Raw genomic sequence first — 72,089 nt, 5'->3', positions numbered from 1 at the left:
CAAATACTCATATTTACTTACATGCATTACATTAGAACGCCTAGATATTTATATTTAATAGTGTCACATGAAAATATATTGATGTAATTGGTGTAATCCTAGTAGGGGTGAATTGAAAATTTAAAACTTTCTAGATCAAATAAAGATCATATTCAGTATTACGCAACCTAAGGTATTTCTAAACAGATTCCAATTCCAACATATAAACAAGTGTTCAAATATTTAAAACAGATATACCATTCACAACAAATTAAATATAAACAAACAAGTACGGAAAGTAAAGAGCGTAGGGATGGAGAATGACACAGAATATGTTATTGAGGTTCAGCAATCGTACCTACGTCCCCACCTCTAGCAAATTAGCCGGAGGATTCCACTAATGCTCACTTACGAGTAGAGTGACGCCGATTATAACCTCCTTTCCTTACTGAGCAAGAAATATCCCAACTCACATTATAGGGCTAAGCCCAACCTACAACTACACCTTACAAGACGGTGCTCTTAGTTCTCTTAATTGGGTCTGAACCAATTCGGTGCTCTCCTAACTAGGTATGAGCTAATCCGGTACTCTCCTAACCGGGTCTGAGCTAATCCGGTGCTCTCCTAACTGAGTCTAAGTCAATATGGTGCTCTCCTAACTGGGTCGGAGTCAATCTGGTGCTCTCTTAACTGGGCTGAGCCAATCCGGTGCACGTTATAAGCCAATACAATCCTCTTCCGACAATCACATGTCGGGAATACAACAATAATAAATTTTTTTGTGTACAACTAGAATGCTTCTACACTAAGCAGATGATGTACAACAATAAGCACAAATGCGCTCTTGTATGATGTGAGTTAAAGTTCAGTAGAGTTTGTGTATTTTTCAAACTAAATTTGCATTCTTTGAGAATGATGTATATGATAAAATACCTCAAGGATTAAACCCTAGAAAAAATATTTCTCTAAATATATTTCTCAATAAAAATCAGGAGAACGTAGGGTTTTGCTTATAAAACAATTTTTGCCTAAAATAAAGAATAAGAGACATTTTTCAAGCAAAGATATACGAATGAAAATATACTCAAAGTACTTTTAATCTACCCAAGGATTTTCTCAAGAAAAATATACTTCAAAATAAATATACGAGAAACCTAGGGTAATTTGCTCAAATTAAATTTTCAATAAAGATAAATGAGCTTTTGAAATTTTGCAATAGATGTGCAAGATTCTCAGGCTATATAAAGTTTACTCCCAAAGATATTTATTAGATAAAATATGTGGGAGAAACTATAATCTTACTCTCAAGAATAATTTTGAAAAGAAAGGATTGAATGAGAGTGAATGATATTTGTTGTGAAAAATAAATGTCCAAATAAATGCTCTCCAAAAGAAAATTTTTAAATAATGAGTGTAGGAGAGTATAAAATGAATAAATCTTAAGAAATATTTTCAAAGGATTTTCTCTCTAATCTCTAGTTATGAACTTTGTTATGAGTGGGTATACATAGAGTCTGGGAAAAAATGACCGTTTGGGAACACGCTTGGTATTTTTCAAATTATTTAATTAAAACTTAAATGTGATTAGTGCTGGAAAATAACCAAAACCCGACAGGTTCGGTCGACTGACCTCTCACAATAAATTTGAATTTCAAACAGGGTTTGGTTGGCTATGGAAGGTGTCGGTCGGCTGAGCCAAGGGTGATTCTAAACCTTCGTAGGGTCGGTCGGCTAGCCTTAAGGTTGGTTGTCAATTCTTAAGGATCGGTCGGCCAAGGCGTTTTTGAGCTAAAATGGTCGGTCAGACGAAGCTTCCTAAAAAGACAAAAGTGGAGGGTCGGTGGGCTGGTCATTTTAGTTCATTTTGGGGACAGTCGCCCGAGCTTGACCAAAACTACAATCTTGCCCCTAGGGCATGGTCAGTCGGCTGAGGTGTTTAAAACATGATGAGGTTGGCTGATTGAGGTCTTTGTAAAACCCAAGTTTGACCTTATTTTTGTCCCTAAGTTCATTTTAAAACCCTGTATGATTTTGGTATTTTTAGAAAAGGTTTTTCATGAACGGGTTGGGTGCCTAAGGTCAGTTTACAGTCATTACTGAGCTTACATCCACATCATGCATGACCTACATTATTACAGACTAAATAAAGAAACTAAGTGCAATTACAATTTAATTACATTTGTCTTCTTCTTCTTTCTGCTCTTTACTTCATCATGGAATACGCTAGATAAAGTGAGCTTTAAGTTTCGTTCTGGCTTCCATTTCCCTTATGTATATGTTGAATTAAAATTTGTTCACAAACTGAATACATATATAAGTAACTTGTGATTTGTCAACATAAAAAAAGTGATCAGACTCAAAAAGTCAATATATATTGTCCATCCCATATGCATACATTGTTTTCACACACACACACACACATAAGCATTTACATACATGTATATACATATTTAAATATACTTCATTTTATAAGTATATACTTATATATACATACATATATATAAATAGTTATGCATATATATACCCTTTACATATTTACATATATACTCGAAAATACATACATTTTATATAGATATACACCTATATTATTAATATCAGTATTTGTAAACATGTTTACACACATGTATATTTAAATATATTTGCATACATATATAAATACATATATACATACTTACATATTTAAACAAATACATGTTTATAGAGATATATATATATATATATATATTTACATACACAAAGGCATGCATATATATTATTAGCTACAAATATACATGTACAAAATATTTAAATGCACACATTTATGGACTCATGTATATGTGTACACATGCTTACACATATGCCATCACACACTAACACATAAAGATATGCATGCCACACATTCATATGCCTATGCATTCATATGCTTACCTTATTCAATCATGCATGCACACATGCACATGCATCCACATACACACACATGTAGGGAATTAACACGAAATTCCCAAATCTTGTGAGAAAACAAAATAGAGAAAACACAACCATGTCAAAGAAAAACAATCACGCGCACAAGACAGTATTTACGTAGTTCGACAATTTTGCCTACGTTCACAGAGTTGCAGGGATTTCACTATAATCAAGAAGAAAATACAGAGAGTGCGGCAGTACAATATTTTTCTCTCTCGCTCTCTCAAGAAGTGCGACGACCAATTAACCCTAATTACCATAACAACGATTTTATATTCTGCACACAGAAATGGGCTAAAAAGCGGATCCAAAAGACCTAAGCCACAACACTCAAGGACTAAGCCTTATGATATAAATCTCTCATTAAAAAATGTCAAGTTATCATCAGGATCAATAGCAACTAGGCTCCACAAAACCCAACAACACACTCCCACATACATGACTATACACATGCACATACTTTACATGCATGCACTACCATACCCTAAACGTACACACATTTACACCATTCTTCATGCACCTGCGAACTCATGCATGCATGAATTAACACCCTCCCTCACTGCCATCCATGCACACTCACCTCACTATGAATACACACACATACATGATACACTAACCATGCATTAAACAAAATATGCACATGTATGCATGATCCATTTTGCATATAACCAAGCATGCGCACACTACATTATGCTTCCCTACAACTTTCACCAACTAACATGTACTTATAAGCTTCTACATATGCATGCATTAATATGCACTTATAACACATATTCTAAATACTAGGCTTACATAACACAATACCACATGCATATACATCCATGGGATAGCTAGGAAGAAATTACACATATATAGGACATGCATCTATGTATGAATATGTTTACCTAATCCTCATCAAGTATGCATGCACCTATTATCCTGAACATAACTCTCCATAGTCATTTGGGTGATCATTTTGAGCCAATAAAATGGTGAGTGAGAAAGATAATTTAGAGGGGAAGGTTAGTGAGACAGATGAAGTGCAAGAAGTCTAAAGTCCACCCTTTGTATTGTCTTCAAGTTGGTATCTTAAAAAAATCAAATTAATATAAAAAATTAAAAAAAGAAGGATGTCATGGCCAACCAGAGCAAGTTGGAGTTGGCATGGCAGAATATTTGCCGGAGTGGCTAACGAAATGGGCCATACAGTCACATGTTGAGCAGAAGACAAACAAGGGGGCAAACAACAACGTTTTGACCCCTCCTTCCCCTTTTATATATCTTAAAAGTACTTAACAAGAAAAACATCATGTTTTACTGCATGCCTAAAAATTTTGATTCTAACCGCAAACTAAACGACGTTGTTTCAACGTTGCTCATGCCAACATGCATGCAATTAAGTGTGGTTAAGTTGCCCTTGTTTAGGCACACATAGTAATGCACCTGATTATTATTATTTTTTTGAAAAATTTTTAATTCAAAAAATAAATAAAGTACAAATGGAAACCCAAAAAGTATAACAAAAATTAGAAAAATCTAGAAATACAAGAAAATAGGAAGAAACCTAAAAGGTAAGGGTTTTTTTTTTATATTCATGCACAAAGTTCAAAACTTTGTTGGACTCTTATTGGCCATTTTGAATCATTTTGAATCACCTGAAATGGTAAAAAAATGTCTAAAGTAAGGCAAAAATGCATCAAATTAACAAAAAAGGCGCAATGATAAGAGATCTCCTTGATTTTCATGCATGCAAATTGAAACTTTACCAAATTCCTTTTTACCATTTTGGACTACTCTGGTTCACCTAGGATGGTCAACTAGCAAAAAAAAAAAGAGGTGAAATTCCTTGAATTGGAAAATGAGAGAAACTAGGGTTTTAAAAGTCGTCGACTTCTCAGGTTAGGGATATAATCATTTGAACAAAATGACCATCGACATTTTTCCCTCTTCGACCAATGTCTTTAAATAAAGACATTAGCCAAACACAAAGGTGTCTATTTTGATCTAATGTAGAAAATAGATGGTAAGATTAGGAAAAGATTAAGAAAGGGAATTATTTGGGCACATGAAAGGACATATTTGAGAGGACAAGAGAAGAAATTGTCCTCTAGAGTTGACTATCCTACATTGACAAATTTCAGGAGTATTGCTTTTGGGAGCTAGCGCCCTATCATGAGGGGTAGGAAACTATCCATGGGACTCCAACATATCTTGGATAATTTTTGAAAAAAGAAAGGCTATCCATGGGATTCTAACCCATTTCATACTGCTTTAGAAATGGATAGATTGTCTATGCATGGGGCTTTAAACCATTTTCTGGACACACTCGATAGAAGGAAAATTGACCATGGGGGTTCAGCCAATCTCAAACCAATTTGGAAGATGATAAAATTGCCTATAGGGCTACATCGTCATCTTAGACATGCTAGAATAAAAGGGAAACATAAGGATCTAAACTATAGTGGTTGATTACATAGAAGAAGATGAAGAAGTTGAGCCTACCATGCACTGCACCAACAAAAATTATGAGGACCCCTTAATGGCTGACTATACTAAGGAGGAGGATTCTAACATGATAGAATCGAAGGTTTGAAGCCTATCAAGGAGGAAAGTTTCTATGTTTTTGAGTGGGAATATTCAACAACGAAAATATTGAGTCAGACAAGAATCATCCTTTGGCCTTGCCTAAATTTGGTATCGAGTCATGATCTTCTTGTATTCTTCACTCTTAGTCAGTCAAAACATGTTGTGAGTCCAATATACTTGTGAATCGAGCATCATTTACAACTAATTTGACCGAAAATCTTTATTGACATATTTAAAATATGGCAATCATAATTGTCTGATCAAGACAATCACTCAAGAAATTAAAGTTGCCTAAGCGATGTGAACCACTTATTGCCCAACCATATGAAAAATTATAAAGCAAGACGTCTAAGTAAACACATGAAAAACATCATCTGGGCATAAGGCAGCCGCCTAGATGAGTTAAACCACTTATCGGCCAACTGTTCAAGGAGCTACAAGTGCACATGCGAGACAAAATAGGAAGAAATCAAGTATAATAATTAAGCTATTTGATATTTAGTAACTCCCCAAATTTATGATTAGGATTAATGACTTAAATTTATGTTTTGCAAATTATAGAATTCATATAGATTTGAATTGAAAACGGTATAAATATGTGTTTGATTTCTGTTGTTAAGGATCTTCAACCAAAATTACACATAATACAACTAGTTAGTGTTAACTATCCATTGTTACTTTATCTCTCTTTCTCTCTCTCTCTCTCTCTCTCTCTCTCTCACACACACACACACACATGTACACTCTTTTATTTTCCTCTTAATTTATTTTCTTTTTTTCCCTCCTCTTTTAGTTTGTGTTGGTTACCTCCCTCATTCTCTTCCTCCCTTTTATGAGTTTCTATAATTTCTATTATCCCTTTCCCACATTTCCCGTTCCATGAGGTATCCATGTAAAATAGACCACTATCCTGAAACCTCAAACAAAGCTTAATATAATAATCTCATTACATTTTCACACTCAAAAAATTCACAATTCCCACTTAGAGAATTATTTATTTGAAACTGGAGGAGTGAAAAGTGGTAAAGGATAGGAGATTAGTTATCAATTCCTATGGTAAGTCTCTAAAGGAGTATAAACAAATAAATAAAAATGGAATCACAACCAAGTTTTATATTTTTCGAAGCCTAATTAAATCGTCAAAATAATCCTCAATTATTTTTATAATTAAATCGTCAAAATAATCCTCAATTATTTTTATAAAGACCATTAGTCCAATGTAAGTCCACAAAATGGAAAGGTATATCCATAATTAGATTGAGAATTGGATAATACAACGCTAAGAGAAAATGTGTCAGGAGGGGATCGAGACAATAGTACCCATGACCATCACTCCACAATGCAAGGTACCAAATTTAACTTGTTAGGTCTAACTCGGGCTTGTATGAATAGTCATAATTTTCCTATGGTAAAAAAAATCCTATTGACATTTTATTTTTTCTTCATAATACGAAATTTCGAATTTATTTTTTTTTTCACCAAAAAAGTAAAAATAAAGGGGCAAAAGTGTCATTTTAAATATGTTAAAAATGATTATTGAGTGTCATTGTTATTTTTTAGGGTTCCAACAACATCCTCCAACTTCTTTTTCGGTCAATTGAAAGTTCAAGCATGAGCTACACAACAGAAGTAGTAGATCATCCGTCCCATATTGCAGCCCGAATACAAACCCAAAACCTCCAAATTAAAATATCAAACTTTAAGATGTCCCTTAAAGAACGTGCCTCTCTATTTTTAATTGTTAAATATTTTGATCTTGATTTAAATACACAATGATTTTATCATTCACGAGTCTTTTGAGGGTCATCACTACGTTGACAGATTCCATCATCGAATTAATTCAATTTTTACTAAACAATAGAGAGGAAATAACTCTAAATATAATAAAATATTAAATTTTAATCCCCACATCCTTCAAATGTTAATTAAATTTATATTCATTTCCCAACACTCCCAATTCCAAGGTCAACCTCATGTTAGAAGTATTCTCAATATTTCCATTGCAGCATAATATGAAGATTTCATCATCAAATTATTTTAATTTTATTAAATAAAAATAGTTATTAAAATAAATATGTATCAACAATCAAAAGTAATTTTATTTCAATCACGTGTAATTTGAAAACATTAAATGGCAAAAAATTTAATTTATTGTGATCATTAACCTGCGAAATCGCCATCTCACTAATTTTAAGAAAGATGAGAAAAAAAAAAATGTAATTGTGACTCTTAAAAATGCCTAAATTGAATTTGGAAGTATAAATTTTTAGGAATCATATTTGGATTTATATGCATGTGGATTTGTACTGATTTTATCAAATCCACACAAATCCATAGTCCTAACTTCAAACTCTCAGACATGAGATTAAAGAAATTCTATTCTTCCATTTGGAGCATCAATTTCGAGATTTGGATTTAGATTTGAATAGATTTAGATAAGATATAATATAAAATTATATTAATTTCTTTTAAATCGACACAAATCCAATCCATACACTCAAAAAGAATCTTACCCTATGTTTGGAAAGACATTGGATTTGAATTCGAATTTGAATTAAATTTGAATAAGATGTATATAAAATTATACTAAAATTTGTTTAAATCCACCCAGATCAAAATTAAGTTCGAAATTCATGCTTGCAAACGCTAGAAATAAGAAAATTAAATTATAAATTAAAATGGTCATAAATATTGGAAAATGTTCGTTAAGCATCTCAATTTGCCCCTTCAATTTTTTTATCTTGGAAATTTGGTATTTTTTAGTGCTTTGGTAATAAATAAACTAAAAATACATCAAGTAGAACTAATCAAAACAAAGAGATACCCAAAAGATAGATCACATAATCGCACACACCAAGTGCATGTGACCAAAACATCAACTATCAAATTAAGCCAAGCATAATCAAAACAAGAATACTAAAAAAAATATCAAACTACAAACATGTGTCAATAATCTTGTTAAATTAAGCACGTGACGCATAATAATCAAAATAGAGATTTCACATGATAACTAGACCCTAACTGACACCTAGTCTACATCAATTGAGGAGTTAAGTTGAGCAAGCCACATGATAACAAGTTATGCAAAAATGTAAATATTGACCTGAAAACATAAAAACATTTTGATCATTGGATTGTATTCAGAATGATAGTTGTTTATTTATTCCCATTTAGATTGGTGTTAGCATTGACAGAGTTTTCATAGGGGCTTGATACACACGGGTGAGTATCAACTTGATTCAAAAGTTTAAGAATATTAGGTCTTGGGTCCAACATGTGTATAAGAATCCATTATCTAACTTTGTTTTCTAATTTGTGACAAAATTATAAGTGGAATTCTCAATAATTAGGAATCAAATCCATAGAAATTCAAAATCTCCAAGAGGAGGACCAAAACACTAATTATGCATCTATAATAATAATAATAATGCACCCCAAGGGTGGCTCAAGTGATAAACTCAAGACTCTCCTAGTTAAATGATCAGAATTTGAGTCTTTGGGGTTATGACTTTCCATTTAAAATAATATTTTGGTATTTAAGTGGAGAAGGGTAGAGGTGTGGACTCTATCCCAGTGGATTAGTTGAGTGTCCAAAGGGTTTCGGACACCATCATTTCAAATAATAATAATAATAATAATAATACATGCATCATGCACTCAAATCATCAATCTTATCATAATAAAAGACGACATACTATGATTGGATCAACAAAAAATTTAATCTTAATCATGCTTTTTACTATTAACTTAATAAAAAAATCCAAACAACCTTTCCAATACAGCCCAGCTGTGTTGGCTCAAGTGGTAAAGGCAACTTGTAACTTTGATGACTCTAAGGTCACGGACTCGATTCCCCCTTGAGAGTTTACCTTGGTGAATTACTAAGGGTGCGTCAATGGGTGGACGACTTTTACCCCTCAGGTTTGGTGCCACACCATAATGTCCAAGGTGACGCAATAGTGGCTGGAGTCCCCAGGTTATCAAAAAACAACCTTTCTAATACAAAGAAAACAACTTTGTAGGAGAAAAAAATTCAAACTATTTAATAGCAAAGCCCTACAACCCTCACAAATTTCAACTGAATTTAGTTATTTATCTAAGCATGCCTTGTGCTCTAACAATAATAGTATTTCCCCCCATTTGTTTTTTAGTACCTAACGGGTTGAACTATGCAAAAGGGGTAGATAGCCCATCCCATACTCATTTTCAAAATTAGAACCATAAATGTTCAATATGAAAATAATGAATTAGATGGTACTCTTGAAAAGTTTTCTATTTATGCATGTGTAAAAAAATTCACAGATGGGGAAAAAAAACTAAGGGTGGAATTTCTAGCTAGTTTGATTCAATTTATGGGGAAAATTAGTGTAATTTGCAATTAATTTCTAGCTAATTTTTGAAAATGTTAGACATGTAAGCCTAATGTGTGTCTTGACTTGAATAGTTTTCTCCCAAAATTTTGGGCACACTTTGAAATCTTAAGGTTGTGTGTTAGCCTAACTAGTTGGAAAATCATGCTAGCTCAATGTTAAATTTCAAATACATATGAAGTTTGTTTATAATATATGAGCATATTTTGATAGATACAATGGCCATTTGATATTACTAATCAAAATACTTTGTCAAGAAATTCAAAATTGCGACAGATCAAAAGTAAATACAACAAGAAAAAGTTCCACACATGTACCATTTTTATTTATTTATTTATCTTTTTTTTTTTGCAAATACAAGCACCCTCTTTTTCAAGAGTAATTAACTATGCATTATTTTTCTAGAATTTTAAGTTAATTTTATATTATCTACTCTCAAAATCGTTTTTGTTAACAAATGTTTATTAGTAGCTCTCTATCCCTTACCCTTCTCTTGTTTTTTTTTGGGTCTATTCGAGCCAGATCTACAATAGGTGTAGGCTACACAGGGGAAGTTGTTCATCTAAATTAAATGTATTAATTTTTTTTTGCTTTCAAGTTAATTAAGTTTTGAACTTAAAAGAGGTTGAAGGATTCTCCAATTAGCAAGAGCTAAGAGGTAAGGAATGGTCATGAGAGCCATACAACTAATATTTAAAAAGGCAAAAAGGGTTTTTGACATTAAAAAAAAAAAAAAAAAGTAAATTAATTACAAAAGATGAGACCCTTTCCTCAGTTCAACATATAAACAAAATTAAAATTTCTTCCTCCTCGTCCCCATCCCACAAAGAATCAGATACCATTTAATTTCCACCAGCCAAAAAGAAAAAAAAAAAAGAAAAGAAGAAGAAGAAGATCAAATACCATAATAAAAATAATTAAATGCAAGCCATTAACTAGTTTCCATCTTCTTGGTCAATGGAAGCCGGAGCAGCAGCATTCTTGCCTTTCTTCAACCGTCTCCCTCTCTTCTTCAACCCATGTCCGCCATTGATGAAAAACTCAGGAGCAGGCTCAGTAACAGAAACCCTAACTCCTCCATTTTCTTCCTTTTTACTTTCTAGGTGATCATGATCCACATCAACAACAACTGCATCATCATCGTCGTCGGTGACCTCTCGCGACCTCTCCTCCTTTGCTTCCTGTTCATCTTCTTCCGCCACCACCACCACTTCTTCTACTCCACCTCCTTCCTCGTCGCTGCTGCTGTCAAGAACAACCACAACCCTATCGTCGTCTCTCTTCCCTCCAGACTGCAGCTGGCGGTCATGTCGTCTTCTTCCTTCGCCGGCGAATTTGAGGCAAAACTGCCCGTCTCTCCGGTGAGACCTGGTTCTTCTCGCCACGCAGGAGATCTTTGCAGAATCCATTGACGACCTAAAACCCTATAAAAGCGCTGTAAACAACAAGAACATTGATTTATGCCTCATTGTACTCCGAGACACCTTCTCTTTAAGTTGGATTTTTTAATATATATAGGGCCGTGGGCCGGATGGGTTCCGGCCCAATCTAATTTAGTGTGGGTGGTGGGCTTAAGTTTTTATCCTCATAGCAGGTTATTGGAAGCTATACATGGTGGGAAGATATTGGGAAAGAAATTTATTAAGAAATTATTAAATATATCTGGTGTATAGATTAGATCTAATTTGTTCTTGTTATGTGTATGCATTTAACTAATTTATTTATTTTTAAATGATAAAATCATGTTAGATTTGGTATATATAACCAACTTACCTAATATTTTAAAAAAAAATTATTAGAGAGAAATTATTAGAGAAAGAAATAGTTTGCAAAAGTTTGTAAATTTTGGAAAGATTACTTCTATCTTTGCATTGGGTCCTTTTTGTAGATACCCCAATTTGTTTGACCATTATGTAGCCAAACTTGGGGAATTTTTGTTCTTTAATTTAGTCTTTTTAGCCATTATTTTTAAGTGTCACCTAAGGTCTTCACCTAAAGCGGATCTCTCATTTTGATTCTCTCAATCTCACCAAGCATTATTAGGTTTTCATTAATTGGGTGTTCTCAACAAATTTTTTACATTCATTCATCTATGAGCAGTACAAATATATCATTTAAAAAAAAAACAAAATAAGTCTTCAGTCTTGGGCAGCTGTGTTGGGTTTTCCTCCACCTACACACACAAGAGAATTTCAATATTAGCTCAATCAAAACAAAATAGGCCCATTTTGGGCCAATTTTGCAATTAAAATTTAGTATGGACCCACCTTAGGCCTATTTTTGAAATCGGCAGCCTTGAGCTTATTTATAACAAATTTAAAAGGCTAACTATGTGCTTGGTTTTTTGAAAAATCAGGCCAACTTGGGGAGACACCAAGTGATCGAGCTTAGGCTGGAAACCTCTCTCATGTTTGTTTCCCAACCAAACAAGGCATGCAAGCCTCTTCCTTTCCTATGAAGCATTTTTCAATGTGGTTAGTTCCCATGGTAACGACCCAAAAATTATACAATTTTTTTTCCTTACCTATTTACTCTGATACCCCTGAATTATTTACTATAACCTTCCAGACTCTAAGTGAGCACTAAGGAAACCCTACTCATATTACATACTTAAGCAGTGGAAAACATAAAAACATATATCCATATTTACAATACCAGAATTCAGTTTTTAACCCAAAACAAAATAACATAGTTACACATCATCCCAATATCATATATCTCAAAACCCTTGGTTACTACCCAAAAATACAACCATCTATTAAAACTTACACTACTACTAGGGTAATGTACTCGCTCTCTTTATCTGCGAGTCTGATCCGCTCACCTAACTGGATCACCTAAAAAATATTAAATCACTGGGATGAGACAACGTTCAGTAAGAGGAAATATGCAATTATTAGTGTGTGACAACTGAACTTACAAACATATTATACAAACAAATAACTTGAACTAAATTTAGCTAGCAAAACGTCTCATATAGTTTAAAATACCACTAACATCTCTGTTTACTATTTATTCATGATTCTAATACTATAGAATATCTGCTACTGTTTTTGTAAATCTATATACATAGAAATAACTATGATAATATCCTGAAAAACTGTACATCCTAATTTAACCTCTACTACTCCTCAGCTCGGCCCTAACAAAAACTCTGTGGCACGGTAGCTGGTAAACTGCACTCCACCAATTCTCAGCCTAGCCTTGACACAAACTCTGTGGCACGGTAGCTAGCAAACTGATCTGAAATAGCGGTATCGTGCTCTGCTAATAACTGATCTAATTCATGAAGGTCTAATACTATATATACTATATGTATTATCTTGTTGTTTCATCATGATTTCAAAATAACCATAACACTATAAATCTGATCTGAAATACTGAAATATCTGACTGAAATAACTATAATATCCAACTATATAATCTGTAATATCTAACTGAATAATCTTTAATGTCTGAGTGTTATGGTTTTGGAAATCATGGAATTCTGTAATGCTGCAAAATATCTGTTTATAAAATATTTGTAAAATATTTGTCTATAAATTATCTGTCCATGTATACATACACTGTAATTTATAAATTTTGTAAAAGCTGATAATACAAATTTCTGTGCACAAATTATGATAAGTTATGGTACTCTGAAAAACTGTATAAACTTTATACTGAATAAATATCTACTCAGGTCACACAACTAATAAAACCCATGCTCTGAAATCCATAAAACCATATAATCAATATTCCACACCTTATTAAGCAAAAACCATATTTTACTGATAAAATTCCTGAATTTCCTTACATAGCATATTTCCCTTACTTATTTGGCTTGGAGGCTCGCCCCCAACTCTATCCTCACGCCCTCGGCGTACCAATCTCAAAATCTTGTAATAATTTATACAAATTCCTTGATAAATCACTGAATTTTCCCAAAAAATTATCCATTCATATTTCTTGAACCTGTCTATTTAGAATTTCTTAAATTTTAATATACGTGGGTTCTTGGAAAAATACCTGCTAAGATCCTCAACCCAGAGTTTTTTACCAAAATATTTATTAAAAAAAATAAAAAAACACAAAAATAGATGAAATGGGATATATTTACGAAAATATACCCAAACCGACTTTCCAAAAGTCAGTTTGGGTTTTAAACTCAAAAAGCAGTCGCAACTTTTAGTTGGAAAAAAAAATAAAATAAAGGGGGCTGGGGGAAAGGCGTCAGGGAGAGAGGGTAAGAGGGGGGGGGGGGCTTGGGGGAAGGGAGAGAGAGGGGAGGTGGGGTTTAATTTAGATTGTCAGATAGAATATAAAAAAAAAAAAAAAGGTAAGGGGACTTACATGCATGCGTGGGAGGGGCAGGGAGAGAAAGGGGGCAGCTGAATTTTTTTTTTTTTTTTAGAAGGGACCAAACCGACTTTTGGAAAGTCGGTTTAGTGTTGAAATTTAACAAACCAATAGGGGGTCATTTGGGTTGTCAGGAAAAAAAAAGGGGGGGGGGGGTGAGAGGACTTTTGCATGCATGCGCGGCAGGTGTAGGGAGAGAAGGGGGCGGGCCAAATTTTTTTTTTTTTTTTTTAAAAAGGACCAAACTGACTTTCCAAAAGTCGATTTGGTGTTCAAATTTAACACACGTACCAATTTAATTTCAATTTTTTTAAAGTGACCAAACCAACTTTTCAAAAGTCGGTTTGATGAATTTTTTCTCTATATATATTCATATCAACTTCCTACTGCTCTCATCTATTATCACTTCCACAGTTGCATTATTTGCATTAGTTTCTTTGTCAAAAATATTTATTTTTTTTGCACACTCCCCACTATATTTAACACTTAGAGATGGAGCTTGGTCCACTTGATTCATCTATATTGACATTGGGGATTGTACATCCTTCCTATAGGGCATGGGAGGAGGATCATTTTGATGCCTTTAAAGGGCGTTAGTGTGTGCACACATTAGAAACCATGTGGCATGCCCATCCCAGAAGTATTCTGTGGATTCAATGAGCATGGTTCTATCCATGGTACCAGATTCTATATATTTGCTTAGACCATCATTTAATTAGTGCATTGTTGGAGCGTTGGAGGCCTGAGACACACACATTTCATTTTCCTTGCGGCGAGGCGATGATAACGTTGCAGGATGTTGCAATCATCACAAGATTACGTATTGATGGCGACGCTGTTATGGGTACAATGCAGCAAGACTGGGACATGTTGTGTCAAAGCCTACTCAGATGCAACCCCCCCACTGGCCGAAGCAGACGAAACGGCGCGTCCTTGTCTATGACATAGATGGACGAGAACTTACCTGATCTTCCTGATGAAGCATCTGAGGAGGTCGTATTGCAATACGCTCGAGGGTACATACTATGTCTAATGTGCGGCTTGTTATTCGTGAACAAGTCGCAACACTATGCGTCGCTGATGTTCCTCCCTCTATTGAATGACTTAGAGAGGGCGTCGATGTATAGATGGGGTAGCACTAGACTTGCATGGCTATACAGAGAGATGTGCCAAGTTGATCGTGTGTAGAGTCTGTAGACGCAATCAATTGGAGGTGCGCTATTCCTCTTGCAGGTTTGGGCATGAGAGCGCATGCCCTTTCTTGCTCCAATTAGAGTTGGCATGCCACATCTGCTTGCTGATATCGACGATGGCCCGTTCCCACTTGTGGTCATATGGTGAGCTTCATTTCATGCCGCACACGTCCCTCAACATACTCTGCGGTCCTATCAATATGGCCTTGATATGATGCGTGAGGACCAAGTAATATTGTATTTATTTTATTTGAATCGTTCAATATGGGTTCAGAACGTTTACTATTCATAGTAATTTTCTGAAATAAATTCATTGTTAGCAGTTTATATGGATGTCATACACTGCAGATGTCTACGCAAATCTACCCCTTATATGCCTCGTAGGTGTACAAGTTTGGCTTGTTCGCACCCTTATGATTTGCTTTCAGATCATGGAGTGGCACTTGTCGGATCGTGTAGTGCGGTAGTTCGGGCTGAGGCAGTAGATCCCTCATCCAACTCAGACAGGCTATGACCTCGACAACCATTATTCGTATCTACACGACTGTGACTGGCGCGACAATCATCAAATCAACTTTCGCACTAAGTACGAGCGTACCCTCCAAATGCAGCAACACAAACTGGACAATGCCATCTACATACTTAGGGAGCTTCCACTCCCTAGGCATACGCCTCCATTGGCGGAAGATGGATATAATGACTGGTACCAATCCATCACGATTCCCTGCGTGAGTAGAACCGCAAATTTACACATGATAGTGGTGAGTGAAAAAATAACTGAACGCATGTAAAAAATAGACTGGTTTTATATCATTAACTTATTCATACTGTGTCCAACAAATTTTGTTGTAGTAGCATATGATGGGGACCATTCACTTATCTAACTGTGTCCCGACTTGTCCCGCTAGACCAATTGTAGGGGCGTGTATGCAATTTGTGGCTGAGGAAGCTCGTTGATCAATTCATAGGTCTTGCCATGCCAACGCAGAGGGTCTCGAATCATATGATGATGTTACAACTACTGAGCAGGCGTCGCATAGAAGAGGTCGTGGTGGACCTTGTCAGAGCCGTGGGGGGCGTGTTCGAGTTGGGGGGGGGGGCTCCCACCCAACTATCCCAGTGGATAGAAGGTGATTGGGGAGCAACAACACTGTAGTTCACATCGGCAAAGACCTTCATCTAGCATGCAGAGGCTTCTTCTTCCCATATGTCATATGGGGGCTATCAGCATCAGTAAGGGCATCCACCAGTACACCATACCTGCCAGAGGCTCTGCAGTCTACACAAAGTGACCCACCTCCAATGTATCGGGAACAACAGCAATACCACCAATTTCTGAGCTCATCGTCGATCCCATTTGATCTTTCGTTGATGGGGTCGGTTGATGCTAGACTGGAGGAACATATCCCTCCAACAATTGAAGGTAACAATGGTTTGGAAGGGGCAACTGGACATCGCAGAAGGTAATGTCAACCTCCACAAGAACGACGCCAACAACCACTGAGACAAAGGAGACCGCAACCATGTGGGACTTAGTGACGCAAGAGTAGATTATTATGCATGTATACTTTAATGTTTTTTTTTTTTCGAGCAATGAATAATAATAACCATATTTAATAAAAAAAACTGCATATATTTTTTTTGTACGAAATTTTTTGAAATTTATAATTATAAATTGACCATGAAATAAATTAATAACGAAATAGAACAACGCAAATAGAACTTGAGTACAACTCACTAATTTCAAAAGCTATAAAGCTTAATGGCAACTCGCAAATTTCAAGTACAATACACATTAAGTACATATTTTGAATGTATTATGATGGTCCAGCATTGTCATGACCTCTAGTCCTCCTTGGACATCGATTGCGGTTGTGACCTTATTTGTGGCTAAACCTGCACCGCATCCTCCGACTGCCCTCTCGTACATCCATTTCGTTATGCAATCTTGAACTTTTAGGGCGTCCTTTCTACCTAAGCGAATGTCGATTACCATATAATATTGGCGCTACTGGATCCGTCCAATATTGTTCATGGAGGATGGGAATGAAGTCCATCGCATATGTCGCATAATGCTCCTGGACAGTGAAACAAGGGTCAATATAGCGACTATACCCCAATCTCCTTGCACCACAGATAGCTAACAAGTGAGAACAAGGGTAGTGTAGATTCTGCCACTTCCCACATGTACACTGACGTCCCTTTATGTCAACTGTTTGAATATTTCGACCCTTATTTGGTGGCTCCGGCACAGTTTGAATGCTGAACAACCCCCTTTCAATGTTGAAGTTGATAACCTCATGTCCAGCATACGCCATTTCCCTCCTCTACATTTGCAACAACATATATGGCGTGTAACCATTCCCCGACTCCATTGCTTGGCGAGATGCCTCTCGCTGGGCACTAAAGTACTGCGCAACGCGATAAAATGTCATCTGGACAATGCAGTTATTGGTAGACTACAAGTTCCTTTCAAGACGACATTAAAACATTCAACAAGATTCGTGGTCATGTTTTCGTACCTTCGACCACCATCGTGACATTGCGTCCACATGTGAGGAGGTATCTCTTCAAAAAAAGACTTTGCAATTGGCCCACCCTCTGTTAGGATTCCTTCCATCATACTATTGAATTTACTAACTTGGTGCTCCCTACCAGCTATTTCAACCATCCCCTTGAGCATTATATTGTGCACCCTCTGGTTGAAGTTGCTAACAAAGTGACGCAAGCAAAACTGATGGTGCGCACATGGCGGTTGCCAATCATCGTTCTAACGAACGACGGCAAGAATACCTGCATGTTTATTTGATATAAGACACAAATTATCGCGATCAATCACTTCATCCCAAATGCACTTAAGGAACCAGGACCATGTGCATAGACTCTCCTCCTCAACGATGGCAAACGCTATAGGAAATATTTGTTGATTTGCATCAAGGGCCGTTGCAATTAATAATTTACTTTTATATTTGTAGTACAAGTGTGTTCCATCCACACAGAGAATTGGAGGACAATGACGAAATCCCTCTATTGATGCTGCAAATGACTAGAACACACATGTCAAAATAGTAGCGTTGTTAGCATCAGAGATTTCTCTCCACGCCCACTTCACCTTTGGACGAGAATTTATTTCACACATAGCGTGCATCCACTTTGGAAGTAGTTGATATGAAATATCCCAATCTCCAAACACCCTTGCAACTGCCATTTGCTTCCTGAGCCATACCTTTCTATACAATACATGATACTAGTACTTTGACCTCAAGTGTGCTTGCAAAGCTGCAATAGAAGCACCGACATCACTCTTGATAATTTCTACGATTTCATTTGCAACTAAGCTAGACTTCAGTTGTGGGTGGTCCTGCGAGAGAGTCTCGTTTATTCATGTATGTGGCCCTCTGTATTGTGTAATTTCAAATAGCCCATGCTTTTTACGTTGAGTTGCACGCAACTGCCAAACACAACTCTCGTCTGCATTGCACCTAACCATCTACGTTGTTGGGGTGGATTGCACCACCTTAAAGTTGTGGCGTGTTTGCTCATGGTGGACGCACACGGAGTGAATGAGGTCATTATTCGTGTTGAAAATCATACCTTTCCCAAATTTTGAGACACCATCCCATCGGGTGCCCTCGAGTGAACTTTCAACTTCAGTTCTTATATGACCGGATTCAACATCAACCATGTATGCTAACGGCTGCATGTCGCGTACCCTCCTGTGACCGACATGTGTGTTTTGAGGAGGCATCACAAATTCTTCATGGTGAACCCCATAATCATTTTGTCCACTAGCTTCATCTACCCCTGCGTCTGCCTCTTCAAAATCCTCTTCTATATCCTCTTCTTCCTCAAATTCACAATCGCAGTCCATATTAGGTTGCATTGGCCGGATTGTGTATGCCCCCCTCTCATTCATGACAATAGATGGAACTATTTGGAAGTCTGGTATGGACACAACTCTAGTTGAACTTCGGTTATGACTATACTCTGTTGATTGTTCTGCTTCGTGATAATAATTGCTTCCCACATTGAATCGCTGCAAGGTAGACTCCTTATGTCAACGCTCTGTTGTAAAGAACTCTAGCTGAAATGATGTACTAGGGACATCATTCAAATCTAATGCCACAGTCACCTATGAAAGGTGATCAAATAGTTTGCTCGTCTCACCGGTACCATATTCGGTATATGGTTTACAATGGATGAGTGCTTCCCCCTGCAAAGTTGGGGCTCCGCCCATACTACTACTTCAAGGATTGCAATTAACAAAAATCTCAACTACATATACGTCCAGACAAGAACTCTACGGGTCTAACGCAATTAAGACGTCTGCATCATTTTTTATTGGGATGTCAATGTAGAACAAATTTCCACCACCCCCTCGTTGCAAATATCTTGATGTCAGTTCTAACATGTACTCCTTTGGATCAATATCTAATCCTTCATATATTTTGCATTTCAAAATTTCTAACTTCATCCTCCTTCGAACTCGAATGACTTTCGTTGGCCCAACACTATACTTAATACCGGTTGATCCATGAATAATCTCACCGTCAATGTATAACAAAACTGTAACTTTGTTAGCTGACGAATTTGACGTCATTATGACTTAACAAAAGTAGAGTTTATCTGCAAGGAGGTAAGAAGGTTGGAGATCAACAAATAAATGAAACAAGAGAAAGCTTGAGTGATGGCTGAGGGATGATGAACAAATATATAGGGGATTAGCATAACAAAACCGACTTTTGGAAAGTCAATTTTGATTTTTTTTTATGTACACCCACACACATGCATGCATGACGGACTTACTTTTTTTTTAATACCAAACCAACTTTTCAAAAGTCGGTTTGGACACTATTAATTTTTTAATTCCAAACTAACTTTCCAAAAGTAGGTTTGGACACTATTCATGCATGCAGGCAGGATGAAATTAATTTTTTAATACTAAACCGACTTTCCAAAAGTCAGTTTGGACACTATCACGAAATAATTTTTAATACCAAACCGACTTTCCAAAAGTCGATTTGGACACTATTCACGTACTTACGCATGCAACTGTTAGGGGAGCCCCCCCTCTTCTCTCTCTCCCCCTTCTCCTCTCTCCCCCTCCCAACACCTATCCCTTACCTTTTTCTTTTTTTCTTTTTTTTTATTATGCTTCCCATTTTTTCAAAAAAAAAAAATTCGCCCTGGCCCCACCTCTCTCCATGCCCCTCCCGTGCATGCATGTAGAAGTCCCCTTATAGCTTTATAATCACAAGACTCATTTTTTAAAAATAAATTACTAACAACTGGAACAAGGCAAGAAATAGGAATGATAAGAAAAGAATGTTAAAGTTGAATATAGAATCGATATACCTAATTGCTAAAATTACCAAAATAAAACAAAATTTACTTAACAACAACTTGTTAATTTCAAATTTGTAATTATTACATATCTTGTGACTATTACAAAGAATAAGTAAATTTGCATGCATCATTCTTATTTTAATCTTCCTCTCCCCCTATGTTTCACATAGTAATGTGCAGCCACTACTACAATTGAGATTTCTTCCGGTCCAAATTAAAACACTAATGTGAACGCTGACGATTTTGCCCCGGATTGCCCTCAACTTTTTACCTAAATAAACTATCCCAATCACTTAGGTCTTACTTAATATAATTTTATATTATATTTTCGTGAGTTTTTTTTTAAACAATAATATAAATTATATTATATTTTATCTAAATTTGTGCTTAAATTCATATAAGGTTTTAAATTTATACTCCCAAATACAGAGTTACTGTTCAAGCAAATTGAAGTTGAAATCTTAAATTTAAATTTGTGTATTTTGAAATATAAACTTATATTAATCGACATACCAATATCTACATATATAAGTTTAAGACTTCACATTTATTTTTCAAAAAAAAATTGAAATTAAATTGGTATGCATGGGATTAATCATCAAACCGACTTTCCAAAAGTCGGTTTGGTCCCTTTTTAAAAAAAAAAAAAAAAATTCGGCCACCCCCCTTGTCTCCTTGCCCCTCCCACGCATGCATGTAAGTCCCTTCACCTTTTTTTTTTTTTTTTTTCTTTCTGACAATCTAAATTAAACCCCCCCTCCCCTCTCTCTCCCTTCCCTCAGGCCCCCCTCTCTGACCCTCTCTCCCTGACGCCTTTCCCCTAGCCCCCTTTATTTGTTATTTTTTCAACTGAAAGTTGCAGCTGTTTTTTGGTTTTAAAACCCAAACCAACTTTTGGAAAGTTGGTTGGGTATATTTTCGTAAATATTTCCCATTTCATTTATTTTTTTATTTTTTATTTTTTTAATAAATATTTCAATAAAAACCTCACTCAACCCATGCCTGCAGGGTCCCAAAAATACCCTAATCCTAAAAATATAACACCCTAATTTTATTCCACAAAACACCAGTATATACTCTCATAACACAAAATCTGAGCTAAAATAAAATTGGTAATACCGGAAATACTCAAAAATCCACTTACCCTCATTTTTGGGCTAGTTCCCAAACTTCCCAAATCGAATTTCTGCTTCGTCTAGGTTGTAGAGAATCTCCTTAGGATCACCATGGTGGCTTCTGATCATCGAACCGTGGAGAGACAGAGCTGGATTTGTAGAGAGAAGTGAGAGAAAATGAGTTAGGGAGAGAGAAAATTGATTAAAATGAAAATTTTCCCCTGAAAATCTATTTTGGGGCTATATATAGAGTGCTGTCCACGTGGCCTTATCGACCGTCAGCGAGCCACGACACCTTGTCGATAAGTCCAAGAAGGGAGTTTGTTAACGAACACCTAACCTTCGTCGATAGTTTCAGGCCCTGAAAACAACCCCTCGGTAAACTCTTGTCGACGAGCCCAATAAGACTGTTCGTTGACGAACATAAAGCGTTCGTCGATGAGGCCCTGCTGCGTCCCCTTTAAATTTTCCTTATTTCTCTTATTTCTTTATTATTTAATTCCCATAATTATCTAGGTTACTACATTCTCCCCTCCTTATAAAATTTTGTCCTCGAAATTCACTATCTGTATTGAACACCATCCATTTGAGGAAAACAGACTACTTATTTTATTAATTACCCTCACTTATGGTGGAGGAATACCGTGATTACATAAGCAATTCTAGGAGATTACAATTATACTTATAAAAGAAAATTCTCCCAAAACCAAAACACTACCTATCATATAATCTAAAATACAATTATACATTCTTTACTCTGCACTGAATAAAATAAAATTGTCGTTATCTGAACAGCACTGACTCCTACTGTATCCCACTAAATAAGTGTGGGTATTTCTGTTTGATTTCTTCCTCAAGCTCCCACGAAGCTTCCTCTATGGCATGATTCCTCCACAGGACTTTTATTAACTGAATTTTCTTGGTGCACAAATCCTGTTCCTTCTTGTCTAAGATTTGCACTAGTGTTTTCGCGTATGCTAGTGAATCTCTAAGTTCTATCTCTGCATAATTGTTCATGTGGGATGGGTCTAGGACGTATTTCCTCAGCATGAAAACATGAAACACGCCGTGTATTCTGGATAAAGTTGGTGGTAAAGCTAACCTATAGGCAACTGACCCCACTCTCTTAAGTATCTCGAATAGGCCAATGTACATAGGGCTCAGCTTACCCTTCTTCCCAAACGTCATAACTCCTCTTAGTGGAGCTACCTTAAAAAATACCTGATCCCCCACATCAAACTCTAACTCCCAACGGCGAGTATCTGTGTAGCTTTTCTACCAACTCTGAGCTACACTAATTCTGTCTTTAATAAGCCGGACTTTATCGTACGCCTACTACACCAACTCTAGTCCCAATACTCACCTTTCTCCCACTTCATCCCAATAAAATGGAGAATGACACCTCCTACCATATAAAGCCTCGTATGGTGCCATCCCAATGTAGGCCTGATAGCTATTATTATTTGCAAACTCAACCAGTGGCAGATACTGGGTCTAGCTACCCCTAAAATCCAACACAAAGGTTTGCAGCATATCCTCAAGTATTTGTATTGTCCTCTCTGTTTGCCCATCTGTCTGAGGATGAAAAGCTGTGCTGAAAACTAACTGCGCCCATAGCCTCTTGAAAACTCAAAAATCATAAAATAAATTGGGGGTCTCGTGTAACGACCTGAATAAAATGGTAGTTAAATAATAAAAGAAAAGGGATATGGAAACCGTAAATAGAAGGAGGCCGTCGACGACATTGAACTTTGGAAGGACTAAAGAAAAGGGGGTCAGCAGGGCTTTGTTGACAAATACAAGGGATTCTTCAACGAAGGCTTTAAAGATTTCATCGACGAACACAGGGCTTTGTCGATGAGAAAATACCGAGAGGGGTTTTTGGAGCCAACTGAATTTCGTCGATGAGGAGTGGATTTAGTCGATGAAATGTGTGAAGGACTCGTTGATGAAGGACAGGCTCGTCGATGAAATCCCCTGCTTATAAATATGAAAATCCAAATTTTTTATCTTATTAAGGAAGCCATCTCTTTTCTCTCTCTCTCCCCTTTGGTTTTCTTTTTTCTTTCATCGATTTTGGGCTAGATCTTTGCCGGATCGACAATCCGAAGTCACCACGACGCTCTTGGTGGAGTTCTCTTCAAATTTGCTATAACGGATCGTGGAAGAAAGCTAGTTGGAAATCATCCCAGAGTTGAGGTAAGGCTTTTTAGGCCATATTTGGTCTTGCGCTAGTTATAAGAAATATTGTGCGCATGAAAATATTGAACTTCAATATTGGAAATTTCTATTTTTAGGGTGTTGAGTTGGGAACCCTGCGGGTGCGGGGAAAATTTTTCTTAGGGGCATTTCAGGAATCAGGTAAGGGATAAACTAAGCTAGTTTTGCTTTGAGAAAATGCATGTAATTATATATATAACATCTGTTTTAGGAAAGATAAATATATTTATACATATGATTTATATTTGGAAAATACTGTTTAAATGATGATATGTTGAATACGTGGAAAATTTGTTTAGTGTGGCATGAGTACAAAACTGTTGTGAAATATTGTTTTCTAGGAATGTGAATGATATGGATTTTTATGATGGAAAACCGGCGTACGGGGTGAGATATTTTTATATATATATGATTTTCCGGCGTACAGGCCATGCTATGTGGATATGTTTGTCGGCGTACGGGACGTGCTATGTGGATGAGATTTGCCAGCGTACGGGCTGTGCTATGTGATTTGCCGGCGTACGGGCCAAGCTATGATAAAATGTGTAATACCGGTGTACGGGCCGATGATTTTCATAATATATGTATATGTGCAAAATGATATGATTAATGTGAAAATTAATGATATGAGATAACCATGTATCACGATTTTAGTATATGTATATGATATCAGAACCAAGTTGGCTTGGTTTAGGCTAGCACTTGCACGGTACCATTGCTATGTGTCTATGGTCTTCGTGATCATGTTATCTGTGTTAACGCCGCTGTATGGAATGGTGTGAGATTGGATGGTCGATGTGATTATTTTCAAGAAGTGTGCTGTTATCGCCCCTAGTGTACGGACCAGTCTGCGTAGACCCATTGGACCTACAGACTACTGTTTGACTTGACAGTAGTCGGCCAACTATTGTCAGGTCTTGCCTTTGGGCGACACAACCCAGTCATGTGGGGGTAATACATGACAACAGTCAGCTAACCTACCAGGATTGTTTTATATTATTATTATTATGATATGAGATGGGATATGTTATGAAAATGCATTATGTTCTGCCATGTTTGAATTATATATATGTTTTCCCATATTCGATAAAACAGTACTGAATATGCTATGTATGATATATGTAGAACACAGAATACTCATGTTGCCACACACTGGTATTAGTTTATTTCCCTTACTGAGAGGTGTCTTACCCCTAAAACTTATTAATTTTTCAGGAGCCCCGGATAGGAGAGTGGGAAAGGCCTCGCAGAATTAGTGTTGTTTATCTGCCCTCTGTGAAGGGTAAGTTTTGTAGAGACTGTTAGATTTTGGGGAAAATGTCTCTAGATATGATTTTTGGGATGTATATTATGAGATACAGTGATTGTAGCAACTCTGGTATTTTGTAATATATATTATATTGAGATGTACATTATTGTATGTTTTCTGCTGTTAGGGCTTCTGCTGTATGTTCTGATATATCCCTGGTACCCATGAGTTCATGTGGATTGCGACTTGCTGAGCTGGAATGTATGACATTGATATGATTATAAAAAAAAAATGTGTGGAAAATATGTAGGTCGTGCCATCTCAGTTTGAGACTATAGATAATGGCACACCATGTGAGCGCACTATCTCTTGAATATATAATTCTGCTAGTTTGTCCATAGAGTAGTTGACTGTGATAGGGATAAAGTGAGTTGTCTTTGTCAGTCGATCTACGACCACCCATATAACGTTTTGTCCCTATCGTGTTGGCGGTAACCCTGTTACAAAATCCATAAAGACATGATCTTATTTCCACTTAAGTATATAGAGTGGCTGCAACTGCCCCACAGGTCTCTAGTGCTCAGCCTTTATCTGCTGGCACTTCAAGCACTGTTTTACGAATTTAGCAATCTCCGTCTTCATACCGCTCCACCAGAAGGATTCTCATAGATCTCGATATATTTTAGTACTACCTAGATGTACGGTGTATAGAGATCTGTGAGCCTCCTCCAAGATAACTCTACTGATTTGAGTATCCGCAGAAACACATAATCTAGTACAAAACCACAAGACTCCGTCATCTGATATACTGAACTCTTTCTCTTGCCTGTATTGCACTTTCTCTATCAATTCTACTAGTTATCGGTCAATTCTCTGGTAGCTTTAATCCTTTTTTGCAAAGTAGGCTGTAACACCAGGTTGGCAATGAATTTCTGGTGATCACCTTGTACTATATTTACTCCAAGTCTCTCTAGATCCATCTAAATAGGGTGCTGAATCTCCCCTACTGACACCATTGCTCCTGTTTTTTTCCTACTCAATACATCAACCACCACATTTGCTTTCTCTAGGTGATAGCTGATAGTACAATAATAATCCTTGATAAGCTCCAACTATCTTCTTTGTTGTATATTCAAATCTTTCTAGGTGAAGAAATACTTTAAGCTTTTATGATTGGTGAAAATCACACATTTCCCATGTTTATCTTATTGATCACGCCCGATTTTGATTATGACAAATACTCGTTGTATCTAATGAGTATTTGAGACTTTGTGCAGGAACCTTAAAATTACCAAGATCGAGATAAGCATAAAGAGGAATTGAAGCTGAAGACCCAAGTTACAATTGTATTGTATTTCAATTATATACAAAGGGTCTGTAATAGTAAATAGGGATTGGTTTGTAATAAGCTCACACACATCACATGCATGATTTATTACGTAAGCTCAAACCAACTGTAAACTAAAAATGACCTTAGGATTTACCCTTCGGTCGACCAAAGGTCGACGGACATCGAATTTTTTCAGTGTCTTCAAAAGACCCAAAATTGACCCTAGGACACATACCATTGCACCTATGAATGTTAGGCACTTGAATAGGGTTTGTGTGATTCAAAACAGGACCGAAATGCACACATTATGCACTTTTGGTCGATCGGCCAAGGCATTTCATTCTGCCTTAATCGATCGAAACTGGCTTGGGTCAACAGTTGACCAAGGTCCCGGTCGACCAAACCAGTGTAGTTCAAAATCCCCGGTCGACCGAAACCTCCTAAGGTTAACAAATTGACCATTTGGTCGACTGAGCTAAATTTGTATTGAACCTACCTAGTCGACCGAGGGTCCTCAGGAGAAATCCTAACGGTTTAGTCGACCGAACCATTCAGTTCAAAATGGACTGGTTGACCGAACCTCGGTAAAATGGAAAATCGCCCTCTGGACAGACACTTTTGGTTAACCGACCATACAGTTCATTTCTTGCCCGGTCGACCGAACCATATGAACTTCGATCGACCGGAATGGTTCTAGTCGACCGGACCTCTCGGGTTGTCCTGATTTTTTTATCGTGGTTAATTTTTTAAACAGGGTTAAAATATTTAAAATGTCATTAAACTTTCCTAATAATTCCCAATAGGTCCCCGACGGTCATAATTTCTGGGGTGTCTATATATACCCCTTCATTTGGGAAAATTAGGAACTTGATTAGCAAACAAAAATCCAAAATTTTTTCTTAAGCAAAATATATTCTACTACTCATACTCTTTCTCAAAATCACTCAAACTTACCTTCTCTATCTCCTAAATCCTCTGTAAGTGTCTTGAGTGTTTTTGTAATTAGGTTTGCTCTCTCATTACTTGTGATTGAATTGATTTTTCATTGAGAGCTAAACGTAAGTGTTCTTAGGGGGCTTTGCTCATAAGCCTATCCTAAGAAGACTTACCTAAGCTTCTGAGTGTTGCATTCGTATTGCAATATATTAGGAAGCTTGTTTTTGTTTTTGGCTTGCAAAAATATTTTCAAACTTACTCAAATATCTTGTGGAATCTATATTGATATATTTGTGAAAAGATATTTGTGTTTGTTATATTAATCTTTGTGGCAATATTTATTCAAGTATATATCATTTTCTGAATACAAAGATTGCATAGCTTTTGCAAACCAAGCATATTTACTATATTCGTGATTGAGACATCCGACTGATTGACATACTTGAAACTCACTTGATATTCTGTGTGAACACATTTGATTGAATATTTTGAGATACACAGATTGTAGTTGACACTCTCGCGTACTCACTACACTAATAGAAAATACATTTGAGAGTTGAACTATTGGACCACACTGAGCTTATATATTAAATCATTTGTGGTGTATATGATTGAACGCGTTTGGGTACAAATTTGCTTTATGTGAAAGCACTTTTATATTGTACCATTTGATTGTAAATCTTAGTGATTCCAGGCGTGGCCTAAGGAGGCGATAATCTAGCCCGGTAAGGATTGTTGGAAAGGTTGAGGTCAGCTCTGTGCTAATTGACCTGGTTTGTATAGGTGCCGCTCCACCCGGTTAAGTGAGTTAGTGATAGTGGTAATTCTTGTGCTTGTTAGCCAAGGCGGGGACGTAGGCAATTGGCCAAATCTCGATAACATTTCCGTGTGTCACTCTTACTTTATTTTTTTTTCTGGTGTATGTGTTGTTAATTAAATTGTGTCATTTAAATTTTTGATATATTTATATTACTCGCACTAGATTGACCATAGGGTTGTGAACATACTGCTATTAGGAGGAATACCTAGGGGTTAAATTTTAAAAATACCAATTCACCCACCTCTTGGGATCACGGTAAAGCTAACATCCCATCATAAAGATAGTGCCCCCAGATCTTCAGAACATACACTACTACAGCTAATTCCAAATCATGCACAGGATAGTTTTTCTCATATTCTTTTAGCTGCCTAGAAGTGTATGCAATAACTTTGCCATGCTGTATCAAAACGCACCCAAGTCCCTTCTAGGACACATCACTATAAATAAAGAACCCATCCTCTTTTGATGGAATAGCTAACACTAGGGCAGTAACCAGCTGCTGTTTCAACTCCTGAAATCTCTGCTTATGATCATCGGTCTAATCAAACCTCACATATTCCTTGTGAGTCATGTTATTGGACTCGATTGTCGTGACGTCGTGGACCCTGCCAAAGAACCACTCTTTGGCAAAAATGGGTGTGGCTGGCCTAATTCCAGAGCCTTCTTCTAGTGTTTTCGCGGCGACTCGATCCTTCACACACCTTCTCAGATTCAAAATCTCGGCCTTCATAAGAGTTTCATAGCCGGTAGCTTCGGGGAGGCTGTTGATTCTAATCCAAAGGTGTATTACCGATGGCGCCGATGAGTCCTTTCCTTAGTTTCTTCGGCGTAAGAGACTTGTGGGTCTTTCAAACACTTTTGTCACTGGCTGCGGAAAAGGTAGAAGACGGTGGTTATGGTGGAGGTGCTGGCCGACGAGGGAGAGATGATGGGATCTCCTCAGTCCTAGATAAGTTTCCACTTTTTTAAAAAAAAAAATTGTTTGTTTGTTTGTTTTTTATTACTGGTGATGTGTGCAGATTGTGATTTCTGAGTTTTGGTTGGGCAAGGTTGTGTGTGAGTGAAGGTGCATGACAATGGTGTGATTGTGAGTGCATGAAGCCATTAAGGTTCCTATGAACTAGTAAGGGCTAGGGTTTGGGTTTGTTTTTAGGTTGGGGATGAGGCGACTCATCTCTAATCGTGTGGACAAGGCTCGGATAGACTCGTGCGAGTCATATACTTGCAAACACGTGCGGGGAAGTGAGTCATGTATGGGTTCTGGTTTGATGGTTGAGCTCTGACTGGCTCTAGTAAACGAACTGGGCTAGATGGGGCTTTTGGTCTGGTTTGGCCTGGTTGGTGCCTTTCAAACGGGCCTAGTCTAAGTTGGGGGAGTGGGCTTGCTCAGTTGTGCTTTGAAAACTGGGTCCGAATTATTTTGAAAATGGGTCAGCCTAGTTATATATATTTTTTTGTTTTCTTTTAAAAAAAAAAAAAAATGGGACTGGGGGATTTTAAAATATTAAGCAAGACCTGGGGTGTTCTTCTGTTGCTAAAAATGAGCTGGGCTTCGAGTTACTTTTGGGACGTGGGCTTTAGTGATTTGAAAATAGGCTTGTGGTCTAGTGCTACCAACATGGGCTGCGGTTTTATCTCTAAAATGGGCTTTAGGCTCAGATTTCAAAATGGGGTTGTGGGTTTGGATGTGCAGTGAAATGGGTTAAGGTCTCGAACCCGCACTCAGATTCGGGTATGGGGGTGATTCAAATATGGGGGTTCAATTTGGGTTAGATCGGGAACTCGGGTATGACAGGGTAAACAAATCAGGATTTTGGAGGATCCGAATCCGAGTTTGGGTTTGGGTCGAGGATACTCTGAATTCAGGTTTGAGCCTGAACCTGAATTCCCATAGGAAACACCTGCACTAAGGACTACATTTTGACATATGCTTAGAGTGAAGGAATGGCAAAACACCTTTACCTCAACCTTGAGCTCCTCCGGTCTTCTTTTCCTTTGTTTGTGCTTGATTGTCTGCTTTGGTAATCTGTTTGAGGCTCTGAGTGTCCAATTTCCTATTTCTCCGCCCCAAGCTTCTGCAAGATCTCCTTGATTCTCTGTTTTTCTCCAAATTCTGCTATATCTCCCTTCTTCTAATTTATCTCCCTCTCTTAAAGTTTCTACAAATTTTTCTCAGCTCTCCTTTTCATTCTCTATGGTTTTTCTAATCTTTGCAGAGTACTTCTATACTCTCTCTCCACGACTGCCTTCTCTAACTCACTCTCTTCTCAATTTTGACAGGGTATTGCTGCTTTCTGAGAGGGGTTTTCTATTTTCCCAGCATTTCCTTACCCTCACTTCAATGTCCTTTGCAGTGTGCGAGCCTCCCTATTTATACGGAGGCTGTGGTGACCTTTGGCACCAAAATTTTCTTTGCTAACTGATTTCCCCAATTTATTCCCTATGCTGGCAGGGAATATTTTTCCAACTGATTTCAATTTTCTTTGTGCGCACATGGGAATGCGTTTCTTTTATTTTTGATTTTCAGTTAACTGACTCCCTTTATTCTTTTCCTTTGTGCATAGATGAACGTGGACAGTTTAGGTGGTGGCTCCGGGATGGAGGGCAGAGTATCTGTCGAGCATTTATATTTTTTATAATTTCTTTTTTTGTTTTTGTTTTTGATACCTATTTTCTAGCATTGTGGTGTACCACACATGCTTCTGTATTGAAACCTACTGTATCACTTTTCATTTTATTTCCCTGTATTTTACTCTGTATTTGGTATTTTATTTTACTTTATTTTTTTTTCTGTATGTGTGTACTCTACATTATAGCTGGGGTACTTGTCTCTCTTAAATGAATACAAAAAACTGTGACATCATTTCCGTAGGTTTGCAATTTTTACCTAGAAACCAAAAGCTTCTGTTGACCAAACCTCCTCTAAGAAGCATCTGGTTAGTAAAATGTGACTTCAAGATTAAACACAGTACCCTATTTTTGAAATTAAAAATCTAAACGTCAAACTTTGAAAAAGCTAATAAAGGTTTGAAATCGAGCAACCCAATTTTAAAATGAAAAGAATAAAAGGATTCAATTTAAAGACCTCAAAAACTTAAAATTCATTTGGATCATTGGGACTCATTTTGAAAAATGAAATTGACTCTATGGCTCATTTTAAGGATGCTCGGCATCTGGACTTGATACACGGTTTATTTCATGATCCTAAAATTTAAGAAGGGGCGCTAATTTCGCAATTAAGGAAATTTTTATAAAAGCTCATCATAGAGAGGATTCAAAGTTTTCCTAGATTATTGGGACTTGATCCTGAAACTGCAAGATTGTCTTAAGATTATCGAGATTTCAAAATGGGACCCTAATCTTGAAAAGGACTCAAAGTTGAAACTACTGGGGTTCCAATTTAGACTTGAAGTCGAATCCACTACACCAGGTCTTTTTAGAAGGGCATGGTAAAAATTAGGGTGTCTAATTTGGAAAAACCATCTACAAAGCGTCGGTAGTAGTTTGCTAAACCCAGAAAACTCTTAACCTCCTGAACATTTCATAACCTCACCCAACTCACCACTACCTCTATCTTACTCGGGTCAACTGATATGCCGTCCCCAGAAATCACATGCCCGAGGAAAGTAACATGTCTCAACCAGAATTCACATTTCTTGAATTTCGCGTACAACTTTCTTTCCCTTAATACCTACAAGACCAGCCTTAGATGATGTTTATGCTCTTCAAAACTCTTCGAATAGACCAATATATTGTAACAATCTCAAAATTCTTATCATTTTTTTTTATATATATACAATAAACATTCCTACGTAGCGGAAATACAAATTAGAAAACCATTTAAACATAAACTGTACAATACTAGAATCCAAAATATATAGACCATACAAAAATATCCCTCCAGTGTCATCTATCCAAAAACATACACTACTCTGAAAAAACTCACCCTATAACCAGGGTGATCTGAGCTACACTCTATTCGCGAGCCTGATCTGCTCGCCTCACTGGCCCACCTGAAAAATGTTAGAGTAATAGGGTGAGTCAATGCTCAATAAGTGGAAATATGTTATCACTAGTGTGTGGCAACTAAGTTAAGGATACTTTTAAAAATAATAACTAAACTGCAATGTAATAAATCATCTGTAAAACATATCTTTCTTTCACAATTTAAAACATATTGTATCGTCCGTTTTTCTACTTTTCATACTGGTAATATCATACTATACTCATCATATACTGTAAAACTGTAAACATATATATATATATATATATATATATATATATATATATATAACTGTGCTTTTATCCCTGGGACTCGATACGTCATGATTTGACCCCTCATGACAGGGTTGTGCGGCTCGTAGGCGGGACTCTATCTGGTCGGCCCTCCAGATAAGTCATCATACTCTACACTACCTCAGCTTGGCCAAACTGCATCCTCTCCTAAGCTCAAGACTAGCTACTACCTCGTCAAACCAACCCCCTCAACCCAGTGTACTGGGGAGCTGCATACTCTCCATACTCTCCGAGCACGGCTGACAGTACCCACATACTATCTGATATATGTGGTTGCACTCTATCTGTATCTGTCTGTGTATCTTTCCTCAGGGATTTGATACTATATACATATATACATATATACATATATACATATATATATATATATATATATATACTATTTTACTGTTTTCATCATGTTTCCAAAATTACCGTAACTCCTTCTTTCTGTATAAAACTGTGATACACATACTGATCTGAATAAATATGCATACCTGTATATGTATATATATATATATATATATATATATATAAATATCTGTTCATGAAACTATTCGTATAAAAACTGTATAGGCATGTAAATTTCTCTGTGTATGTGTATCCTTATTTGTATAATCTGTATAATCTCTCACTGAGATTGAGGCGTTACGTATCGCCGTCCCTCAATTCAGTATAGTATGATATATTATAATAACTGTATAAATTTCTTCATCTCATAAAAATCTACTCAGATCACACAAGCATTTAAACTCATATTCTAAAACAAATACTGTTTCAAACTCATATTCTGAAAATTATGTATAGTAAAATGGTGTAGTTATGCATCTATAAAATTTCTAATATCATTACAAAAACTCCTAGCATAACATATTTCCCTTACCTCAACTTTGAAAAGCCGCTATAAAAATTTGGCTCTATACCCGCAGGATTCCTAACTCAACATCCTGAAAACCCAACCCCCCAGAACAAAACATCAGTATTTCTTAGTCTACATCATTTCTTATAATTGCCAGAAAGTCAAAAACTCAATAAAAGATCTTACCTTGAATTTGGGATGAAATCCAACTTCGTTTGCTCGACGATCCGCTCTGGCAAACTTGTAGAGAATTCCACCAAGAGCGTCGTGGTAGCTTCGGATCGTCGATCCGGTGACTTGTGGGGCCAGAAATGAAGAGAGAAGGGAGAGGGAGACGTAGAGAGAGAGAAAGGAGAGAGAGTGAGAGACTTCTTAAAACGAAATAATTCCCAGATTTCGTATATATAAAACAGGGGATTTCATCGACGAGCCCGTTCTTCATCGACGAGTCCTTCACAAATTTCGTCGATGAGGCTCTGTATTCGTCGATGAGGCTCTGTATTCAGGTTGCCTCAGAACCCCTCTCGATATTTTCTCGTCGACGAAACCCTGTGTTCGTCGACAAAATCCTTAGAGCCTTCGTTGATGAAATCTTTAGAGCCTTCGTCGACGAAACCCTGTGTTCGTCGATGAAGCTTGGCAATTTCCCACAGCTATGATTATTTAATATTTTCTCCAAAATGTCCGCGTTCGTCGACGAAGTCTACGGCTTCCTTTTGTTTCTGTATCTATTTTCCTCTTTCTTTAATATTTGAAGATCAATATTTTCTGGTTCGTTACATATATCATCTATAAAAATTACAATGAACTAGCCTAGATATTGATGGAACACTCAATTCATCAGGTCTATAAACACTGCCAGTGCATTCGTAAAACCAAACGGCATAACAAGAAACTCGTAATGCCCATAACGGGTTCTGAAAGCTGTCTTCGGAACATCCTCCTCTTTAACGCTCACCTGATGATAACCTGAATGGAGATCAATCTTGGAGTAGACAATAGTCCCTTGGAGCTGATTAAATAGATCATCAATTCTGGGAAAAGGATATTTATTCTTTATCATCACTTTGTTTATTTCTCTGTAATCAATGCACATTCTCATAGTCTCATTTTTCTTCTTCACGAATAAAATCGGTGCTCCCCAAGGCGACACGCTAGACCTGATAAAACCTTTTTCTAATAGCTTTTCCAATTGGTATTTTAACTTTTTTAATTATGCTGAAGCCATTCTGTAAGGTGCTTTAGATATTGGTGTCGTCCCTTGGAGCAGATCAATTACAAAATCTATCTCTCGGTCTGGTGGTAAGCTGGGTAATTCTTTTGGAAAAATATCTGAAAATTTTTTAACCACTAGAATATCAACTTATTTTAGTTCTTCCTTTGGTAACCCTTTTATGTAAGCAACATATCCCTGGAAACCACCCTAAAGCAGCCTCCTTGCCTGAATAGTTGACACCAACTGTGGCGAGGCGCGCACACGTGAACCCTCAAATCTGTATTCTCGCTCACCTGGAGGTCTAAAAATTACTTCTTTTTTTATGGCAATCTATGTTAGTGTGATTAGCTACCAACCAAATCATACCCAATATTACATCAAACCCCTACATATCTAATATCACGAGATGAGCTAGTAGCACTTTCCTCTGAATGGTCACTGGAAAATCTCTAAGTACCTTCCTATACCTCACGGTAGATTCGATTGGCACAACTACAACCAACTCAACATCTAATAACTGTGTTTCAATCTCAGCTAATTTAGCATACCCCGACGAGACAAAAAAATGGGTGGCACTTGTGTCAAACAAAACAACAGCTTTATAGGAAAAAATAGTAAAGGTACCAATAACAACGTCTCCAGCGGCCTTAGCGTCTCTTGGAGTTAAAGCATACACCATCGCTGGTACTGTATTCCTCTGCTAGTCTCCACGAGGAACCTGATAACCACCTCGAAGTGGTCTATGAGCTAGCGTATGGATTGGCGGTCCTCGACATGCTCACGCCATATGACTAGGTTTCCTACAATGATAGCAAACATTTTCTTCCCTTTTACATTCACCTGGATGCTTCCGGCTACATTCAGGACTGGTAGGAAAAGTTTGCCCACTCTAAAAAACGTCGTGCCTCGTCATCTGTCCCTCATCTCCTCCATACCAGTCTCCTCTCCATGGGCCCCGACTAGAACTCGCTTGGAAACCTTGAGGCATGGGCCTTTGACTCTGAGCTGCGGTGCCTCTTTGCATGCCACTCTCGATGACTGCAGCTCTGTCCACAACCTCCATGAATGTTTGAGCCAGAAAACCGATAACCTGCTCAAAAAAATTTTGCCTTAGGCCTTCCTCAAACTTCCTTGCCTTCTTCTCCTTGTCCAGTGCTAAATGTGGGCCAAACCGAGACAATTTTATGAAACGGGCTGCATCTTGCTGTACAGTCAACTGTTCTTGAGTCAGGTGTAGAAATTTTGCTGTTTTTGCACTCCTAACAGTGGCGGGGAAGTATCGGTAAAAAAATAACTCCCAAAAACGGCTCCACGTCACCACCATCAGATTAGACCTCAGTTCCTCAATTAACCTCGCTAATCTCCACCAGCGTTTTGCCTCCCTAGTCAGCTTAAATGTCGCAAATAATACCTTTTGCTTCTCAATACACGGGAGGACCGTCATTATATCTTCAACATCCTGAATCCAGTTCTCAGTTGCTAAAGGGGTTGCTCCTCTAGAAAATGACGGAGGTCTCATCCGCGTAAACTGCTCGTTCATGCAATTACGCTCCCCCAAGCTTTTGGCAATCTCAACCATCACCTACTGGGTGATGCTGCGTAGTACCGCATCAGAATCTCTGCGTATTTGTTATGGTTTATCAGGTTTAACACATTGGACCGAGTTTAAGGGTTCGGGGCATTACAAATGGTATCAGAGCAATGTCCAGCCGGAAGTGTGATATGGAAATATTAGAGTATTAGGTTAGGAATGATTTATACCAGAGTATATGATTGAGTTGCGATAAGGATAGAGATGGGTAGATTAAGATACCGTTAAGAATTTTGAGTTGTGTTTTGTAAGCTTGGGGGTAGAAATCCCTTGATGGTCTTCTCTATTTTTCTGAAGAGGTAGCTAGCTTTAGAAAATCATGATAAATCCATTGATGGTGATGTTTCTGAGCAGAGAAATTAGAACTTGGGATTTGAAGTCGAAGGTTAGGTTGGTTGATTTAAGGAAAAAAAAATTCTTTAAAGGAGAATAATTTAGGTGATGTGATTAAATAGTCTGTGGTCAAGTTGGGTGTTTGAAATTTAAATTGGAGTATATGGAAATGTGTGGTATGAGGTTGGTTAGTTGGTTTTAGAGGTTATGGTATCGGGGGTGTAAGGTGTGTTGAGTTATGAATTCCTGAAATGAGGAAATGATTGATTAGTTGGTAAAAATTTCGAGGATGAATTTCTTTAAAAAAGGGAAGAATGTAATAACCTGGAAAAAAAATTATTTAAAAAATTAATTAATTAAAAAAATTAAAATTAAGAGTAATTATTGATTAGTTAATTAATTAAAAATTATTAAATTAATTAATTAAATAAACAAATAAAAGGAATAAAAAAAAAAGGATAAGGAAGCCTAAGCTTCCTGCGAATTGCAGAAAGAGAGAGAGAGAGAGAGCTCTACGCTCTCTCTCAGTCGTTCACTCCTTCGTCTCCGTCTCTCTCTCTTCTCAATTTCTTGGCAGATATTTGATCGATCAAGAAACAGAAGGTACCGTTGCATTCCTAACTCCGCCATCGACATTTCTATTGGAGCGGATTTGTCGTGGGAGCGGCATAGGCACCACTCCTGGGGAAAGGTATATTTCCTCTAAATCCTTAATTTTTCCTTAAATCTGCCATTAAATTGACGATTAGGTACAATCACGGGATCCTAGTCATGATCATCGTCATTTTGGCGTGAATGAATTTCCAATTGGGGTTTTCTAGGCCCCACTCCAAAGTGAGAGTGGGATTTGGGGAATTAAGTAAATTGGTTATATTTGAGGGTATAACTATTTATTTGGTATTTAAGGGTTTAGGAAATATTAAAATAGTATTTTATTTAGGGTAAATTTAATGGAATTAGGATTTTTGATACAAGACTCGGGTGAGCGGCGGAGGTATTTTTCAAGGTCCCTATCGGCGTAGTTCAAGAAATCAGGTAAGGGAAAAAATATATATATTAAATTAGAATTTTTATGAATTTAATGGAAAATGAATTGTGTTATATATACGTGTATATGTTTCGGTATGAGTTTAAAATGTCAACCATTTAAATTATGTTTTTTCGAGTTTAGCACAGTTTATTAGATACGTATATGCGAAAATGAATTGGTGAAAGTGGAAAATATTTTCAAGATAATTATGTAAGAAATGAAAGGTATTTTCAGAATATAAACGTTAAATATTAGTTGGCTTATTTTATAGGCAATGTATGAATTTTATTGCTAAATTGTGTGACATGTGTAAATGTAAGTTCTGTGCAAATATATGTTAAATGTATGAGAAGCAGGTTAATTAAGTAATGCATTGCGAATGAAATATGATATGAACTATGTTGTTTGTGTGTGTTAATGCAACCATGTAAACAACTGAAAGATGTTGGGTAAAACAGCTGAAAGATGTTGGGTAAAATAGCTAAAAGATGTTAGGTAAAATAGCTAAAAAATGTTGGGTAAAACAGCTGAAAGATGTAATGACCCGAATAATGATAATGTAATTTAAATAGAGAGGAACGGAAATGAAAATAGTAACAAAAGGAGGTAGTCGACGACATTGCACTTTAAGAAAAATAACTAAGGGAATTTATCAGGTCCTCGTCAACGAAAACAAGGGATTCATCAACGAGGGTATAAGAGGGTCTTGTCGACGAAGACAAGTTTCGTCGACGAGAAGATACTAAGAGAGGATTTTTGGTGAAGCTTGAAATTCGTCGACAAAAGTGCAGGTTCGTCGATAAACTTTCTACAGGACTCGTTGATGAGTTGACGTATCTTGTCGACAAATTCGACCCTATAAATAGCAAAAACCCATATTTAAATGCAGAAATTAAGGAAAAAATCATTCTCTCTCTCTCTCTCTCTCTCTCTCTCTCTCCCTTCAGTTTCTCTCCCTTCTCTCTTTGATTTCGAGCTGGATTTTCGTCAGTTCAAGGATCAGAAGCCACCACGACGCTCCTAGAGAAGTTCTTTGCATATCTGCAAGAGCGAATCGTCGGTGTAACTCCGTTGAAATTCATCCCTGAGTTGAGGTAAGACTTTTTATGCCAAATTTGGTCTTACTGTAGTTATAGAAAATGATATTCACGTGAAAATACAGAAGTTTTGTTCTGCGAGTTGTCGATTTCAGGGTGTTGAATAGGAAATCCTACGGGTGTGAGACCTAAGTTTATAGGGGCTTTTCTTAGTAGTCAGGTAAGTGAATAAACTAAACCAGTTATTTTCCATGCAAAATATTATTATTTATTAGTAAATTAATTTTCAGGAAAGCATGTATTATATCAGTGTATTGCGAAGGAAATGCACATTTGGGAAAATACTGTTATTATGTTGAAATGTATATATATGTATGAGATGCCAGAAATTATGATTTTAGAATATAATGTATAGTTTTATACAGAAAATGTGTGGCATGAATATTACTTTACGTGAGAAATGTTATGATATGATAATGTTATGAATGAAGTATGTTTTCAAAGATTATGAAAGAATGTAGTACATTATGATTTTAAAGTACATGATAAATGATTTATTTATTCTGAATGATATGTATGAGATATTTGGTGCAAGGCCATGATTGATAGCCGGCGCGAGGACATGTTTTACGTATGATTTTGGCACAAGGCCGTATTTATTAAATGTTCGGCACAAGGCCGTATTTATGAAATATTCGGAACGAGATTGTATTTATGAAATTATAGAAAATGCTATCAATCCATTTATGTTAAACGGTATATTATCATGTATTATATGTTATCAGAACCCAGATGTTAGTTTAGTTTAGTTCAGGAGCACGATATCGTAGCTTATAGATCAGATATCCATGTTCAGATTGGTGCTAACCACCCTACGAGGGGGTGGGAGATGGATAGTCGATGTGACTTTCAGTGTAGAGTGTAGAAGTCCACCTGGTAGTCCGGACCAGGGTGTGGAGGACCCATCGTACTTACAGACCCAATAGCTATTCATCCTGTGTATGTTTTCAGTATTATTAGCTATATTAGACAGTTATGATTAGTATGATTTATTAAAAAGATGCAAGTATACGTTTTTGTAGTTATAAAATGATGAATGTTTTCTAGTATGATAATTGTACTGTATTTCTATATTATCACTAAGTATTCATATTGCCACACAGCTGTATTTAGTTTATTTTCCTTTACTGAGAAGTGTTTCACCCCCGAACATTAAATAATTTTCAGGAAATCCAGAAGGACCGGCGGGTCGGGGCCGCCGTTGAGTTTGTTGGATTACCCCGTTAGGAGGGTAAGTCTTGTACTAGGACTAGAAAATTGTTTTTGTTGTGGGGTCCTAGTTATATACATTGCACATTTTGGAGATTGTAAGTAAATACAGTATTTTGGGAATGTAGTTAACTCTGGTATTATGTAATATTTATGGATTGATGGATGCAATTTATTTTATTGCTGCTTAGGTTTCCCCTGTATGTGAAAGGTCTATCCCTGTTACCCACGGGTTCAGGTGACATTATTATTATATATATTTTATTATTTGATAAGTTAAGGAGGTCGTTACAAAAGATGTTGGGTAAAACAATTGAAAGATGTTGGGTAAAATAGTTGAAAGATGCTGGGTAAAACAGCTGAAAGATGCTAGGTATGTAATGAAATGAAAATGGAAATGAATGAAACGAAAATGAAATGTGAACAATGTAAAATGGGAAAGAGTCACTTATAGTGAAATGAAATGGAATGTTAAAGTTATGAACATGAACATATGTGAATGGTTGAGTAATGATAGAAATAACAATGTATTATGATACTAGAAGTATCTATGCTCATAGAACATGTTACGATTGGGCGGGGCGTACTCTTCGCTTGAGGGCTTGCTGAGAAAGGCGAATGCGCTAGTAACTTCAAATGTGGCAGTAGCTACATAACGTATTAGGGCAAAGGGAACCTACTTGTATGGGAGGGTAGATTTCCCTATCCTTGGGGTCTTTGTTGGTAAACCTTTGTTTGAACTGTGTGAGTACGAGATCAATTTAATACTTGAGGGCTTGCTGAGTAAGGTGAGTGCCCTGGTATGCTTCAATTGTGACCTTTGGGTTGCCAAATGTATTAGAGCAAAGGAGTGCTACTTGTATAGGCGGATAATCGCCCCTATCCTTGGGTAATCTTGTGGGTTAAATCTTTTGCATGTGATTGATTAGGTTCAGAGAATGATTTAAGTGTTTATGATAACGTTTTGCAAATGCTATTAAAATAATATTTATAAACCTCATGTTAGCCACACGCTGTTTAAATATATCGTTTCTTCCCTTACTGAGATGTGCCTCACTCGAATATGAATTTATCTTTTTCAAGATTTCCTCGATATCAAGCTTAGAAAGCTCAAGGTTTTATAGCATTTTTGGGAAATCGAAAGAGAAAAGGGAATATTTTTATGTTAATTTTGAGATGTATGTTTTATTTATTATGTATTGAAGTCTTCAAATAGATGAATAGTTGTGAATACTGGTATTTGCGGATAATCTTTTGGAGACATGTATATATGTGAGTACAGGTGGTGAATAGTTAGTTTTTATTATGGATAGGAATAGTAAACTCTGGTATTATATAATTGAGGATCATAGTTATGTTTTTCGCTGTGTACTTGTTATGGTTTATCAGGTTTAACGCACCAGACCAGATTTAAGGGTTCGGGGCGTTACATGGAGTGAGACACTTCTCGGTAAGGATGGAATAAATTATATCAGTGCGTGACAGATGAGTTTTAGTGTATACAAAATATAGTCGTTTGTTAATCAACATCAACTAAGAAGACAGATGCAGACTGTACTCACACATATGTAATTATTTATAAGCAAGAGTTCCCAAGGATTGGGGAGATCACACGACCATACATGTAACACCCCTTTTCTCTGATATCGCCTGTAACCTTGCCCTTTTTAATTTGGGTAAGGTTACAACTAATACTTATCAGGGCACTCACTTTGCTCAATAAGCCCTCGGGTGGAGAGTTTTACTTCACCACAATCATTCATGCATTTAAATTTACATACATGTCCCCACACACATTCAACATCAATCATACCACAGAATCTACATACACATACAACACAGCACATCCACATTTACAATACATTTCATTCACATCCACACAGGATACTGCACAAGTACTTCACTTTTCATGGTTCTCACGGCATCCCTCCCCATCGTTCCTAGCATGTATTTCACAACCGACGTCCACTGTTAGACTTTCACAATGACCTATTCATAGTAATTCAGTAAAACGAATTCCTCAGGCCTGCCAACATTTTACCCTTATTTATATAAATGACAATATAACAAACTCCTCAGACCTGCCAATGTTATATTGTGAAATACCCGAATAACCATACAAAACAAATCACCCAAATATATCAATTTATTTACCACAGTAATCACAACCAGTTTATTATGAAGAATTAATCCCATGCCACATGATTTGAATGTCATATCATACCCTAATATTTTGACCAAAGAAATTATATCACATAATACTCAGTTTCAATTAGTTGGATTTTGAAAATACAACTAGCATAATGTTTCTAAAATCATAAATTCCAGTTTAATCAGTTCAAATTTAATAAAAAGCTGGCATAATTTATTCCCCTTACTTGATCCTAAGAATTTGCCTAAAACAATCGGGAGATAAAGATCCTAGATTTACGAAATTGCCATAGAAACTGATCCGAAAACCCGAGAGAGATGAGAAAGATGTTCGGGGAGCGAGAGCGGCTTCGGGTGAGCGTAGAAGTGAGATAGAGTCACATAAGGGATGAGAGAGAGAGAGAGAGAGAGAGAGAGAGAGAGAGAGAGAGAGAGAGCGATTCAGAGCTGAAAGAGAGAGATAACTAATTTTTCTAAAAAAAAAAGAAAAATGACCTAATGTCTATTTATAGGCAAGTTGTCCCTGCACAAAACCATCGATGTTTTTCTGAAACCGTCAATGGTTTGGCCATTTTCCAAACAAAAAAAGCCCATATATGCTCTCGGTAGTTTGCCCTGCAGGAAAATCATCGACGGTTTTTCTAAGGCCCACTAAACCGTTGATGGTTTGGTCCTAGCCAAACCCTTTTCCTTCCTTTTTCTTATTTTTCCTTTCATTTATATATTTTCCTTTTCTTTTATTTATTTTTCTTTTATTTTATGGGTCCAGGTCTCTACAAAGTACCCCTTCCCTAATCATCACTGTTAAAGTTCTAATATTTTTTGGTTGAAAATCAAGCTCAAAGAATTTCCCAAAAAGACCCAAACTAGAGCCCGAAAAATCTGAATCTAAAATCCCAAAAATAAAATCAAACCTCCCCAAGTTAATTCCCTAAAATCCTAGTCAGAGTCCTTAAACAAAATCTCAAAGATTAGACCAAAATCCCTACAAATTTCTTAAGAGAGACCTGGTGTTAAGTCCCAAATCTGAAGAAAACATACCAAAAATCTGGGGCAAAATACCCTGACTCAGGCCAAAGACCTTGATCTAAAAGCCTAAACCCAACTCAGGGACCCAGTCAACTTGACTGGGGTCCAAGTCAATTGACCCAAATACCCCTACCCAAGTCCAATGACCCAAGTCTAACCCATACCCTTGATCCCAAGTCAACGTTTACCTAGGTCAACTAACCCACCTAACTAATTAGCCCAATCTAGCCCAACATCCTAGACCTGCCTAGCGACCAAAGCCTAACTATCCTAAGCCCACTTAGCCCAAGACTCAAAAGCCTACTTAACCCAATATTATTAAAGGCCCAGGTGGGTTGAACCCAATCAAGCCTTGAATCTCTCATTCCAACTAAGCATGATCCCATTTCCCCAACCCCCTAACCTAAAAACCAAAAATTAACCCAATCACAAATTAGGCCTAATTGGGCCTAACCTGACCCAACCTACCCTATAATCCAACATGAAAAAAAAAAAAAACTTGGTCAAACCCTCAACTATGTTTAGCCTACGAGAAACCATGAGAAAATCCTAGGAAAATCAAAATGAAACCAGTGAAAATTCCTTAAGAAATCAAAACAAAATTAAAATTAAAAATTAAAAACAAGAAACAAAAACCTGAAAAAGAGAAAAGGGGTTCTTTACCTTGGGGGATTTGTACTCGAATCTGAAAGGGAGAGAGGCAAAGAGAAAGCTTTCTGCCATGGTGAGGCTCATCTAGAACTTGCAAAAAAGAAAGAGAGTGTGAGGTGAGTGAAAAGAACAAGAAAAGAAGTGAGAAAGTGGAGAGATAAAGAGAAAAAAAGAGGTAAAGTGAGGGAGGAGAGAGAGAGAGAGAGATAAGGGGTTACCTTGGGAATTCTACCTTGAGCAATAGTGGTGGAGATCAACCGCAGCCACGACCATGGTGGCCAAAGAGAGAGAGAAACAGGGAGGTGATTGAGGGTGATGAACAAGGAGAAAAGAGAGCAAGAGAGGGTTCGAGGAGAGGATAATAAATGAAAGAAAAGGAAATGAAAAAGAAAAAGGAAAAAATACATATATTTTAATTTTTTTTTAAATTCAGATTATGGCATATGTCATCATTCGTACGGTGACACGTGATAGGATCATGTTCGCAGAAATTGGATGATGTTACTAGGTGACGTAGCGCAATCTTGGCTGTTCGAGGTATTTTTTTTTTCCTGAACAACCAGGATCGTGCCACATCAACAATCCCTGTCTTAGCCATCATGCCATACAAATGTTGCCTTGTGTCTAGTGACGTCATGCTAACAATCACCTAACATGTGTCCTCCACTGTTCAAAAAAAAAAAAAAAAAAAAGGAAATCTTGTTTACCCTATGGGTCATTCCCTGTTTTGATTATGACAAATACTCTGGTATTTAATGTTTATCTAGTTTGTGTGCAGGTTTATACTAGCAAACCAATTGATGGCACATGAAGACTTAAAGACTAAAGACCCTGAAGACTTTGTTGTAATTAATATTTGTGGTATTCGAGTCTGTAATAGTAACTAGGTTTATCGGTCTGTAATAATCTTTGCATGTCATGCATGTAGGTAATTGTAAGCTTAAAATGACCGTAGAATGACCATAGGGGCTGAATGACCTTAGGGCACCCTTCGGTCGAACGACGCCAAATTTTTGGGACTATCTCAAAACGGCCTCAGTAAGACCCTAGTATGACTATAGGTCCCAACACTCACACACATATCATATAATATATGGGAGTGTTTAATCTGTGCTGAAATTGAACATTATTAGGAAAGTTGAGAGCTTGGGTGACCAAACCCTTGGAGTTCAAAACTCCTCGAGTGCCCAAACTATTGAAAAGTCAACAGATGACTTGGGCTCTCGGGCAATCAAACTATTTTGTGCGTACCAGCCACGGGCGCCCGAACCCCTCGAAAGGGACAGTTCACCAACTTGGGTGACCTAACTGTTTAGTTCAAAATGGGCCCCAGGCGACCGAACACACGAATTTGGCCCGCCAAATATAGGACCGGGCATCCGAAGTCACGAAGCAATGCTACTGACTTTGATTCGGGTCACCAAACCTAAATCCGGGTGACCGAACTCATTTAAATTACTTTTATCCCTGTGTCTGTTCAGGTGACCGAACCAAGGTTCAGTCACCCGAACCTTGCTGGGTTAAAATTAATTTAACCGAGGTAAAAATGGGTTAAGTTGGGTTAATTGTGTTTAAACCATTTGAAACTTTTCTAATAATACCCAATAAGTCCCAAACGGTTATATTTTTGCCTTGGTCTATAAATATGAGTTCATTTGTGAGGATTAAGCAGAGATTAAGAAAAATCATTAGCCAAAATTCTCTCTAACTTAAAAATCCCATTGTTGTAAAAATTCAATCATAACATTCACTAAATAATATCTGCCTATTCAATCCTTCCATACAATACTCTCATACCGTTCATTAAATTCATGATTAATCTTCTTGGTGACAGTTCTACTTGATATTAATCTATTTCCAAAATAATCCTTGGGTTAAATTGCAAATTTAGTCGAAATCCTATCATGCCGCATAAAATAGCCCTCCCATTGGAACTCCATAGCTGAGGAATCATGGTTGTGTCCGGTCAATGGGCTATATTTTGGGGAAGCTATAATGGGGTAGGTTTTCACACGAATGACCATATTCGATATCGCGAATTAGATGGAAGAGAACGTAGAAGAGAGGAGCTCATAAGTAAGAGAAGAAAAGAAAGAAAGAAAGAAAGAAAAAAGGGAAGAAGAAAGTGGGGGGGGGGCGTGAACAAATTGAAAACCTGAAGTTCTTGAGCCGAAATAATAATATATTTATTAATAAAATAAAATAAATTTAAATTATTTTTTTTTCTTTTCTTTAAATTGGAGGGTTTATTTGCTATAATACTTCCAACACTATACCTCATCATGTAATTTACTTGGTGAGAGTTCTTACTTGGGTTATTGCTTAGTATTATTGCCCATACTCCCATTACTTGCTTGGTTGATTGGTATTGATTTTGGGGAGTTAAGTAAGGTTTTCCCACAGATTTTATTTAATAAATCTTGTATTAGGAAAAACCTAGTAGCTTAAGGATATTTGCATTGTCATTGCAAAGATTCCTATAGCTTGATTTTGTTGTGCAAAATATTTTTTACAAGCTATATTATTCTTTCAAACTACTCTTGAGCTCATTACATTGAAGGAAAATATTTTGAGTTAAGTTTGAATATTTGATTAACATCTTTGAAACCCTGATTTGCGATTGAGATTACATTTAACTTGTTTCAAAGATACAACTTGTTTAGAACACTCTTGAGCATATTAGAGATCATATCTTGTTGAGTGTAGCTTGCACAAAAATACACATCACTAAGCTTACATTTCCTATATTGTTGATGTGTGGTTGATTCATTATACTGTGCGTACTGGGTACATATCTGCTTTACTTGAGAAGCATAATCACTGTACCGGTTACTTTGTGAAAAATACTATTGTATTTCCAGGTGTGGCCTAAGGGGGTTTGATCTAGCCCGGAAGGATCACGTTGGGGTCAATCTTGTGAATTTGACCTAGGGCCTTCTCCGCCCTGCAAGAAGAATTTGTAAAGGTTAAGGTCAGCCCTGTGCTAATTGACCTAGTTGTAATCGGTGCCGCTCCACCCGTTAAATGAGCTTTAGTAGAATACTCAGGCTTGCGAGCTAGAGGCGGGGACATAGGCATAGTTGGTCAAACCCCGATAACATATCTTGTGTGCATTGTTTATCTTTCTGTAATTTACATTTTTGCATATGTATGTTATAGTTGGTGAATGTTGCGCATGATTTTAATTTCCGCACGTTATATTTATCTACGCATTTAGAACTGTATAGACAGACCCTAGGTTGCAAATATACTGCTGTTAGATTAGCTAAACCTAGGAATAAATTTTAAATTTCAATTTACCCCACTCTTGCAAATACACCATTTTTATCAAATCTGATATGGTTGTGTGCTGCCACATTTTAGCACGGATGGCTAGCACATAGCAGCCTCTATTTTTCCCCTATGTGCCTCCTCTAAGCTGGGTCAACTCAATCTAACTTGGGTCAACTATGGTTGACTTGTTCACCCAGTTCAAACCGATTGAGCCGGTTTGACCCCTATGAACCGCTAGTTTCTAATTTTATTATTTATTTTAATAAATTCATTTTTAATTCATTTATAATTCAAAAAATGGAGGACACTTGATAAAAAAAATAATAAAATCAGAAAAAATTTGAAAAAATCATAGAAAAACAAATTAAAAATCTTCGAGCCATTTTTAGCTCAAGGGAATTTTTTTTTTTTTAAATCCAAAAAAATAGAGAAAATTTTTAAAAATCTTGAAAAATTGTAGAAAAAGTCTTTAAAATGTAGAAAAATTTTGAAAAAAATTTGGGACCATTTTTACTCAATTTTGATCAATTTCTAGTGGTGCTTCTTATGTGTTTTGTTTATGTGTATCCCGTTTACTGCGTGAATGCGTGCTTTGTCCTTTTTTTTATTTTTATGTGTGCATGTGTCTGCATGCCTGTATGCGTGTGTGCACTTTCCCCATGAGGTAAATTTAAAAATAGGGATCTTTGATTTTAAATTATCTTCTAAGGAGTGGGAATTTTAATCGAATCACTTTGTCTTTAGTGATTCTTTTAGAATCTTTGGATTTTGGTGCACACCTTGCATAAACTTATTATCATTTTTTTTTTTAAAAGTTGTGATTTTTAATTACATGTTGTAATTATATATGTTAGTTTTTGCTCTTACGTATCTTGTTGCGCCATTGATTGAAAAACCTTAATGAATTTTACTTTAATTCTCAAAGGGCGTGTCTTTGCATGCCTTTAAGGGTTAAACACAGGAAATTTTGTTTTTTGCAACTGTTCTTGAATATAAAGGTCAAGTAAAGAGCATTTTTTAAAAGAAATTAAGAAAAAATATTGAATGAATAATCCTCGAAAGGATTGGCGGGAGTTGTGTTCTCTGCATGCTTTTGGATTCTTGAGGTCAGGATAATTTTTATTCTTTGTAGGGTTATCCAATATTTAAAGGTCAGCTAACTAAATAAACATAAGAATTGAAGTCTTGATTGGTCAATTTTGAAGATAATTTTTAGGTTAATTAGGTACCATTTGTTGGACGAGTGTGAAGGGGTACTCGTACCTTTATTTTGCATAATTGTACTTCCGAATCCAAACTTAGTGATGTAGACTTTTGACTACTAGCTTCCTCGAACCTAGGGGACCAAGGAACTGGTAATATAATAGGTGTTCTAACCACACCTAAAATAAATAATTTAGTGACAACTATGTTATTTTTAAAAGAAACCCATTTCTCGATCATTATATTATATACCATACTTCATATCACATAGTATCAAGTTCGCCACTCAGTCGAAGCATTTAGAATTTTCGATCTCGCCTGTCACGTGGGGGTGGCTCCCTGGGACGTTGCGACACTTTAAAAATGTGACATGGATCTTTTTGTTCCAGGGTTGAAAGTTTTAATTAATTTTCTATGAAAATGTAAATTCTATTTTATCTGTGGTGTCATTCTGTGTAAATGGAATCATTTTCGATTGATCTATTGATGTTAAGATTTGATACTTTTATATTAAAATTTTTTTTTTGAATCTTGACAAAAAAGGAAAAGGATATGGAATAAATAAGAGATGTGTTACCTCTTATTGTATATTTTAAGTTCAGAGTGAGCTTTCAATAAATAAATAAATAAAGTAAAATAAAGAAAGATAAGAGAGATGGACTATAGGGATTGAAATTAGGAATAGCTTCCCAAGAGGGGGGGTGAATTGGGTTCTAAAAATTTCTTTTAATTCCTTTCAAGATACTTTAAACTTCCTTTATTTCTTTTAACCAATTTTTGACTTATTTGTTTAATTCTTTAATCACTCAAGAACTTAGTTTTTTTATCCAATCAATACCATAATTAAACAACCAATCAATTAAACACAATCTTCAAACCAAACAATCAATTTATTTGCCAAGCACAAGTTATACAACAAACAGCCAAACCAAGATATAAAGTATTCAGCACTTTGGTAATATAACAACTCAAGATGGTTGTTTGTTTATATTTGCCACATTTGAACCAAGCCCTGTAGTGAATGAGAATTTATGCTTGCTGATGTAAAGCCCTGTATAGATGAATCAAATCACTCTTTCCAAATATTTAGAACTCAAATAAACTTTTGGTAAATTTATCTTTGGGGTGTTAACCAAGTAACGTACTCTTGTATGGTTTTCGCAAGATATGGTGTAACCAATGTACTCCCTTTCGATTTTCGCAACCCAAATCAAAATTAAACCTTAAGTTTGTTTGATTTCCAAATATATGTAGTTTATATGATTTTCAAATTTAAACCATCCACGCAATTTGAATATGCACTGAAAATAAAGAGTAAGGGAAAGAGAGAATGAGACAGAGATTTTTATGAGGTTCGGCCTATACTCAGCCTATGTCCTCGCCTTTGGAAAACCACCAAAGGATTCACTAGTTCAGTTCCGTTGACGGGTAGAACAATACTGATTACAACACTCCTTGGTTAAGGCTAGAGCTCGCCTTCTCCAAATGATATTCCCTCGTTCGGTCACTCCTTACATATGCTAGAGCCCGCCTCTCTAAGCAATATTTCCTTGCTTAGCCAACGATCCAAACAACCTTTGGAATCGTCAAAGAACTACAAGAAACAAGATATAATCTGCATACAAGTACACTCTCTCAAAGAGCAAGTTAGTACAATTTTAGCACTATATACTTTGAATGTAAAATATCAATATGAAATACAATGAAGCTTAAGTGTAGAATTCACCAATATCCTTCTTAGAAGAGGATTAGCAATAGGAATTCAAAGGAGGAAGGATTAGCACTTCAGAATATCCTAAAAAAATAGATTTGCAATGAGTGAGCAAGAGAGCTTTGGAAGAAAAAGAGTGCTTTCAGCTTTACAAATAGATTTTTCAATTCTTGGATGTATTTTGATTTGCAAAACCATGTATTTATAGGCTTTCAAACTTGTTTCCATGTTGCAAAAGTTTCCTTTGAGAGTTTCCCAAATTTTTAGAAAGTTTGGAGTTCAAACGGCTATAATTTTAAAAAAAGAGTTTTAAAATTTTTGCCTATTGAACAATGTTCACACCCTTCGGTAAAAATCGGCAATTTGGTGATATTTCACACCCTTCGGCAAATGCCGGCGCCCCTGGTAACATGGCATAGCATTAGCGTTGAACCGGTGCAGGTTTGGTGTTCACACACCCTTCGGCTCGAAAGCCGACCAATCTAGTGGTATTGCACACTCTTCGGTAAAAGCCGGATTTTCAAACCTAGAATAATTCGGAACCCTGTTCCTATTTCACCAAAATACAACATATGCATGCTCATATAACCAAACAAACCACACCCATTTGGTAATCTAAATCATGATTTTTCAAGCAAATACAACTTAAACAAGTCAAGGCACGGCCATCCCAATAATCCAATATAAATCAACATATACCCTCGGTTTTCAACAAAACCAGGGATGCAGCCCGTCGCCCCCTTTTTCCCAAAACTGTAATAAAGAAAAACTCATAGTTTTCCCCGTTAGATCCCCCAAAATGAGTAGCCAAAACACACACAGGACCGTGAACCACAATTCTACCAAATCTGATTTCAAAAATAACCGATATAAACACAATTCCCCTTACCTTTTCCCCCAATAGCAAATCCTGAACTTCAAGGCCCCTAAACAGCGAACTGAGTTCCAAAACCTACAAATCACATTACAAAATATACTCACAAGACAGTTTCCTACAAAACATCCATATCAAAATTGAAAACCGAGCCTTACCTATTTTACACCAAAACCCAAAAATCTTCGAAACGAGTTTCCAATCCATAGAACATGTAGAGAATCCTTCCACGATCCTCGTGATAACTTCAAATTCCCAATTCCAGCAACGATCTGCGAAGAAATCTAGAGAGAGGAAGTGTAGGGAGAGGTTTAAAGAGAGAGAGAGAGAGATATTTGAAGTTTCTTAACGAAGAAGTAATGAATATTCTATTTATAGCACTTTGACCCGGGCAAACTCGTCGATGAAATGGTGCCTTCGTCGATGAGGCCCTATAGTCTTCTCGGCCTCGTCGACGAGATGGGGAATTCATCGACGAATCCTGATATTCCTGATTTTCGAAACTTCTCGGCTTCTCCTCGTCGACGAGTCTCTGAATTTTGTCGATGAGAAGAACAAAGACTTCGTCGACGAAATCTGACTTTGTCGACGAGGCCTGCTCTTTTACCAAAATGCCCCTCCCTTTAAATATTTAAAAACCATTATCAAAAGTCGGGTTCTTATAATCTCCCCTCCTTACAAAAATTTCTTCCTTGAAATTTGCCATCTCTCATTCATACCATCGAATACATATACACAATCCCAGAGAAAACTAGCGACTACTATGGCGTAGCCCCATCATACACATACACATACATATCCTCACTTATGGTGGAGAAATACTGTGGTTACATATACAATGGTCTCAGGAGTTCACAATATACTCACTCCTGACAACTAACCACTTATCCCAACCCACAGTAAGATCATGTACAAGTGCTCAAAACAACTACGGTTGCTTCTGGCATATTTCCGTTTTCCAGTTCCCAAGAAGCTTCCTTAATCTCGTGGTTTCGCCACAATACCTTCACTAACGGTATCTCTTTGGTACGAAGCTTTTGAACTTTACGGTCCAGAACCTGAACAGGTTTCTCCTTATACGCTAAAGTATTCCCAATTTCCAACTCGTCATAACTGATAACATGTGAACGATCCAACACATACCTCCTCAACATGGATACGTGAAACACATCGTGGACCCTCGAAAGTGTTGGAGGTAATGCAATCCTATAGGGTACTAGACCCACTCGCTCAAGTACCTCGAATGATCCGATATACCTCGGGCTCAACTTGCCCTTCGTCCCAAATCTCATCACCCCTTTCATCGGAGCAATACGCAGAAATACCTTACCTCCCACTTCGAACTCTAACTCACGGTGGCGAATGTCTACGTAACTCTTTTGCTGCCCTCTCCCGGATCTAACCCACCTTCTTATACGCCTGCTGCACAAGTTCAGGTCCTAACACCTGACATTCACCAACCTCATCCCAATACATAGGAGATCGACACCTTTGACCATACAAAGCCTCAAACGGTGCCATCCCGATACTAGAGTGGAAGCTGTTATTATAAGCGAACTCTACAAGTGGCATAAACTGTATCCAGCTACCACCGAAGTCTAACACATAAGCTCGCAACATATCTTCCAATATCTGTATCGTCCTCTCCGACTGTCCGTTAGTCTGGGGGTGGAACACTGTACTGAAAATAAGCTTCGTCCCCAATGCCTCTTGCAAGCTCATCCAGAATCGAGAAGTAAACCTCGGATCCCGATCCGATACTATGATCACCGGTACTCCGTGCATTCTCACAATCTCATGCATATACAAATCTGCTAGCATACTCAAAGGATAGCCAACTTTCATCGATATGAAATGAGCAGATTTCGTCAATCTATCCACGATTACCCAAATAGTATTCTGCCAGTGAAGTGCTGGTAGCAAACCGATAACAAAATCCATGGAAATATGCTCTCATTTCCACACCGGAATAGGCAAAGGCTAAAATGGCCCTGCCGGCCTCTAATGTTCAGCTTTCACCTGCTGACATGTCAGACATTACTCCATGAACTGAGCAATCTGCCTCTTCATACCAGACCACCAAAAGGTCTCACACAAGTCCCGATACATCTTTGTACTGCCAAGATGTACCGTATACAAGGAACGATATGCCTCCTCTAGAATCGTCCTTTTGATCTCATCATCGTTCGGAACACATAGTCTGGTCCCAAACCTCAATACACCACCTTCAAAGATGTTAAACTCTGTAGCCAGTCCCTGTTGTACCTTTTCCATAACCTCTGCCAATTCTACATCACTAGCCTGCGCGGCCTTTATACGCTCAAATAAAGTCGGCTGTACCACAAAACAAGCAAGATAAGCCTGACGATCACCAACCACCAACTCGATACCCGAGCTCTCCAAATACCATCTAATGTGACACTGAGTTACAATCACAAATATAGTCGTAGGTTCTGACTTCCGATTCAACGCATCAGCTACCACATTAGCCTTCCTCGGGTGATAACTGATCGTGCAATCATAGTCCTTAATCAACTCAAGCCACCGTCTCTGCCTCATATTCAACTCCTTTTGCGTGAAGAAATACCTGAGGCTCTTATGATCAGTGAAGATCTCACACTGGACACCATACAAATAGTGTCACCAGATTTTCAGTGGATACACAATAGCAGCCAACTCCAAATCGTGCGTAGGGTAGTTCTTCTCATACTCTTTCAATTTCCGAGAAGCATACGCCACTACCTTACCCTGCTGCATAAGCACACATCCCAAACCCTTTAGAGATGCGTCGCTATAAATCACAAATCCACCATCCCCTGAAGGAATGGTTAGCACTAGAGCAGTAATCAGCCGGTGTTTCAACTCCTGAAAGAACTGCTCACAATCACTGGTCCACTCAAACTGCACTCCTTTCCTATTCAATCGTGTTAGAGGTCTAGACAGTTTAGATAAACCCTTTACAAACTGACGATAGTAACCCGCCAGTCCTAGAAAACTCTGAACCTCCTGCACATTCTTCGGCCTTACCCAGTCGTCCAAAGCTTCAATCTTGTTAGGATCAACTGATATACCATCCCCAGTAACCACATGGCCTAAAAACACAATTTGACTCAACTAGAATTCACATTTCTTCAGCTTAGCATACAACTTCTTCTCCCGCAGAATCTGTAACACTAACCTCAAATATTCCATGTGCTCTTCCATACTGCTCAAGTATACCAGAATGTCATTAATGAATACCACTATGAACCGATCCAGGTACTCATGGAAAACCCTGCTCATGAAATTCGTGAACACCGCCGGAGCATTTGTCAACCCAAAAGGCATGACTAAGAACTCATAGTGGTCATATCTAGTTCGGAAAGCTGTCTTCGCTACATCCTCCGATTTGACACTCACCTGATGATATCCTGACCACAAATCGATCTTTAAAAATACTTGCGTCCCCAGCAACTTCTCAAAGAGGTCATCTATATGAGGTAAATGATAGCGATTCTTCACAGTTACCTTATTAATCTCACGGTAATCAATGCACATCTACATCGACCCGTCCTTCTTCTTCACAAACAATACTCGAGCTCCCCAGGGTGAAAAATTAGGTCGAATGAATCCCCTGTCCAGTAATTCCTGCAACTGCTCCTTCAACCCCCAAAGTTCTACTGGAGCCATCCAATACGGAGCTTTAGAGATCGGTGGCTTACTAGACCGCAACCCTATTGCAAACTCCACCTCACGATCCAGAGGTAGACTGGGTAAATCATCCGGAAACACATCCGGGAACTCGCTGACTACCCGAATATCCTCGAGCCTCAACTTATCCTGCGGTTGTTCCTTCATACAAGCTAGGTACCCCTAACATCCGCCTAAGAGTAGCGTCCTCGCTTGCAATGCCGATAGAATCTGTGGCATCGAAGGCACACACGATCCCACGAATTCATATTCTTGCTCCCCAGGTGGTCTAAACACTACTACCTTCCTATGACAGTCGATCACCGCATAACTGGAGAAAAGCCAATCCATCCATAGAATGATATCGAATCCCGACATGTCATATACCACAAGATTCGCTAGTAGTAGCTTCCCCTGAATCTCCACTAGGCAGTCTACCAACATCTTCCTACATAATGATATATACTCCTGGATGGCGTAGTAACAGATAAAACCTCTTCATGTCTCGGGTCTCAACCCCACACCATCCCACAAAATACACAGATACAAAAGAATGGGTTGCACCCAAATCAAACAAAACACAAGCTTTATTTGAAAGTAACAATAAGGTACCTGTCACCACGTTCCCTGTATGCTCAGCGTCCATTGGAGTAAGAGAGAATACTCTAGCCGGAGCTGTATTCATCTGAATGGTTCCCTGAGGAGTCTGATTGCTTCCTTGATTCACCCTAGGTGCAGGTACGTCTCGCCTCGGCGCTTGACAATCATGAAACATGTGACTTGATTGGCTATAGTTGTAGCAGTTACCTCCAAACGTCTGGCACTCACCCTCGTGCTAGTTTTGACATCTGGTACAACAATCCCTAGTCTGGCTCCCCTGAAAACTCTGGCGCTTGGTATTCTTATGGTAACCCGAGCCCTTGTTCCTCTTCTTCCACGATCCCTGACGAGACCCTATCTGAGAACCAGAAGGTACTGTCCTTTTCCTTGGTTCCTGATCCACCTCGTCCTCTCGGATACCAGTTTTAATCACCGTGGCTTTATCCACCAACACCGAGAACTCATAGATATGAAGCATACCCACCAGTCTGCGGATATCCTTCCTCAGGCCCTTCTTAAACCTCCGAGTCTTTTCATACTCGCTCGAGATCAAACATGGTGCAAAGCGGGACAACTCTATGTACCGATTCGCATACCCCTGCAGCGTCAAACTCCCTTGAGTCAGAGTAGAAAACTCATCCACCTTCGCATCACGTACTGAAGCTGAGAAGTATCTATCAAAGAACACCTTCTTGAAATGGCTCCACGTCATCTCCTCTAACCCAGCTCTCTGCTTCTCTAGCAGACTCACCGCAGTCCACTATCGACCCACCTCCCTAAACAGCTGGAAAGTAGCATAGAGGACTCGCTACCTATCCGTACAATGCAAGACTTCCAGAATCCTCTCAGTCTTCTCCATCCAGTCCTCTGCTGTTGTCGAGTCATGTCCTCTAGAGAACGTCAGAGGATGCATGCGTGTGAACCTCTCAATGGTGCACCCCGCAGCAACAGTAGAACGCTCACGTCTCCTCACACTCCACCTGATCTCTCGTAATACCTGTCTCATCAAACCTCGAGGCACAGAAGAAGACTCATCACTCGCAGTCTCCTAGGAACCACTTCCCAAGTCATTATCCTTGGGCTCCATTCTGCAACGCAATAGGAATCTATTAGTATCCCTACAACACATATAGTTAACACCATGATCTACACTAATCGTGTTAATTACTCCCTGCTAGGTCTAGGTCTGTCCTATTACACCGAAACGAAAGTCATCAATGATTTGCCCTACTTTTACTGGAATCTTCATATGAGGAAAAACATGGAATACCGTCGACAAATCCCGATCTAGGAATCGAACAACCCTTAACCAACTCTACCCATATCCACATCCTATACTCTGGTATGTACTCACAACTAAGCCTAACCAAGTCTACAAGATCTAGTAACCTAGTTAGCTCTAATACCAAGTTGTCATGCCCCAAACCCTGAAATGGGATCCAGGTGTGAAAATGTAACCTAATCTGTCCCTGTATCATAAAGTCATCCACGGATACAATACAAAGGATGAGGGTCTGACCCCGTGGGGTTCCCAGGCACCCTAAACACATCCAACACAATCATATATGCAACAGAAAAGGTCATTCTATATGTATGTATAGTACTATACCAGAGTCTATACAAGAGCAGAACATGGCTCTATCAAAAACGTACAACGGGTGCCCAAATACATCTCAAGATGTCAACCCACCAAAAATACAGTCCTAGCACTTACCTAAGTGCTAATCGCAGTATGCCGACCACTACGCTCCCTACAATAGGATGCTAGTTCCAGTTACTCGAAGGACCTATAAAAATGTACGTATAGCAAGGGTGAGACACCTCTCAATAAGGAAGAACACTGGTTATATCGGTGTGTGGCATTTGAGTGTTATCATGACATACTAACATGCATAGCTCAATAGTCAAAGCAATCAAAACAAGTTCCAGTATTTCACAAAACAAGCAACAATTTGGTGTCGTCACACACTTCGACTCGAAGCCGGACTGTGTGGTGGTATTTCACACCCTTTGGTAAAAATCGACAATTTGGTGATATTTCACACCCTTCGGTTAACGCCGGTAGTCACGTGATATTTCACACCCTTCGGCAAATGCCGATGCCCCCAATAACCTAGCATAGCATCAGCGTTGAACTAGTGCAGATCTGGTGTTCGCACACCCTTCGGCTCGAAATCCAGCCAATCTAGTGGTATTGCACACTCTTCGGCAAAAGCCACATGTTCAAACCTGGAACAATTCGGAACCCCGTTCCTATTTCACCAAAATATAACATATGCATGCTCATATAACCAAACAAACCACACCCATTTGGTAATCTAAATCATGATTTTTCAAGCAAATGCAGCTTAAACAAGTAAAGGCACGACCATCCCAATAATCCAGTATAAATCAACATATATCCTCGGTTTTCAACAAAACCAGGGATGCAGCCCGTCGCCCCCCCAAAACTGTAATAAAGAAAAACTCATAGTTTTCCCCGTTAGATCCCCCCAAATGAGTAGCCAAAACACACACAGGACCGTGAACCACACTTCTACGGAGTCCGATTTCAAAAATAACCGATATAAACACAGTTCCCCTTACCTTTTTCCCGAATAGCAAATCCCAAACTCCAAGGCCCCTAAATAGCGAACCGAGTTCCAAAACCTTCAAATCACAATATAGAATATACTCACAAGACAGTTTCCTACAAAACTACAGGATCAAAATTGAAAACCGAGTCTTACCTATTTTACGCCAAAACTCGAAAGTCTCCGAAACGGGTTTCTGATCCGTAGAACTTGTAAAGAATCCTTCCACGATTCTCGTGGTAACTTTAGATTTCCGATTCCAGCAACGATCGGCGAAGAAATCTAGAGAGAGGAAGTGTAGGGAGAGGTTTAGAGAGAGAGAGAGAGAGAGAGAGAGAGAGAGAGAGAGAGAGAGAGAGATATTTGAAGTTTCTTAATGAAGAAGTAATGAAAATTCTATTTATAACCCTTTGACTCGGACAAACTCACCGACGAAATGGTGACTTCGTCGACAAGGCCCTATAGTCTTTTCGTCGATGAGACGGGGGATTCGTCGACGAATCCTGATATTCCCGATTTCCGAAACTCTTCGGCTTCTCCTTGTCGATTAGTCTCTGAATTTCGTCGACGAGAAGAATAAAGACTTCGTCGACGAAATCTAACTTCGTTGACGAGACCTGCTCTTTTACCAAAATGTCCCTCTCTTTAAATATTTAAAAACCATTATCAAAAGTCGGGGTTCTTACACAACATATTTATACTTGTGCAAAAGGATATTAAGAAAAATATAAAAATATGCAAAACATAGTACTCATTTAATTGTAGAAAACATTTTTCGATTTCTATTTTTTAGTTTTTCAAAAAATTAAAAAATTATACCTTATTTTTTAGCTTTTTATTAAAAAGATAGGGAATAAAGAGTTTTTTGACATGTGAAAAAAAAATTTATTTTTATTTTTAGATTTCAAAATAAATATAAGAAAACTAACCCTTTTTTTTAATTTTTCAAAATTATATAAGATAAAATTTAGGATCGTAAATTTTGGGACTTGATCTTAGATTTGTATGGATTTAGAAAAACTCTATACACAAATGCAAATTAAGAGTTACAAATTTTATTTTTTATTTTAAAAAATAAAGAGATGTTTTTCGACTTTCCTATATAAATTTAAAAACATTTTGAGTAATTTTTTTGCATTAATCAATAAAACAGAAATAATCTTAGCCTTCGGTCAAAATTATTAGTATAATCCCGTTGTTTTATAATTTCAATAGCAACATATTCATAAAATTATTTCAAAATAAATCCTTCCATGTACAAACGAAAAAAAGGTACGTCCACACTAACATGTGATGGAAAATGAAATATATTTTTCTCTAATCAAGTAGTTCGGAGTTAGACCATGAAACTCCACCTCTAATTGCTCCAACCACCAGCACCAATTTTCTTTAATGGATTGGTCAAAAGTTGGTACTGTATATTGCAGGAATTGGTCATTCCCAAAACTTACGTTCTTCTGTTCATAGTCCCTTTCTAGAAGCAATGCCCATACTCCCTAATTCCCAATGACCACAAATTTTCCTTTTTAAAAATTGACCATACATAGCTTTTTTTATTTTTTATTTTTTATTTTACCCCCAATTCTCAATTCCCCGTCTATCGAAATCTATTCAAATTCCACGATCCTTCTTCTTTCAAGAATCAGAAGAAAAAATGGTTCGAATTCTAAACCTTTTTATAGAAAATTAGGTGATGAACTACTGAGTTCGAGATCAGAATTTTTGAAATAACTAATTTTAAGAAATTATCTTCTTTTTATTGATTCTATTTTAGTACAATCCCTACTTTAAGTTAATTATGTATTTAAATATATTAAAACTATGATCCGACTAAATTTTTTAAAGATTTTCATTTTGATTAAAGACTACGGCCTTTGAAGCCTATTTGATCACACTGTTTCCATTTACTTTCAAGTCAAAATTTCAAATTTTTTTTTGGGTGCATTGTATCTTTTGTTTTATGACTCTAATGTCTCTTGTCAAAGTCAACATATAAGATTGATTTGATCCATATCATTCCTTGGCTTTTGTTTGAGGACCCAATGAAATAATAAAGCAAAACAATGTAAATATTTAATCCTTAAAAAATATACATTATTTTCATCTAACTATATATATATTTTTTTCCATATCTGCCTACAAGAGGTTCCATCTAAGGAAAATTTTTATGATTAAATTTTTGAATTTTATATTAAAATTTTTCAATTCGAATTTTAAGAGTACAAAGAGATGTATGATGGAAGATGAGCTACTCCCTCGTAATATAATGCAATATCTCTGTGAGCTTCAAGATTAAAAAGGAAAATGATTAAAAGAGGGAGGCGGATCTAATATGAATCTTGATTCCTATAAGATCGTTTAAATCTTCTCTATAGGATAGTTCTTGGTAAAAGTTCTCAATTTCAGGTAGATACACTCACGGAACCAGCGGTACCTGTAGATGGTGAGAGTTTACTCTATGAGTCAGCGGAGACCGTGGATGGTGAAAGTTCGCTCAGTAAACCAACGGAAACCATTGATGATGAGAGTTTTCTGTGAGCCAGTGGAGATTGTGAATGGTAATGGAGATGTGTCCCGAGGGTCGGGTTGACTGAACGTTTAACTGATGTACGGAAGTCGTGCCGCATTCAGACTTTGCCCTGATCAACGAAACCTGGGGGCGGAGGACGCTGATCCATAGATTTGGTACTGCACCAAGGGGTCCGAAGGGTTCATTGGTAGCTGAAATTCCTATGTAATAAAAAAAAAAAAAAAAAGGTAATGATTTTTCTTAAAGGGGTTCAAAGCATAAATCTAAAATGCTAACTTGTAATGGAGCAAAGATGCACGAAAGAATCAAGAGGTTAGGTGTGGAGTAGTTAGCTAAATTAATGCTAGCTCGTTTCTTTGCAATAGCATGGTCTAATGTCCATTGACCAAAAAGAAAAAAAAAATGGAAACTACAATTATATAATGATACTACACCTAATATTAACATAAAATACCATATTAATTTTATCAAGTCATGTAAATAATCCTTACGAATTTGAGCCACAATTAACAATTTTGGGCAAGGCTTCTTCTTCTTCTTCTTCTTTTTCTTTTTAAATATATATATATATATGAAAATTGTCCTTTTGAATAACTATTCTCTCTCTCTCTCTCTCTCTCTAGAACAAAAAATATTATAATAACCTTAAGAAGCATTTGACTTGTTAGACTAGTTCCACCCCTATTTAGGGCCACATTATCAATTAAAACATAAAATATAAGTAAAAGCACGTATAATTTATTTAATTACAAATTTTGTTTTTCACTTTTATAAAAGTTGCAAGGATCAGAAGAATTCAAGCTCGGATTCCCTCTTTCCTATAGAGAGAGAGGACACATCCTTCAAAAATGATTGTCAACTACCATGAATTACAATCAATTATTTAAATTCAATGACATTCATAAATGATCTAAACATTTAATAATGGCATCAAACAACAATTAAACCTCAAAAAGTAGGCATGGATGAAAGGAAAAAAGAAAAGAAAAGGTATGACCTTTATGACAATGGTATTATTAGCTGAACATAAAATTAAGGAGTATAATAATTTTTTTATTTTATTTTATAGAAATCGCAATAACCAATAATCTATTCATAAGCATTATATCTAAAATACAAGTCATTATGTATATAGAATGTAACACATTTTTCTATATATCAAGTATATCAATACTTATCGAGGAAGTGAATATGACCCAAAAATGGGCGAAATGTTTTGAGTTATAACTAATATATATATATATATATATATATATATATCCATGAAATAAAGAATAATTGTAAATATAAGTTGACTACTGAATTAGCTTAGGTGATTTAGCACGTGGCATGGTAAACAACAAGAAGAAGAAGAAATTGAGAAAATTAGCCCTCACGAGCATGGCCCGGTGGTAAAGCAACGAGCAATCAAGTATGAGCATTGTGAGTTCGATTCTAGTTGATAACACCTGGTTGATGCTGGCAGCAAACGATGTTTTAAGCAGAGTCCTAGAATCAGGTTGGCAGAAAGTCCAACTTGGCTGTGTATAAGCTATGACCGCATTCCAATTACCAGGGAGGTGCATTAGGGGGGAAGGTCACCGAACCATGAGTTTGACGCTGATGGAGGGGGCCCTTGGGGGGTCATTCGATGAGCAAGGCTTCCCATGTAACCAAAAAGAAGAAAAAAAAAAAGAAGAGAAAATTGACTAAGGTGCAAGTATGAGAGAGGTTTGACTGCTAAACAAAGAATATGTGTTTGGAAAATTAATAGGAGGTAAGCAAAAAAATTGAAAAATTGAGAAAATTGTTAGAGATGCACGTACGAGAAAGGTCTGACTACAGAACAAACAATACGTGCATAAAAAATTCAAAGGAGGTTTTCATATCAATTCTATATAAAACCCAATCTTTGACTTCTTAGAGAGAAACTATGAAACCGTCCTCTCTCACTTTAGAATCACTTGGTAGTGTCTAAGACACTCATTCAAGTTAGCATTATATATATAGAAAATTAATTTTTACATTTAAATTTTTTATGTCGTTTTGAAAATTTTAAACTCATTATAAGTCATTTTTTTTCTTTTTCGAGTCAGGTCTATGCTAAGTCACAGTCAGAAGTAACTCATCTCCTTTTCCATACCCCTAATCCCTACTAAGATTCACACATGAGCCAAATTTTAACTATTGAAATTTCTTTTGACAACAATCTCTTTATGAATCTAGCTAAACTTAAGTCATTGATTATTAATAATGGTACATGACTATCATCCAAATATGCATACGATGTTCCATCTATTTTATAAAGAGGAGAAGATGACGTGCCTTTGTTCAAATTGTCTCAAAATAAGTAACCCACTAATCATTAAGACCTCCAATTTTAAATCAAAAAATATATTTTTAAATAACATAAAGAAAACAAACACACATCAAGCCCACAATCTCTCAAGGAAAAAAAAACATTTTAATGACTGCTAGTCTCATATTATTATTTATTAAGATTGAAGACAATAATTAAAACAGTTGTACCAAGTATTCATTGACTAATTAATTATATATATATATATATATATATATATGTATGTACAAAATTGCTCAGACATTGTTTAGTAAGTCCTAATTTTTTAATTAGTAAGTAATTAGTGGGTAATGCAATCATCATACCATATGGGAGGTTTGACTTTTAGAGTGTGGCATAAGTTTCACACTGTGGGAATTATGTATTATTATTTTTGTTCAAATATTCCAACATTAATATACTTAAATATTATTTATAATTTTAAAATAATAATATTATTTATGTGCAAATGAAGAACTCGCCAAACAATTATTATAGATGTGTTGTGCATGTAGGCATAGGGCAAAGGTGGGTTCGGCCACATTTACAATTTTAAATATGTCAATTGGGTTGACAATTGTTCTATATTGTTTGACCGAGAAGGAAATTAACTAATTGGATAAGAGCTAGCAGTATAATATATCGTCAATCTTGGGTTTATTATGAAATTGTTAAAAGGTGTTTGGCTTTATCATTATACCAATCTCTCTTCACTTTCTTTTTTTCTTTTCTATCAAAGGTTGATTGGATTTCTCAGCTATATAAGCTTGTGACGGTGAGATCCGATCCGGCAAGGTATTGCCCTTTTTGACCCACTGACGTCAAGTTTTATCCTTTAAAATGCGCCCAAGAGGGAAGAGTGGTGGACCCAAGGTCACCCTAGTACACATCCGATGTGGGGGGCGTGGAGCGCTCACCCTACCTATCCTCTGGCCCTTGGTGTGAACCAGTACCCTCTCCCACCCACACGATAGTTGTAACGACCCCAAAAATAATATGCTTGGAAATATCCTTAGGTTCCAATTTCTACTACAAACATTTTAATTAGAGTGGATTCGTCATTGGGATGTCGTAAGCATCACTTCAGAGGTAAGGTAAGGAGAATAAATTATGTCAGTTATTTTATAAATTCACTTTATTAATTCATGGTATGTGATTACTGGAATATTGTATATGATTTTCTGAATAATTTTATGGGTATGAGAATTATGGTTTATTTATTACATTGTAGTATTTGATTATTAAATTGTAGTATTTGAATAAATTAGATTTTGGGGAGTATTTTTGAATTAAGTTAAATTGCAGGGATTTGATTAAATTAGATTTTTTGAAATATTTTGGAATTAAATTAAATTGCAGGAATTTGATTAAATTAGATTTTGGAAACTGCAAGGATTTGATTGAATTAGATTTTTGGGAATATTTTGGAATTAAGTTAAACTGTAGGGATTTGATTAAATTAGATTTTGGGGAATATTTTAGTATTTAAGTTAAACTACAGGGATTTGATTAAATTAGATTGTGGAAAATATTTTGGAATTGAGTTAAATTGCACAAATTTGATCAGAATGAGTTTTTGGGAATCTTTTGGAATTAAGTTAAACTGCAGAGATTTGATTATATCATATTTTGGGAATATTTTGGAAATAAATCAAATTGTAGGAATTTGATTCTATCGGATTCTTGAAATATAATGGGATTTAAATTAAATAGGTGAAATTGATCATATACTTGTTTTCAGTAAAAATATATTTTTCCCGGACAGTTATTATATTATGATTAATCAGTCAAATCGTGTGACATGAGAATAATTATTGTTAATGATTAAACATGATGGTTTTATATAGTTATGAAATAACAGTTATGATATGACAGTTTAATAATGAATTGTGAATTTATACTGGGTTGTGGTTTCATATTGAGTTGTGAATTTATACTAAAATCATGAAATGTTGGGAGTAATGTGATTTATAAAAAGACAGTGTTATACCAATATGATTTGTTGTTATGGAATACACAGTAATTTACAGATCATATAATTATTGAGAAATATGAATTGATGAAATTACTATTATATCATGACTTGTGTAAAGGGTCACAAAAGGAGTGAATTGGCCATGTTATGTGTGAAGGGCCACGAAAGGAGTGAATTGACCATATTATGTGTGAAGGGTCACGAAAGTGGTAAATTGGTCATGATATGCGTGAAGGGCCGTGAAAGGAGTGAATTGGCCATATTACGTGTGTAGCGCCACGAAATGAGTGAATTGACCATGTTATGTGTAAAGGGCCAAAAAAGGGTGAATTGGTTATGTTATGATATGATATGATATGCCGGTTTTATACTAAGACAGTTATGATATGACAATTTTTTTTTACCGATTATGATATAATAGATATGATATGACAGTGAAAACATGTTTTATACAAATTTATGAAATGATGATTATGAAATAAGAGTACGTTATCAGTTATGTTATATAAATGGTACTATATGATATCAGAACCCTGATGGACTAGGTATGTTCAGAGCACACACCCGTAGCTAGCTAATAAGATCAGACAGTGTAATTCCCCTATGTGTCGACCCGAGAAGTGTTGAGAAGCGTAGGATGGACAGACTAGGTTGGGTGGGCAATCGTGCGTAGTTATGTTATGTTTGACTTTGCCTAATAGGCCAGCCATGGTTAAGTCCAGCTCTCGAGCCGCACAATCTGATCATGTGGGGTTAATCCATGATGTTATGTTAGAACCATCAAGGGGAGGGGGGAGGGGGAAAGGAAGTATCTTATTTATATATGTAGTTTTATGAAAACAGAATTATCTGCTACATTAAAATATGTTTGAGTAGAAAATATGTACCTTGAAATGTATAGGTATGAGTTATGATTGTTATACAAATGTTTTTCAGTTACAGTTTAATTAATAGTTATGTTCAAATATGTAAAACTCATCTGCCACACTCCGACAATAATTTACTTTTTCTTACTGAGAGGTGTTGATTACGCGTCAAAGTTGCGTAATTAGGTGTTTAAAATCATGCATTAAAGATTATAATTTTAATTAAATGCCTAGTTATGTTTGGTATTTCAACATTGAGCTCATTTGAGATAATTATTGTAACAACCTGCCTATTTTACCATAATAGTTTTTTTTTTCATTTAATATAATAATCTTGATATCCTGTTCAGCTGATGAAACATGATCAACCTGGACCTATAGGTACTAGGGATATACCTGAAAACAACTCTGAAACCTAAGCAGTGGAAAACATAAATTACATACATATCTTCCAACAGTTATAATACTAGAGTACTACTAATATGTTAAATATATATATATATATATATATATATACATCTCAAAAGACCAAAAAGATAAAGTTAGGACCATAATCCAAAAACCATCTGACCCTAGTTCAGTAACTCACTCTCTCACTGGGGTAGTATAAACTGCCTCTACTGACGCGGAGCTCGGTCCACCTATCTAACTAGATTTCCTGAAATGTTTTGTAAGTTGAGGTGAGACACCTCTCAGTAAGGGAAATAAACTAACACTAGTGTGTGACAACATGAGTATTTTCGTGTTATACATAATATTAGCACATAAAATATATCTGGTAAAAACTGTTGATATCGTTTCTAAATAAGACATGATACCTCATAACATGATATAACGTACTAAATTACTATACATGAAAATCATCTTATATAACTATATAATACGTGAATAATACCCAGGATGGATAGCTAGCATATAGTAAGCCGATAATAATAATAATAATAATAATAATAATAATAATAATAATAATAATAATATATTATTCATCAATTAATTAATTAGAAATTATTAAATTAATTAATAAAATAAACAAATAAAATGAATAGTAAAAAAATTAATTAAATTAAATTAAAATCATTCATTATTAATTAATTAGTTAAACATTATAAAATGGAATTAATTAAGTTAAGTTATATGATGGTTAAATTAATATGCCTAAATATATAAGGATAAGTGATATATATATATATATATATATATATATATATATAATATTATTATCATATATAATAAAGTGAAAAGGAAAAGAAAAAGAAAAGGTAAAAGAAGCTAGAAGCTTCCTGTGCCAAGAGATTTCAAATTGAAATTTCATTCCCATTTCTTGCAGACAGAGCCCCTCCCCCGGGCATTCTCTCATGCTCTCATCTACCACCTTGTCTCCTCTTCCTTTCTCCTTAATTTTTCGATGGATATTCGATCGATCGGGAAACGAAAATACCGTTGGATTCCTAGTTCCACCACCAACATTTCTATTGGAGCGGATTTGTCGTAAGAGCGGCATAGACATCACTCTTGGGGAAAGGTATATTCCCTCTAAATCCTTAATTTCTCCTTAAAACCACCGTTAAATCGACGATCAGACACAACTACGGAGTCTTTGTCGCGATCCTCGTCATTTTGGCTGGAGTGAATTTTCAATTTGGGTATCCTAAGCACCACTCCAAAGCGAGAGTGGGATTTGGGGAAATAAGTATATTTGAGGGTATAATTATTTATTTGAAATTTATGGGTTTAGGAAATATTAAAATAGTATTTTATTTAGTGTTGATTTAATAGAACTAGGATTTTTGATTCAGGATTTGGGTGAGCGCCGCAGATATTGTTTCGGGGTCCTTGTAGGCGTAGTTCAAGAAATCAGGTAAGGAGAAAATATATATATTAAACCAGATTTTTTTTTATGAATTTAATGAAAAATGAATTGTATTATATATATATGTATATGTTTCAGTATGGGTTTAAAAATGTCAACCAATTAAATTATGTTTTTAGAACTTATGGCTGTTTTATTAGATACGTATATGTGAAAATAAACTGATGAAAGTAAAAGATATTTTCACGATAATTATGTAAGAAATAAAAAGTATATTTTCAGCATATAAATGTTAAATATGAGTCGGCTTATTTTACAGGAAATATATGTATGAATTTTATTGTTAAATTGTGTGGTATGAGTAAAATAGAATTTTATGTGGAATTGTGTTATATATATGAGATGCAAGATATACAGAAAATGAGCTGAGTATGAAAATGATATATGAAATATATTGCATATGAGTGTTAATGCGATCATGGAAACAACCACGGCTGAAAATATGCCAAACAACCACGGTTGAAAGGATGCCGAAGCTAATCAATCACAGCTGAAAAGATGCCGACCAAGGTTGAAAGGATGCCGAAGCTAACCAACCACAGCTGAAAAGATGCCGACCACGGTTGAAAGGATGCCGAAGCTAACCAACCATGGCTGAAAAATGCTAACTATGGATGAAAGGATGTCAAAGCTAACCAACCACGGCTGAAAAGATGCTGACCACAACTGAAAGGATGTCGAAGCTAACCAACCACGGTTGAAAAGAAGCTGATCACGACTGAAACGATGCTGAAGCTAACCAACCACGACTAAAAATATGTCGAGAATAATTAACAACAGTTGAAAAGATGTTGATTATGAAATGGAAAGAAATGAAAAATGAGTATGAAATGAAAATGAATAAAATGGTATGAAATGTGAAATGTGAACAATGTAAAATGGGAAAGAGCCGTGTAAAGTGAAACGCTACGAAATGTCAAGCTGAGAACATGAACAGATGAGAATTACAAAATAATGATCAACAAAATAATGTATTATGATATTATCAGTATTTATGCTAGTAGAACATGTTACGTTTGGGCAGGGCAAACTCTTTGCCCGAGGGCTTGTTAAGAAAGGCGAGTGCACTGGTAAGTATTAGGTATAGCAGTAGGCTGCATAAGGTACTAGGGCAGAGGGAAACTACTTGTATGGGCATGTATATTTCCTTATTCTCAAGGCCTTTGCTGGTAAACTTTTGTATGAATTGTGTGAGTATAAGATTACATCACTACCTAGGGGCTTACTAAGTAAGGTGAGTGCTCTGGTATGCTTCAGTTGTACCTTTGGGTTACCTAAAGTATCATAGCAGAGGGGTGCTACTTGTATGGGCGGTTAATCACCCCTATCTTTGGGCAATCTTGTGGGTAAAATGTCTTGCACGTGTTTAATTAGGAACAGGAAATGATTTCAGAAATTATGTTAATGATTTGCAAATGATGAAAATGTATACTTAATGTAACGACCTGCTTAGTTTCCATGTATATATATATTCTTAAATAATACAAATCAGTATGATAAATCCAGCAGATTAGAATCAACTTGAACTCGTGGGTACCAGGGATATAACAGAAATACAAAACGAAAGTTTAAGCAACAGGAAACATAAAATCATAATATCATAAACACAAAACTATCCATCTCAATACCAGAGTTACTACATCCATTGTATTTAAGTATATACATCCCAAAAAGAAAGTCCTAGGGTCATTTCCCACAAAATTCATCCGTCCCCACCAAAACTTACCCTTCAAAGAGGGCAGATCAATAGCACTATCTCAGCGGAGCTTTATCCGCTCTCTTTTCAGGGGCTCCTAAAATGTTCATATAATTTGGGGTGAGACACCTCTCAATAAGGGAAATAAACTAATACTAGTGTGTGGCAACATGAACTTTTTTATGGTATATACATATAATCATATACATAAACATAACCAGTAAAACGGTATATATCATTTCTAGGAAAAACATGTATAATCGTAGCATAACAGAACATACAGGATTTCTTTAAGCATAATCCATCTTATACAATAATAATTAGAAAACAACCTTCGTAGGTTAGCTGGTTGTTGTCATGTATTACCCCCACATGACTGGGTTGTGTGGCTCGAAGGCGGGACCTGACAATGCTTGGTCAACCACTGCCAAGTCAAAAGTACAGTCTATAAGTTTGATAAGTCTGCCAGACCTGGTCCGTACACCAGGGGCGCTCACACTTCTTAAAACCACATTGACTATCTGTCATCATGCTACTCCCTACAGCAGCGTAAATACAATATCGTGATGATCACGAACACATAGCAGTGATACTGTGCAAATGCTAGCCTAGACCAAGCCAACTATCGTGGCTCGGGTTTTCATCGGTTCAATGATCCGAAGCCACGACGCTACTCTTAGGAAGATTCTCTTCATATCCACTGGAGAAAATCGTTGGTTGGGTTAACTTGGGAACCAACCCAAAATTTGGGTAAGTTGGTTGATTTCAGAATTATTGGGTATTTGGTGTTTCTGGACTGAGGAGAATATGTTAGGGAAGACAATACTGAAGTTTTGTTGGGGGAAAATATTGATTTCAAGTTTTGTTGAGTGTTTTGTGGGCTTCCCAGTAAGTTAGGTAAGGGGATAAACTAAGTCAGAATCTTCTATGAAATTATTTATTATTTTACAACATTAAATTTTAGGAAAATATGTATATTATATAATTATGTTTGGGAAATACCGTTATGAACAGGGATATTGTCACGACCTGCTCATTTTTTTCACATTTTTTTTTTAAATTATCAACATCATAAAATCAATACTACATATCCCACAATCCAGCTCAGTAGGTCACCATCCACTTAAACTCGTGGGTACTAGGGATATAACAAAACATACATCAGAAGCCTACGCAGTAAAAAGTATAAAATTATATACATCTCATCATAATGTGTCCAATACATACCAGAGTACTACAACCACTAACTCTCAGTATATACATCCCAAAAATAAATCTAGGGACAATTCCCTCAAAAATCTAACCGTCCCTACCAAGACTTACCCTTCGCTGAGAGCAGATAAACAACACTAATTCTGCAGGGCTTTTTCCGCTCTCCTATCCGGGGCTCCTGAAAAGTTAATGAAATTTAGGGGTGAAACACCTCTCTGTAAGGGAAATAAACTAATACTAGTGTGTGGCAACATGAGTAATTCGTGTTCAACATATATCATATATAACACATTTAATACTATTTCATCAAATCTGGGAAAACATATATATAAATCAACATGGCAGAACATACTGCATTTTCATAACATATCTCATCTCATATCATAATAATAATATCATAAAACAATTCTGGTAGGTTAGCTGGCTATTGTCATGTATTACCCCCACATGACTGGGTTGTGTGGCCCGAAGGCGGGACCTGATAATGGTTGGCCGACCACTGCCAAGTCAATAGTCTAGTCTATAGGTCCGATGGGTCTACCCAGACTGGTCTGTACACTAGGGGCGATAACAGCACACTTCTCGAAAATAACCACATCGACCATCCAATCTCACACCACTACGTACAGCGGCGTTAACACAAATATCATGATCACGAGGATCATGGACACATAGCAACGGTATCATGCAAGTGCTAGCATAAACCAAGCCAACTTGTAAAGTCCCTCAATAAAATACAACATAATAAATAAAATGGTCGACCCAAACCCTTGGGTAATGGGGACACCTGTCATACACAGTGGAAAACCTAGCAGTAGTAAACATAAAAATCCATACATTCATCCATAAAACATAATACCAAAGCTTTCTATTAACATCAATATACTGTTTATATGTACAATCTCCAAAAAAGTCAAAAACATCACTAGGACCATACAACAAAAATCTCCTAATCCTAGTTTAACGCTTACCCTTCTAGTAGAGAAGCACCAATCACTCAACGGCGGCCCTAACCCGCAGGTCTATCTGGGTTTCCTGAAAAGTTAATTAATGTTGGGGGTGAGACACTTCTTAGTAAGGGAAAATAAACTAAATACAGTTGTGTGGCAACATGAACATTTAAAGTGCTTATACATATACAGTACATTTCATAATTCTAGAAATAATCATAATATCATACTCGATAATCATGTACTTTCATATTTGTTAATAAATCATAACATACATAAGCATCTGTTATTACTGTAATTACATACATAAAACATCTGTTGTAACTGTAGTACTAAAAATATACACCCAGGATGAATAGCTAGCGTGTGTCATGTATTACCCCCCATGACGGGTTGTGCAGCCCGAAGGCGGGATCCGATAATGGATGGCCGACTACTGCCGAATCAAATATGTTTGTAAGTACGATGGGCCTGCCACACCCTGGTGTGAACTGCCAGGTGGACGTCCACACTCTACTGAAAGTCACATCGACTATCCATCTCTCATCCCCTCGTAGAATGGTTAGCACTAATATGGCCTCGTGCTAAAATTTGAACTACCCATAGCTACGGTACCGAGCTCCTGGTCTGAACTAAACTAACATCCTGGTTGTAATAACATATAGTATATGATCATATATAACATCATTACGGCCTCGTGCTGAAAACATAGATACGGCCTCGCGCCGAAATCATACATATGGTCTCGTGCCAAAATCATAGTAAATACGGCCTCGAGGCGATAACATAATAAATACGGCCTCACGCCAATAATATAAGTGTGGCCTCACGCCAAAATATAAATACGGCCTCGTGCTGACAATATAATAAATACGGCCTCGAGCCGCAATCGTTTCAGGTAGTTACATTCTGAAAATACATCGTT

General features: G+C 36.7%; 1 protein-coding gene across 1 annotated transcript; it reads right to left on the bottom strand.

Moving 5' to 3' along the window:
- Positions 1-35,643: 35,643 nt before the first annotated feature.
- LOC131166592 (uncharacterized) lies at positions 35,644-36,333 on the bottom strand. Its single transcript, XM_058125178.1, has one exon. It carries the CDS (start codon positions 36,331-36,333, stop codon positions 35,644-35,646), a length of 690 nt encoding a protein of 229 aa, XP_057981161.1.
- Positions 36,334-72,089: the final 35,756 nt, after the last annotated feature.

This window comes from Malania oleifera, chromosome 10, assembly GCF_029873635.1.
Source record: "Malania oleifera isolate guangnan ecotype guangnan chromosome 10, ASM2987363v1, whole genome shotgun sequence".
Lineage (NCBI taxonomy): Eukaryota > Viridiplantae > Streptophyta > Magnoliopsida > Santalales > Ximeniaceae > Malania > Malania oleifera.
This window is presented reverse-complemented; position numbering and strand designations above follow the sequence as displayed.

Bases quoted from the DNA above. Each gene is read 5' to 3' on its own strand.
- LOC131166592 (XM_058125178.1), bottom strand. From the start codon at position 36,333: ATGGTTGAGATTGCCAAAAGCTTGGGGGAGCGTAATTGCATGAACGAG.